Source organism: Ooceraea biroi, chromosome 4 (genome assembly GCF_003672135.1).
Source record: "Ooceraea biroi isolate clonal line C1 chromosome 4, Obir_v5.4, whole genome shotgun sequence".
In the NCBI taxonomy this organism is placed as follows: domain Eukaryota; kingdom Metazoa; phylum Arthropoda; class Insecta; order Hymenoptera; family Formicidae; genus Ooceraea; species Ooceraea biroi.
In genome coordinates this window covers 8,757,907-8,829,995 of record NC_039509.1, presented here as the reverse complement: position 1 = coordinate 8,829,995, position 72,089 = coordinate 8,757,907, and the positions used below count along the sequence as shown (strand labels likewise).

The 72,089-nt window shown below is 43.3% G+C and overlaps 3 protein-coding genes and 1 pseudogene across 3 annotated transcripts; 1 reads left to right on the top strand and 3 right to left on the bottom strand.

Moving 5' to 3' along the window:
* Nucleotides 1-5,030: 5,030 nt before the first annotated feature.
* LOC113561844 lies at nt 5,031-5,609 on the bottom strand. The gene has a single exon (XM_026969253.1). It carries the CDS (start codon nt 5,607-5,609, stop codon nt 5,031-5,033), a length of 579 nt encoding a protein of 192 aa, XP_026825054.1.
* A 1,616-nt stretch (nt 5,610-7,225) lies between these two features.
* On the bottom strand, nt 7,226-7,795 carry LOC113561843. The gene has a single exon (XM_026969252.1). The coding sequence runs from the start codon at nt 7,793-7,795 to the stop codon at nt 7,226-7,228; it is 570 nt and encodes a 189-aa protein (XP_026825053.1).
* A 32,064-nt stretch (nt 7,796-39,859) lies between these two features.
* On the bottom strand, nt 39,860-59,216 carry LOC105280009. Its single transcript, XM_026969251.1, is given in 4 exon segments — nt 39,860-41,007; nt 41,130-41,851; nt 41,900-42,225; nt 59,184-59,216. Coding segments are annotated over 4 exon segments (2,229 nt in total).
* A 3,090-nt stretch (nt 59,217-62,306) lies between these two features.
* LOC113561815 lies at nt 62,307-64,719 on the top strand (annotated as a pseudogene).
* The last annotated feature ends 7,370 nt before the right edge of the window (nt 64,720-72,089 follow it).

Genomic DNA, 72,089 nt, shown 5'->3' with positions numbered 1-72,089 from the left:
CTATTCGTTAAACAACTATACATTATGTTTTAATACGTTTGGTGTAGAAGATTTTAATAAATTATCAGTAGTTTAGAAGTTATATGGATTTAAACAAATTAAGTTAAAATCAATTAATTAATTAATAATTAACTATGAATAACGAAAAACCAATTGCGAAAAACATATAGATCTTTTAATATAAGCATTTGATTATTACATTATTAGTTATTAGCTCGCTGTGGCATTATGGTTCATTATTCATTTAATAAGAGTAATTATTTAAATATACTATCATTAATATACATATAATATTTAGTTAATCAGTTAAAATATATGAATGATTATTAATCGTAGAATAAAGAACATTATAATGATGCGTTAAATTGTAAACTTAAGCATTTAGTTATTTTGTATGGACCACATAGCGTTTACAACATTTCGTACGCTTTGTAACATTAAGTTGCTAATTTGTGAATTAAGAAACAATTATAATGCATTAAATTGCAATGCTATTAATTATTTTAATATTACTTGTATTGAATTACTAATTCATTATTTTATTTAATGGAAGATATTATAATGACTAGCATTAATATAACAACTAATCAATAGGTTAAGGTATATGAATAATTATTATTAATAAGAAACGTTACAATAGTGCGTTAAAGTATAATACACAAGGTTACTCTAATAGTAATTAACTGAATGCATTAAATTATTATCCAGAGGTACATGGGACCTTATAAATAATTAATGCATAAGGTTATGGAAATGTAGGTCATACTAGTAATTTTAATATTTCATTTGTTAGGATTGAATAATATAGTGGACAAGATGTTAATTGAAGATTATTTCATTAACAGAAAATATCACTTATAATTTAGCATCATTATTGGTTGATTCGTACTACTACCATGTAAGGTTACCTTTATAGCTTTTCATATTTTAATAATAATCATGCAATATTCGCATTTTAAATTAGATATATTATCTTTATAGGTTTATTAAAGATTTTTAATATTAAAATAAAAGAAAAAAAAATTTAATTAACGGGGCGCGAACCAGGATATATTAAACTCGAGGCTTTACTTCCTTACTTGCTATGTGCTCCTGTTACTAATACTTTATATTTCTTCATATTTTTAATAGTAATCATGCAATATTCATGTTTTAAACTAGATATATTTTTTTTATTGGTTTATTAAAGACTTTTAATATTAAAATAAAATTTAAAAAAAATAAAAAAAAATTAACGGGACGCGAACCATGAAATATTAATTCTTAAGGCGGCGATTTACTGACGCCAGATTAAAGTAATAATCGGTGTCCACTGTCTTAATCAAAAGACATAACAGTCTCTTCGGTAAATTTAATCGTTAAATTTTAGTTGACTGAAAGTCATACCGGATGTTCCGATTATTTAGTACGGAGAAATTTCTGTTGACCATAAGTCCCAACAGCTCATGCGATAAATTCGTACTGAGAATTTTATGTTGAACATTGGGAGAAAAATAATTTTATCTAACCAAAGCATTGAGCTCATCGTCCCCACCAGACTTTTCAAAGTCTCGATCCCACCATTAATAATTTTAAGAGCGGGGAACCAATCAGCGATCAAGGCGTAGCCTCCCTACTATTGTAACTTTGCATTTAATTATAAGGTCCCCACTTTTTGTAACCCCTTCTCGAGCGACAGGGACTCAGCCCTAAAATTTTAGTATAAGACTTGGTGCAGCAGCAAGGGAGCGTCACTACTACTACTACTTTTTGGAAGACTCTTGACTTATTATTTGATCATTACTTTCGTCACTTCGCTTTATAGCAATACGTCGCTAATAAAGCGCCTACCTAACTCAGTACTTGTCAGTCATTTATAATTTGCTTCTCGATATTCCTTTATAGCGTTACGTCGCATATAAAGCGTCTACCTAACTCAGTACTTGTCAGTCATTTATAATTTGCTATTACTTGATTTGCATTACAGCGTTGAGTCGCTACTAAGGCATCAACCTAAGTTAGAATCAGTGGAGTTTGTTTAACAATTATTTCTCGCTGCTGCTTGTTAAATGCTTCCTGGCCTGAGGGTCCAGATTCCTGCGAACACTTGTGAGTAGATTTGTACCAAGTTTGAATTCTTATTGTATACCCACTATTCTTAATTGTTGTTTGCCAACTCATACGACTTTATTTTATATTCATACGACATTTGTATTCAATCTCTCTGTAACACAATTATATTATATCTACATTCAGTGACAGTTTACTTATTAATTCATCATTCATTTTGTAACTTTTGTACCCTCTTTACCTTAATTAATTATTCATTTATATGATCCTTAAAATATTCTTTAAAAGAGTTATACTACCTTTCCTTATTTTACTTGGCATTTATCCGCTGATAGTCCGACTTCTTTTAGTTTCATTTTATTTATACTATTTCCAGCTATATTACCACTTGGCGATACCATTTATGACTATACTACTAGCATCAATTTGCTCGTATTATCAGCATAATTCCTTATTATTTCACTCCTTATTATTTTATTTGTTGATCCATTACTACTTATAGTTATATTATTAAGCGTCCATTTCGCTTATGATACATTTTTTAATTATCCTTAGAATATTAGTATTACCTATAATTACACTACTAAGCGTTTACCTCGTTTATGATATAAATCTTTCATTGAGTTGTACTACTTATTCATTTTTTTTCCTACCTATACCAATCGGCGTTTATCCGCCTGCGATATACCTTTGTCATTGATTCATATCACTATTATTTTACTTATAAGTTATTATATCAAGCGTTTAATTCGCTTGTAGCATGACTTTAATTTAATTCATACTACTTATTTACTTGTACTACTTACCCTTATAGTGGTGGGCTTTTAATCCGCTTGCATTACAACTTTTTATTAACTTACTTATACTACTTGAAGTTGTCCGTCTACGATACGATTTTATTAGTTTATACCACTTATTTTACCGTTAATTCAACAATGAAGAATATAAGGTTCCAAATTTGGAACTTTGAAGTGTGAAATAAATATTTTAGTACGCCTATATACTTATACTACCTATATTTTGTTTTCACCAAGCAATCACAGCAATATTCGCTGTAATTCATTTCATTAATCCATTTCCGAGCTACAGATGGTTCCAGGATTATTTTTTTATATTACGACTCTTGATTAATAACCTTAGATTATCATTATTATTAATATTCATGGAACATATTAAAATATACAACTTCTGAACCAGTTATTGACAGTTTTATTTGTAATCCTTTTACTATTATATTTAGAATCAAAGAGGGAAAATATCTAGAAAACTTATCGTGGTTATGGAAAACAATTTTGGAATAAGGGTAGGTACTTAAGCGTTTACTCGCTTTAAGGAGCAAAAAGTGCTCTAAGTACATTAGAAATTTTGTTTTTATGTAGATGGTAAAGAAAAGGCGCCATAGGGCTGGACGCCGAAAAAGGGAAAGAATTGAATACCTCCAAAGATTACGCCGAGAACAATTTGCAAGGTTTTTGGAAAATCTTAATAAAACTGAACAACATTCGGAGCGAAACATTAATCAGGTCCCTTCGACCTCAACTGAGGGCAAAGAGGTGCCCTTAATTTCGTCACTTACCAACAGTAACTTTCCTCAACATACTCCTTCGGGAAGCGACGATACATCCGCTGAATCTGAGGATCCAGGAACAGGATCTTTACCTCAACCTATTACTGAGGAATCTGAAATTATCAATTTAACTTGCGATGAATCTGACATAGAATTTATTGAGGAAATAGAGTTGATTCAGAATCTCCGACCTGATCCAATAATAAACTCATACTTCATGCAATTAGAGAGATTTGTTCGGGTAACCTTAATCGACAATGCCAATAATACCACTGTAACACACGAAATTCCAGAAGAATTGGAACCATCTACTGAAGAATAAAGTTATAATCATTTAATAGTTAATATTTCATGTACACCTCCCTAATTTTGGTTAAACTTACGAACTGACTCAAGCAATCAAAAGCGTTCACCCGCTTTAAGCGTGGACTAGAAGAGCGAACGTAAGGTTAGTTACTACTTGAGTTATACTATTTAATTATTTGATTAGTATCAGTTATGTTTATTATTTTCCTTCGTCGTTATTACCTAGATTTAATATATAGTAATAAATAATTCTAGCATCATAGAGTCATAGACTATATCTTATTAATCAACAATTATACAGTCATAGTTCGATTCTGAAAGATAACCTCGTCATCATTGTAAGTTGATCCAAACTCTCTCCATTCCCGGGTAAAGTCGGTGTATGCAGATTGATCCTAAATCAAAAGAGAGTATCTGATGTTAATTACCGAGGGCTAGGTAAGCACAGAAACCAGGTTAGCAACGTTCTCACCTCCCAGGACGTGACACCACCCGAGTGCCCGGGCAAATACCCCGCCGGCACTCTGCCTCCGCCCATGACCCGCTGTACGCGAATGCATCCGAACGCGCCGACCTGGTTGAGCGACCCCTCGCGTCCAGGCAAATGCCCCGTCTCCACGAGGGAGGGGTTCGACTGCGGTCCCCACAGTCTCATCCCCTAGGGTGCTTGGATAAAGGCACCCTGTCGCCCAACCAGGTCCCCTCCCCGGGGGGGCCGTTGAAGACGGTCACCCCCTTCCCCCGCGACGCCGCAATCCTCCGGGACGCTCGGGTTCCCGGAGGCGTTCGGCCGCCTCCTTCTGCAAGAGCACGCTTTCGCAGTAGGAGGCGAACTCCCTCCATGACCTCTCGCTCTCGGCGATCGAACTCATGACCGCCGGCACCGAGAGGTCCCGTCCAATATGATGGACCAGGACACGGCGCTCGTCCGCCCACGCTGGAACATTGTCCAGCGTGGGCGGACGAGCGCCGTGTCCTGGTCTGCGCCACAGTGGTGGCAGCATGGCCCAAGCTCGCGCAATATCCTGCACAGGTACTCACCGAAACAACCATGTCCGGTGAGTACCTGACCCATCCGGAACGTGACTCCGCCCCATCCCCTGTCCAGCTACTTCGTCAGACATGGGTGGATGGCCTCGGCTACATTCCCACCCGATGTGTCATTCGGATCGGAGAGTTGGCGCTGCCATGCTTGCAGCGCCATTTGCCGAGCCTGTCGCCCGAGGACCTCCTTGACTCTCGCGGTCAGGCGAACCCCCTGATCCTTTGCCCTCCGCGCCCGCTCGTACGCATCTGCGTACGCGGGCGCCAGGAGGGCAATGGGGGCCAGCCCCGCGAGAGCCGTCGCCGCCCTATAGGAGACGGTCCGGTAAAGGCGAGCGACTCTGGTTGCCACCCTCCGCTCAAAGCGGCACACCACTAACTTGGCGTGACGGCTGGCCTCCAGGTCGCTCGCCCACACCGGTGCCCCGTAAAGGGCCACCGATCGGACCGCCCCCGCATAGAGGCGACGAGCCATCACTTGTGGGCTCCCGAGATTGGACATGAGGCGGCTTATAGCTGCCGCCCTACGCTCCAATCTGGGGGCCAACTCCACAAAGTGGTCCTCGAACGACCATTGGCCATCCAGTGTGAGGCCCAGATATTTTATTTTGGGCCCCACTGAGACGGGCACGTTTCCCACCATCACTTGTGCTGGAGGTGGGGCCCCACGGAGGCCGTCATGAAAAAAGACGGCCTCGGACTTGTGGGGGGCCACCTCCAGCCCTAAGGCACGCACAACTCGGGCCACGCAGGCCACTCCATCCTCCGCGGTTCTCACCGCATCCCCTCATTCTGGCCCCCACGCCACCAATAGCACATCATCGGCGTACGCGAAGCATTGGCAGCGTGGAGGCAGGGGAGCCCACAGGATCTTGTCGAATGCAATGTCCCACACGGTTGGCCCAACTACCGACCCCTGTGAGACACCGCGCGACTGAGATCTAATGATCTCTTCGCCATTCCGACCAGTGTACACCAACCAACGGTCCCGGAAGTAGTCCAGGACCGTCGCCTCGAGATAAGCAGGGAGGCGCTGATACTCCAGCGCCTCCACCACGGCCGGCCAACTGAGGGAGTTAAAGGCGTTGGCGATGTCTAAAGATACCGCCACCGCCACTCCCTCCCCAGCTGCGGTAACGGCCTCCGTGAGGGCCCGAACGTCCTTGATGGCGTCCACCGTTGAACGGCCCTCACGGAACCCGTACTGCCCCTCGCATAGTTCCGGACACTTCCGGGACATGTGCTGGACGAGGCGGGAAGCCACCACACTCTCGCACATTTTCCCCACCTCGTCCAGCAAGCACACCGGTCGGAACGCCGAAGGCGATCCTGCGGGCTTCTCCGTTTTAGGAAGAAGGACCAACTTGGCCTTCTTCCAGGATGGGGGAACTTACCCTGCCTGAGGCAGCTCGTGAAGAGCTGCCTCAGGTACGGGGACAGGACCTCCAGGGCCTGGGCCCACGCATTGCCCGGAATCCCGTCAGGGCCGGGGGCCTTATTGCCCCCTAGGCGCTTCCGGGCCCGGGCAATCTCCTCCAGGGAGACTTCGGGCACCTCGGCATCAACAAACTGCCGAGGTGCCCGAGGGTTGATGCTCTCTCCTGGCGGAAAGAGGGCATCTATGACCCTCTCCCGCTCTTGGGGAGACAGGGATTCCGTAATGGGGGACGCCCACGGGCGAAATTTGCCCGTGACCATCTTGTATGGGCGCCCCCAGGGGTCCCCGTCTACTCCCCGGAGGAGTTCCTCCCAGGCCTTCTCCTTGGAGGTGGCGATCGCCCGTCTCATGGAGTCCCGCTTTTGGCGGTAGACTCCATAGGCGTCGTCTATCCTCGCGGCATTCCCTGACCGGCGGGCGCGCAGGAAGCGCCTTCTGGCGTGGACAGAGGCTCGCCGTAATTCGGCGATCTCCTCCGTCCATCAGTACGCTGCCCGCCGGTTAGGAGGCCCTCCGGCTCGGGGCATGGACACGTCACACGCGTTCGTCATTATGCCCCGCAGCCAGACGGCCTCCTCCTCCACATTATCTGTGGGCCCATGTTCGGCCCACGTTGCTGCGAGGAGACTGGTGATCAGCCTGTCCCCGTCCAACTTCCTTCGTTGTCATCGCCGCGGTCGGCTGCCTGGGTAGCCCTTGGTGGATGCCGTCCCTTGGGGCGGAGACAGGGTCATGGAGACGTACGCATGGTCGGACGTCTCCGACCCTGTCTCCACTCTCCACCCCGATACCATGCGCGCGGCTGGGGGGGGAAGCGAGAGTCAAATCCACAATTGACTCCCCCCTCGCCGCACGCAGGTACCCTCCGAGCCTGTGTTCAGTATACACAGGCCCAGAGAGGCTGCCCACTCTACTAGGGTTTCGCCCCTGGCGTCTAATCGCGGGGAACCCCAAACGCGTGACTTTGCGTTGAAGTCCCCCGCGACCAGGACGGGGTGGGGGGCGCAGCGTCCAACGCAGCCCCCCACCTCCTCCAGGAATCCGCCAAAGTGTGCGAGATCCCAGTTAGGCGATACATAACAGCCAACCACGGCGATGTCAGCAAATTCGACAGCCACATATCCCCTCCCAGACTCTAGCGGGGTCATGGGAGGGGACCTGCCGCTGGGAGACCTGTGGATCGCGACGGAGCCCCCTCTATCGTTTGCCCAGTTGGGACTTTCCCTGGGCACTCGATAGGGCTCCGCCGCGATCCCCAACCCAGAACCACGCTCCGACAGGCTGTGGACAAATAAATCTTGTGCTTGTCGGACGTGGTTCAGGTTGGCCTGGAGGAGGTTCTGGGCCGTTGTGTTATTCGGCCATCTCGACCTCCTCCAGGGTCTCCACATCCTTCGGTGGGGGCGGGTTTACTCCCGCCCCTTCTCCATCTCCATCGGTGGGGGCGGAGCGGGGCGCTCGTCCCCGGTACTCCCCCCACGACCACTGTCCCCGTTGATGGGGGCTGATTGCCCCCTGCCTCCTCCGGGACCGCCTCTCCTGCTCCGGCAGAGGGGGTTGTCGTGTGGGGGGCGGCGCTTTGTCAGGCGCCGCCTTCTCCCCCGTCGCCGCCCGTCCGCCCCTCTTGGCCCGCTTTTTGCTGCGGGCACAAGAGAGGCCTCCTAGGCGGTGTCCCGCCGGCCGCCCCAGGTCCGCGCAGAGCGGACACTTGGGGGCCTTGGCGTGGCAATCACGAGCGCGGTGACCGGGCTCACCACACCTATAGCACCGGTTACCGCGGTCTGCCTCGTTGGGGCAGCGCTGCCGGACATGGCCAACTTCCAGGCATTTGTAGCACTGGAGGGGGCGTGGCTATAGCAGCGCCACCCCCACGCGCGTCCAGCCGATCTGCACCCGACCCTGTGCCGCTGCTTTATTGGCAGTGGTCGCAGGGCAACGGACCCAGGCCACCCCCATGCCGTCTGGGCCCTTTTTTATGGTGCCCAGCTCTACGGCGTCTAGGGGGCAGCCTCCGACGCGCGCTAAGGACTCCCTTACCTTTACGGAGGTAAGGGAGTCCTCCAGGCCCTTCACCCGTAACTCCGCCTTCTTTGAAGGGCGGGCTACTGTGACCTCCATGCTCTGTAGGGCCGTTTTGATACGACCCGACAGGACATCCGCCTTCTCTTGGGCTTCGGGGCCGGGGACCTCGATGAGGGTGGCCCCCGTGACGGCCCTTTTTATGCGGACGCTCTCGATCCCGAAGTCCGCCAATTTGATTGCGGACTTAATCGTCGAGAGCGCCACCGCCATGACCTCCTTGGGGCCGTTCAGCACGATTGCTGCCAACCCCGGAGGCTTCCGCGCCTTCGCGGGCGCCTTAGTGGGCAACTTTGCAGGAGCCTTCGCGGGGGGCTTAGGGGGAGGAGCTCCCCCCTTTTTGCCTCCTTTCCCCTGCGGCTGGGTCCCCATGCTCTTTGAGCGTACCTGGGACCCTCCGCCTGTAGGGGCCGGTTGGGGCGCCGCGCGTGCCTTTTCCCGCGCCTTCTGTGCCGCCTTGCGGCCGACGACCTGCGACCACGTCTCCTCACTCCTTAAGGGAGGAGGAGCCTCTACCGGCATCGCCGCTTTCGCGGGTCGTCGGGGGAGGGGGAAGGGGTACGGTGCAGGGGGATGGTCGTCCCTGCCCGCTTGCCCTTCGCCGCCTTCCCTTTCCCCTGTTTGGGGGGATTTGCTCCCGCCCCGCTGCCGCTTGCCACCGTGGTGGACCTTAGCGGTGGGGGGCGGGAGGGCACCGCCGCCTTGGCAGGGCTGGGTGTCCCACCCCCTCGTGGGGCGGGGCCCAGTCGCGTCTCCAGGAGGGCCGCGAGGCGCACAAAGAGGCGCTCCTCGAGGCCCGACTGTGCCTCCACTTTTCGGGGCGCGGGCGGGGGGGACCGAGTCCCCTCTGCCTGTCCCTGCAATGGGGGAGAGGGGAGGCGAACCCTCGCCCTCTCCAGCCTCGTTTCCGACCACCTTGGCGGTTGGGGCGGGGGGCGGGGCTCCGTCCCGTCCGCTGCCTCCCTTACCCTTGGGGGTCGGTATTGGGCCCCCCCTCCTGGGTCTCGAAGGAGACCCCGCAACTCCTCCACCTGCGCCCTCAGGGAGTCAATTTTCCGGCGGAGGATTCTGTTCTCCTCGGATCCCTCGTCGGCCTCCCTTGTCCGCAGGACCGAGAGGGCCGCCCGCATCTCAATGGAGGCCTCTCGGAGGGCTTTAGCGTAGCCCCCCTTGAGGTTTCCGGAGGTGTCGGCGACCCTCTCCACCACAGCCATCCGTTCGAGGAAGGTCGCGGCAATGTCGGTGGAGGGTTGGAGGGTTAACTCCGCCAACCGCTCCTTCTCCACCCGCGACCTATCCGGATGCGCTCCGCGCTTTAGAGCGTCGGAGGGGAGGGAAGCACGGAACGCCTTTTCCTGGCTCCATTCCTCCTCCTTCTTTTCGGCGCTGATGAGGCGCCGTTTCGCCTCCGCCCAGCGGACATAGTCCCCTACCGTCGAGGGGTGACCCCTCTTCCTCTTGCCGCTTGTGTCGGAGACCTAAGAGTCGGTGTCACTCACCAACTCCAAGTTCTCCGACGCGGCAAGAGAGCTGAGGGAAGGGGCTGGCGAGGCCGCCCTGCTTCCCCCATGCAATGACGCGGAGGAGGTCCTCCACCCCCTTTCGCTCCTCCCGGGCGTGAAGGGAACGGCGAACCGTTCCACCCTCACAGAGGGACTGATGTTCACCCCCTTACTTCGGGAACCTTTGCGCCGGAGCGACAGGCTGGGAGTGACGGGAGCGGAGGATGACTCCCCCGTCCGACACTCCCTCCCCGCCGTGTCCGCCACCTCCTCCTTCCCCACAAAAGAAACTTTGTCTGTCATATTTGGTTTATCCCACCACCTGCAACGGCTCCGCCGACCGGGTGTACCCTCATCAGTCCCAGAAGATTCCGAGACTGGGCTCCGGGTTCCCCCGGGGGGTCGGCATATGCTACTGGCCGGGGAATGGAACATCCCGGCATAGAGCTCCAGCCCCTTACTCACCCCAGGCCAGGAGAAATTCCCAACCCAGGGCTTTCGGGGGTCCCGGGCCTCCGACAACCCGGGCACCGCTGCAGGCGCCGCCACGCGGGAGGCCCCACGAACGGACAAGGGTAAGCGTCGCCGTAAGTCGGCGCGCCCCTGCCCGCCGTGAGCGCCAGCATACCGTGTTACTCCGGGTCGGGGGCGCAGCCTTCCTCACAAGGAGGGAGGTTACGGCGCCGCCCCTCGACCCCACTGCCCCTCGGGCCCCGCCACGGAAAGATCCCGGGCGGTCCCGAACCTCCAACTCCCCCCCACTCAGTCGCCTCGCGGACCACGTTCGAGGGTGCAGCAACTGAGTGAGGGGCGTCCACTCGGCCCCGTCTCCGTACCACGTACGGTCGTAGACCAAGTGGACCACCCCGCGCCCACCGTGCCGGAGCACCGGCGTGCAATCGGTGTGCGTGGGAAATCTCCTCTCCCGGCCGAGACGGCATCCCTGCCCGCCCGGGGTGAGGAGATATCCCCCAATCCCCAAGGTACACGGAGGGAGGATAGAAATCCTTCCCTAGCGATGTCGTGCCACCGGGCGTTTGAAGTCAGGGTCGCCGCATCCCCTACCGACGAAGGGGACGGAAAAAGGTCCCTTTCGGAGTCGCCGGGCTCCGTGGGTTTCTTTTATAGAGGTTCCCAATCCTCGCGGTCTCAGCCGAAGCCAAGACCCCCGGTTCCTCTGAAGAGGATTTCCGGTGTGGGACTCGGGCACCTCGGGAACGTCAATTCCCGTACCTGCTACACCGTAGCAGGTCCCTGAGGGGGCTTTAACCTAACCTAAACTACCCTAACCTAACCTGGTTAGGTTATATTTTCCGAAACTGGAGCCTCGGACAGCTCGTTTTCAGCCTGCTTTGCGGGAGGGCGGGGGGCAGGGGGTTCGCCCCCCCGCCGGAATCAGTGCCGTGTACCAGGTGATAAAAATCTGTTACACTGGTTCTGGCGGGGGGCGGGGGGCGAAGGCCCAGCCCCCCGCCTTCCCGCGAAGCGGGCTGAAACCGAGCGTATGTGTCCGGGGCTCCAGTTTCGGAAAATATAACCTTTTGCTTATTATGGACGACTGAAAATTCGTGTAAAATCATTAAACTTCTTTTGTTAATAACTTTTTAGTAAACAACGAGCGACGGCTAAAACCTTTTGAAGGTCACTCAGGAGGGTGACCTCTATAATATATGTCAAGGACAAGGTGATAGGAGGTGGGTTCGGTAATCAGTAGATTTACCATAGTTTCGGTGAAGCTTTAAATTGGCGAGAAATAGAGGAGAAAAAAGTGTTCATACTTCCATGTAATACGCCAAGAAATACGTAATGAGAGAGCAGGTTTTACAAGTAATTTCAAAAATGAAACACGTTTTTTACTTAATTTTTCCGTAGAATAAGATTTTGACATAAAAGTTTAAAAAAATACAATTTTGAAGTAAATTGTTTAAACAATTTTGTTTAAACAAACTGATTTTGCAAATCTAACTTGATATTCGTAATCAGCAATGTCAAAAACACAAAATAGTATGAATTCTACCGGATTGAAGTTCCAGAAGCGAGTAATAACAGAAAAACTGATTATTTTTGAAAGTTTTGGCGGTTATCTTGGATCTGCCATGTTTGAAGTTACAAATTACGTTGAAACATGATCTACGGTAATGAGCTCGACAATTAACGTAACGTTTCAAGTGTTAGAAACCTCGATATTTCGAACTTTATTAGATTATTTACAATAAATCGGTATTTTTCGAAAATTTCCTCATATAAACGTCATTTTAGGACAATCACGCAAGTTTTCGAAAAACAAAAAAATTCGTCGTTAAAGTTCAACTATTTTATGCACCGATAGTTGAATTTAGAAGTGGATTCCAACCCTTTTTCTGTACAAGAAAAAACATTTAGAAAAAAAGTTGTAACGTGCTCCGAGTGAACGGACAGCTCGCGAGTTACCGAGAGTCGGTGAAACCGTGGCGACAGGGAAGGCAGTGAATCGATAGACCTTTTAGGGAAAAGAAAGCAATATATTCCGTAGCTGATAAATTATACAGTTACATGGAGGCTTATCACTAGGCGGTGGAGTCGCGGTGACTCGGAATACGCGGCGGAACCTTACGGCTAAGCGGTGGAGTCGCGGTGACTCGGTATACGCGGTTGAGTCGCGGTGACTTCGGAATACGCGGTGGAGTCGCGGTGACTTCGGAACACGTGGTGGAGTCGCGGTGACTTCGGAATACTCGGTGGAGTCGCGATGACTCGGAATACGCGGCGGATTTCTTACGCCTAAGCGATGGAGTCGCGGAGACTCGGAGTACGCGGCAGAGCGTTGGCGGTGGGTTCGCGGTAACGCGGAAGGCGCGAAGGTTTGGCGGGGACTCGGGTCGGTGCTGCTCAGAACGCAGGCTTAGGCGGAGTGCGGCTCAGTACGCCGGCTTAAGCGGGGTGCGGCTCAGTACGCCGGCTTAGGTGGAGTGCGGCTCAGTACGCCGGCTTAGGTGGAGTGCGGCTCAATACGCCGGATTAGGCGGAGTGCTGCTCATTACGCAGAATTAGCGGTGGAGGTGCTGCTCAACTTGCAGGCTTCGGCGGAGATGCTGCTCAAGACTCAGGCTTAGGAACTGTTGCTCGTCTCGCAGGCTTAGGACAGCTAGAGCGGGAGAGCTCTAGCCCGAGAATGGTACCGGTGGTCTCGCGGCTCGCGCTTATATACCCCCGGACCCGTGGTCCGGGGGTCGCGGTGCTTGGCGGGGCCGCGGCGCTTGGTGGAGCCTGGCGTATGGCAGTCCGCGGAGCCGCAGGCGCTGCGCTGCTAGCTGTCGCTTAAGACAACTGTGACGTAGCAATAGCTGCGTCACAAAGTCTTCAATTTTTTGATGTTTTTTTATATTTAATATGCTATATTTTTGTTCTGAGGCACGGAGGCTCAATTTTGACCTCGGAATTCGGAAGAGCACACTCAAAAATAGTAAGAATCATTGTTTTGGTAAAAATATACTTCGTGATTCTTTCCGAGAATGAGGCTGGAAAATGAGCAAAGACTTCGAGCTTGTTAGGCGTTAATGGGTTAAAAGAAACTATTCTATATATTAACAATTCACTGCTTTAAATGACTTTCCTTTCTTCGTTTATATACAAATTCGTCGTTTATATCTTTCAATATTCAAAATAACTACTATACTTTCGAAATTTCTTTTGTTAATAACTTTTTCATAAACAACGATCGACAACTAAAACCTAGTGCGGGTTATTCGGGAAGGTGACCTTTGTAATATATGTCATTATCATGTTCTTGCTTCACGTGGACAGCTAAAAAAAAGTTATTAACAAAAGAAATTTTGCAAATATAGTAGTTATCTATATCTATACTAATATATAAAGAGGTAAAGTTTGTTCCATTGTTCGAGGTAATCTCAGAAACTACTAAACCGATTTGAAAAAATCTTTCACTGGTGGATAGCTTAGATCGTCCTGAGTAACATAGGCTATGTGCAATCGTCTTGCAGCTTCTAAAAATACCGAGCGCGCGAAGCGCGCGAGGAACAAACGCCATCTAGTTTTGAATATTGAAAGATATTAACGACGAATATGTATATGAACGAAGGAAGGAAAGTCATTTAAAGTGAATCGTTAATATATAGAATAGTTTCTTTTAATATAAGTACAAAGTATTCTTCACTCTAACCAAAAGCATAAACAGTTAAATACAAAGTATTCTCTGCTTTAACCTAACCTTTTTTTTAATCCCACCATCCAAACCTCTCACAGGGAGCCGCGGAACTAAAATGCGCAATACATCAGGGCCCCCCACCGGTTCCACGCTCCCGGCTAAAATGGGTGATATTATGCGACCTACGTCCCCCTGTGAGCCCCCTGGCCCCCAGGAGGTTCGGCCATCACCCCCCCCCCCACCCAACCGGACTGCGCACGTCCATAAAAAAAAATCGGAACAACCCTGCCACAACTGGGCAGAATGCCCCACCCTAACCAAAACCGTACAAACACCGCGGATGGGTCACGCTGCCGGGTTAGTTATCTAAACTACGCCCCTGTCGACTGCGGCCTGTGCAGCCAACAACAGCCGCTCCTCTTCGCGGCCGTCTTCTTCGCGGAGCATGAAGATGGTGGAGATGACCTCCGCCACCCTGCTCCACTACTCCTTGCTGGTCAGCATGCGGCTGACCAGTCGCCACTAAGCCGTCGGGAGGCTGCCTCCGGGTGGGTCGATGGAAGCCCTGTAATCACACCAAACTGGGCATGAGTACAATACGTGGGTGGCGTTCTCGAGGGACGCCAAACAATATGGACACTCATCCGACTCCCTTCTGCCGATACGGACAAGGAAGGAGTTATACGCTCCGTGACCGCTGAACCACTGGGTGACGTGGTAATTAAGCCTGCCGTGGGTGCGATCCATCCATTGGTCGAAGACCGGAAGGAGAAGGCGCCGACATCGGAACCCCCAGGTCTGCGGGGATCATCGCAGCGATGGCAGTCTTCCAACGCTCGCGGATCCTGTCGTGCACCTGCTTACGCAAACGCGCACGGAGTCGGTGATCCACGGGAGTCACTGTGTAGCGTGTCCCTCGGATAGTTAAAAAGTGGTCAAAGCCCCACGAACGTCCCTCGGCCAGACACTCCACCGGTGGAACGCGAGCCAGCATATCGACCGCCGTATCCGAGACGGTACGGTACGCCGACACGATGCGAGCGCACAAACGCTGATGAACCCGGTTCATCAGCATTTTGACGCGACGAGGCATATCCCGCTGCGCCCACACGGGGGCCGCGTACAGCAGGATAACCAACACAGTATACACGTATAAACGACGTTTGTCTTCGCTGGGCCCGCGGAGGTTGGGCATCAGCCGTGACAGCGCGTTCGCGACCCGGGTAGCCTTTTCCACGACGTATTCGGCGTGCGGGATAAATAAAAACTTACGATCTAGTTGAACGCCAAGACTCTTGATGACGGGGGTGAAGCACCACCACGTCATCCACGGGGAGCCCGCGCTTCGCAAAAAACAGGGCAGGGCGTCCGAAGACCACGGCGGTTGTCTTCGAAGGCGCGACCTGCAAACCAAGACGCTTACTGGCGTTCAACACAAGCGAGACTGCTAGAGTCGCACGCGCGCGTATCTCGCGTTCATCGCGACCCCCCACGAGGAGGGTAGTATCATCAGCGAATCCGGACAAAAAACAATCCGGCGGCAGTGCTGTGCGCAACACCTGGTCGTACGTGACGATTCAGAGAAGCGCGGCCAGCACCGCACCCTGCGGGACACCGCACTCGACTTGGTGTCGAATGACAGAGCCATCACCTAACACCGCGTAGACCCACCGGTCGGACAGGTAAGAACGCAAAATGTCAATGGTAGGCAGGAACGTGCCAGTCCTCAAGTGCGGCTAAGATCACGGGCCACGGAAGAGTATTAAAGGTGTTCTTAATGTCTAAAGAAACGGCGACACAAAAACCACCCGCTGTGGTATACGCGCGAACCGTCCTAACCATAAAACGCAAAGCGTCACACGTCGACCGATTGACGCAAAAACCGTATTGGTATTGACTAATACCACCGCAACGCGCGACATGCTCCGTAAGGTGCAGAGCGATAGTGCGCTCGAAGACCTTGCCAGCCTCATCCAAGAGACAGATGGGACGGTACCCACCTGGATCACCGTCCGGGAGGCCGCTCTTTTTCAGCAGGACCAACTTGGCCTGCTTCCATCGAGCGGGGAACACACCCGAGGCGATACACTGGTTAAGGACAGAAATCGTCTCGTCAGGGGCAGAGCGAAGCAGGTGTCGCCAAATAAGACCCGGTATTCCGGCCGGACCAGGGACAGTATTGCGCCGACCAACCCTGGTAATACACCGCGCGATCTCCGCCGCGGTTATCGCGTACGGCGCGTCCCAGTCCTCGGAAGGAGGCTGGGACAACGGAATAGTGGCGACAGCGCGTGAAGCTACGATATCCGGTGCGAGGGGAAACAACCCCGAAATAATACGATGCGCATCCGGTGACATCATAAGCGCAAGGGGTGCAGGTCCGCCCGAACTACGGAGTTTCTTCAAAACTATGCGATAGGGCCGGCCCCACGGATCCGCATTCACTTCCCCAAGCAGCTCAGCCCACGCGCGTTCCTGGGCACGAACAATGAGCTGGCGATAAGATTTATGCGCGGCGACATAAGTCTGCCGCGCCAATAACATCCGAGCGGCATTCCGGCCGCGACGCGCACGCGTATACTTACGGCGTGCGGCGTTAACCGTCGAACGAGCCTGAGAGAGCTCCCCACCCTACTAATAGACGCCGCGACGGTCCACGGGACGGCGGACCCGCGGCATGATCACGTCACACAGATCCGCGACCCTGGTCACAAGATCAGCAGCCCGATCATCGACAGGCACGCCGGCATCCACCGCGCCCGAGAACCATGTCGCAAACGCCAGTATGGTGTCGAGCTTCTCCTTATCAAGCTTTTTAAGGGACCAACGAATGTCCCTTACCACAATATCGCGTTCGCGTCGAGCGGTAAGTTTGTCGACCCGCAAAAGGATCATCCGATGATCGGACAGCGACTCATTCTCCAGGACCTGCCATGCGGACAGGAACGGAAGAAGGGCGGAAGAGCCTCACGCAAGGTCGACGATCGAACGACCCTGGTACCGATCTACGGTGGGGATAATACCCCGGTTAAGGAGGTGGAGCGACAAAGATGCCGCCCACTCACCCAAACACTCACCGCGAGTTGAAGTCCGCGTATCCCCCCATTCAACCGAACGAGCGTTAAAATCGCCGGCCACGAGTAACTTACGGTGCGAGAACACGCGCACGACGTTCTCAAGGTGCGACAAAAACCGCTCGAAATCCCGCTGCGGCTTGGGCGAGAAATAACACGCCACAAGCAGCAAGTCGTTAACCTCGACCGAAACAAACCCGTTGCCCCGATGGCGCGGCGTCCACAAACACGAAAACGACGACCTCGAACTCAAAAATATCGCGCACGTCCCGTCGAGGCTGGAGACCCACTTCCCAGCTCCAGCAGCTCGATATGGCTCCGCGAACAAAGCGATGGGAGCACCGCGCTCCGCCATCGTTTGAAAGGCCAGGTCTTGGGCAGCTTTCGAGTGATTGCAGTTAAACTGCAACAAATTCATTAACGAGCCGAACGGGAACCAGCAGGTGGGGCAGCCCCCCGTCCCGCCCTTCGCGCGTCAGCCACGGCCGGCTGACATTGCGCACTCCCCACGCGGTGCTCAGCAGGCAACCCGGTCTCCCGGCACAAAAGACGACTTGGACTCGGATCCGTACACGTCGAAGCTTTATGGCCCGGCGCATTACACCGGAAGCACACGTCTGTACGATCCGAACGTGTGCAGCCCTGCGCAACATGGCCGACCTCAAGACATCGGAAACAACATAAAGGCTTAGCCTTCATTAATTCCGCGCGCACCAGCATCCATCCAAGGCGCACCTTGCCCTGGTTGGAAACTTTGATCGCCGCCGCGAGCGGGCATTGCGCTCACACAATCCCCAGGCCGTTGCGCAGCGGCCGAATACTGCCGACGCGAACGTCATGTGGCGAGCACTCGCCGATCTGCGCAACCACCTGCGCAACCTCCCCGGACGTGACCGATTCGTCCAACCCCACGAACTGGAGCTCGGCCATCTTTACAGGGCGACCTACCTTTGCACCATCTTGAAGCATCTCCCGGAGATGCCCCGCGAGCGCATCCGCCTTGGTCCTGTTATCAGGACCACCTACCTCGATAAGAAGGGCGCCAGTATTCGTATACCGGACGCGAGTCTTCTCCAACCCGATATCAGGCAACTTCGATTTGCCTGCGTAAGCGTGGCCGCATACGAAGGCCCGTTTTCCGCGCGCGTAACCGTTACAACGGACGTACGAGGGGGACGACGACGATCACGCGATGGGCGCTGAGGATCCGCTGATCCTCGTGTAGCCGCAGGAAGACAGGGCTGACTAGCCGGACGGCGAGCAGCCCCCGCGTACGAAGACAGGGGACCGTAACGCGAATCATACACGTCGGAAAGAGGAGCCCCGGCATACGCAGCCGGAGGACCTTGACAACCCATCGACGGGTAATCGCGATCATAATCGCGATCAAAAGACGTATCATACCACGGCACCGGGCCAGGCGGCGAATAATACAAATCAGCCACATACGCGACAGGCTGAGTTAAACTACGGGTATCGCGGCGTTGACTGCGCGACGCACTTCGAAAGGGCTGACAACACCCTCGACTAGTACTACGAGACGCGCTTCGCGTACGCGGACCAAGCACACCCCGCTGGCGTAACGCAGCCATAACCGTCTGGACAACCGTGTCCGTAATAGTCTGTACATCGGGCGAAGGAGGGAGCGGCGGGCTCCTTAACGCCCACGGGAGGGGGAACAACAGTCGCGCGGGCCGGTGGGTCCATTCGCACAAGTTTAACCGTCGGACACAAATCATTCGCGACGATAGTCGGCTTTGACTTCACAGGAGGAGCCGGCGGAGGCGGCATAGACGCCTTCGCCATAGCCTCATCATACGCGCGTCGCAAATGCGTATTAGCATCACGAAGCGCAGTGACCTCACGCTGTAGGGAGGTCAAAGAGCGGCGCAAATGGTCAGCCTCATCAGGGCTGCCGCGGCCAGCCAAAATAAAAGTGGCATCCTTTATTTTGCGGAGGAGCTGTTTCATATCCCCGCTCAGCTTACCCTGCATTTTACCGCTCCGCTTGCGGATGTCGTCAACCTGATCGGCGTACGCAGCGATACGCGCACAAGTGTCATGCGAAGACGTAGCGTCATCGCAAGGACGGAAGGATACAGCCCCGTCCGAATCATCATCAGAAAGGCGGTTAAAAGCCTTACGCTTCTTGTGCTTATTAGCACGCAAAGCATGAGAAGCGCCAGACACTTGCGACATGTATGAACTAACAGACATATCGTCATCATCAGAGAACGCAACGACATCAGTACGGTCAATCGCATCAGCAACCCCTACGTCAGGGGGGGCCTCCTGAGAAGGAGACACAGCACAAGCACTAGAAGTGCTCGGTTCGTCCGGCATAGGCATGCCAGAGAAGGGGCTCTCCGGTGGAAGAGGCTCCTCCTGATCATACACGCTAGCCATTGCGGAAAGCACAAAAAAACACAACAAAGGCGAAAATCAGCCAAAAACAAAAAAATAACTAGACCTAGGGAAAATTCCCTAGGCCCGCGAAAATTAATCACGACCGAATACCGAACAATACTACTTAACGGATTAACAAACTACCCACCAAAACACATAAAAACCGTAAAAACGACAAAAACATTAACCTAGGGGAAAGCCCCTAGATAGGGAAAAATCCAAAAAACTTATTCAACTCACCGTTGGTGAAAACCGGCCTAAAAAAACGCGGGCTGGACACCAAAATGGCGGCTGCAACCCGCTTCGCGCCGAAAAACTGCCGCCAAAAAAGAACGAAGTCCCACACGCTTCGTACACGCAAAAACGCAAATGCACAGGCACCGGGCACGTTAACCGCACTCCCGAAAAACCGCACAACCACGAACAAACGCTATAAATATCAAAAACGACGTCCCGATGTGGCGAGTGACCGTTAACTGTCACGAGACAGCACGGCAAGCACGTCCACAGGAAAAATGGTTTCCTGGAATGTCTCTTGGGCACCGGAGTGTCCCAAAGCCGTCAGGAAAGCCGAAAAAGCACGTCGCGCACACGAAAAACACTCGCGATGTCCGAAAACGCGAAATATCCGACTGCGATGTCGAACGAGCTAACCTAAAGATGGCCGCCTCAGCACCTCGACAGAAAATCTCGGAAATCCGTCGAAATTTCGGCAAAACTCCACGAGATTCGTGAAAAGCACGTGCGAAACTACTAAAAACACACAATATTAAAACCGCAAGTGGTAAAAGAACGCCCGAATAAGCCTGAAGGCACGGAGCGGTACGAAAGCACGTCCGTACACCTCAAGATACTCGACCAGACTCAACCTAACCTAACCTAACTTGTTAGGTTGTTTATTAAAAGCTATTAACAAAAGAATTTCGAAAGTATCGCTTGTTCGTTGAAATGTTATTGGTAGCTTATAGATTTTATTGACACCGTATATAGAACTGTAGTATGTAAACACAGCGGCAATGTTTCCACACAAAGAGAGCATTTCAACGAACAAGAGATACTTTCGAAATTCTTTTGTTAATAACTTTGGTAAATATGCCAATTAGGGGAGCCAGCCCCAATGACCTTGACCTTGACCTTGACATACAGGGTATCCGAAATAAAGTGACTCAGATGGAAAGTACAGGTAGATAGAAGTAAACCGAGAAGAAAAGTCACATACTATTTTTCGAAATTCGCAATAGTTATTAAGTTATTAACATATACGTCTGAGCCAATAAACGCGCTGAAAGCGTTAGGCCAGACTCGGGAGATATAGAAGGCGTATCTGTTTACTATTTTCGGTATAGCTGAGAGCGAGAGACGGAGTCAAGAAGAGAGGGGCGAGGGGGGAACCGCGAGCGACTCGCGAAGCGCGGCGCGTGACATATGATACCGCGCCGAGAATCTATTATGTATTTGTGCTTTCCGTACATTGCCGACGAGGAAACAATAATTTTCCAGCGCGGTATTTTTAATAACAAGGAAATGATACGCTATCATTTCCACACCACCTAGCGGTAGATAGCTCGGTGCGGTTTTTTATAGTGGTTTCCCCGGTAGGCCTAATCCACTCTCATTATTTAATTCGATTAATTTAATTGAATTGTTCGAAATGTCGTCCCCTTTCTCGTACGCAGAGGTCGGCTCTTCGTACAATATCGCGTGTGGCACGGTGCGCCATGTCCGGCGTAATAGTATTGAAGGCCGCAACAATAGCTTCACGTACCTCGTTTTCTGTACCATTACGCTGGTGCTCGATTACATTTTTTATATGTCCCCATACAAAAAATCTAACACGTTCAAGTCTGGCGACCGTGCCGGCCAGATAATAGGGCCACCACGACCTATCCACCTATCGGGAAAATGCACGTCTAACACCTCGCGTACTTGACGACTAAAATGAGCCGGAGCCCCGTCGTGCTGAAATATTAATTGTCTTCGTATGTGAAGAGGCACATCCGCGAGAAGTATCGGCAATTCGTTCACTATAAAATTTCTATAAATATCGCCGGTTAAACGCGGTGGCAGAAAGTATGGACCAATCTGAAAATAATAAGTATAAACGAACATATTTTACTTAAACAGCAGGAGAAATTGCTTTCTTTCAACTTAAACTTACGACTTGATTGCCGATTATTCCCGCCCAAACGTTAATGGACCAACGATATTGAAATGCGCCTTGACGGACGACATAAGGATTTTCATCTGCCCAATACAAAAAATTGCGGCAATTGAACACGCCGTTTGGTGTGAACGTTGATTCGTCCGTCCATAAAATAATGTCGGGAAGAGACATTCCGTCGACATTGTGCGAGAAATCCTGCGTATGGTTTTTCGACGGTTAGTACATTTTCAAATTATCGTGAATATAAAAAGTTGATAATGACAAACCTTCGCAAAAGTATATTCGTTGTTCTACATCCCTCGGTAAAATATGTTGCACTCGTTGGTAATGGTACGGGTGCAACTCATTTTGCCGTAAGATGGAATGCACCTCGTACCGCGAAAGATCAAATTCGAGTGCCGTACGATGTACGCTGATTCCAGGGTTTTCATGAAACGCGTCGAGCACTCTTTCTTCGTCTCGAATTTTTCAATATTCGAGCAACACGATTGGTTATTCCCTGTTCCTCTTGCCTGTTGCCTACCATTGTGTCTCCGGCCTTATACTCAAATATCTACTATACACCTGAGCATACTGTTTTGTTTTGGTTTCTTCGACCGTGACCTCGTCACCGTGACCGTGATCACATAGGTAGTATGTCATACACTTCGGTACACTTTGAAACAGTTAAATACAAAGTATTCTCTGCTTTAATCTAACTTAACCTAACCTACCCTAACCAGGTTATTTAGCTGTTTTTCAACATGCGTTTGCACGAATTTCTCAACATGACACACAATTTTGAATCTCTGTGGAACTTTTTGTGTGACAAGAAAGTTATTCGTCGAGAAATAAAGTGTCCAAGATTTGAAAACGTGTTATTACTGTTAAACAGTTCAGAAAATCATATATTCCATTGCACAAAGAGCTATTATAAAATTATTCAAGGTCGAAAGCGACGAAAAGTAACTTGCAATTTTAAAATCAGTGCACTTCATGGAACATGGTTCTCACGAACGCACATAGATTTAGCGAAAATTTGTCGTTTTATTGGATATTTTTTAATGCTACAGCCACCACGATACAAATTTTTGAAAATTGAGTTGCAATTAAATGATAGCGCTGTAGTCGATTGGACAAATTTTTGTCGAGAGGTAAGTAAAACATTTTTACTTTATTACTTTATTCATAAGTACTATTGCGTGTTTATTTGCTAAATTATTTTTAGTTGCTTCAACAACGGCTTTTAACGAAAAAAAAACCAATTGGTGGAATAAATAAAATTGTTGAAATAGATGAGGCAAAAGTAGGAAAAAGGAAGTACAATGCCGGACGTATAATACGAGGACAATGGTTTTTTGGTGGAATTGAAAGGAATAGTACGAACATTTTCATTTTGCCTGTACCAAACCGAAGTACCGAAACATTATTGCCACTCATCCGGAAATATGTTGCTCCTGGTTCAATTATTTACACAGACAAATGGCGTGTATATGATTCTATAAATAATGAAAACAGTTATACACATCAAACAGTGAATCATATAACCAATTTTGTGGATCCAGAAACAGGTGTTCATACGCAGAACATAGGAAGATTGTAGAGGGACATGAGAGCAAATCTTCCGTGCTATGGCACACGGGATTACCACTTTACACATTATCTTGCTAAATTTTTCTTCAAGAAAATATATAATTTTCATGAACGCATTGATGCCTTTTTGAGATAATGAGTTCGCTGTATCCATTAGATAAAATAAATACGCTTTGAAATTTCAATGAATAAAGAGGATATTCCTTTATTTGAAAAACCTAACCTAACCTAATCTAACCTAACTATCCCGTTTGTTATTTTGCAAAGTACATGCGTGGATCAGTGCTTCGCCCTTCCCCCCCGTCCTCCCACGAAGCGGGCTGAAAACGAGCGTAGTACCGAAACGTATAATTCGTGTAAAATTATTAAACATTTTTTGTTTATAACTTTTTAATAAACAACGAGCGATGACTAAACCCTTCTGCAGATTACTCAGGAGGATGATCTTTGTAATATATATCTAAGTCACGTACTTGCTTCACGTGGACAACTGAAAATTCGTGCAAAATCATTAAACTTCTTTTGTTAATAACTTTTTAATAAACAACGAGCGACGGTTAAAATCTTTTTTACATTACTCAGGAGGGTAACCTTGACAACATATGTCAAGGTCAAAGTCATTGGAGCAGCCTCCCCTAAACAGGAGTTTTACCAAATTTATATACAGGGTTGTCCACTTAAATCGATCATCTTAGATATTTCACTTGTTTTTGATGATACGAAAAAATGTCTAAGGAAAAAGTTGCACCGTTCGAAGGGGCTATCATGATGACAGAACAAAAAGTTTTTCAAGACTATTTTTTTCGGAGATTCAAAGGTCAAGATAATTTTTTGAAATGGACCTACATATTTTTGTTTGCGCAATTTTATAGCCAACATCGAGAGGAGTTCAGCGACCTATGACAATATGACCTTTAAATGATCTTGAACGCGGGAAACAGAAAAATCAAACTTTATGCTCTTCAACACAAAAATTTATTTAAGGAGGTGTTCGAAATGATGACCTCCGACTTCAATACATTTTCTAATACAATGCACAAATGATACTCTTACCCTTTCTATCATTTCTGAATTAATACTAGCACATGCATTCAAAATGCGCTCTCTCATGTTCTCTTATGTAGTTGGTACATCATTGTAAACAGTGTTCTGTAACATTCCTCACAAAAAAGTCTAAAGGATTCAAATCAGGAGAACGTGCTGGCCAACTGATATGTCCTCAGAGGAGGACATATCAGATAGGAAGAGTCCTATCCAGCGTTCCGGAAACATTTCGTGTAAAACTGTACGTGCAACACGTGCGTTATGAGCCGGACAATCATCATGCTGATACCACATTTGTAAACGAGTTTCTAACGGCACCTCTTCCAATAAGTTTGGTAATTGTTGGGACAACAAATCAGCATATTTTTGACCATTTAATGTACCATCAATAAAGAAAGGGCCAAGATTCGATTGTGACGTTTGAACATCTCATCAGATTAGCAGAGAGACGACCTACAAAACTAATTTACGACTACCTTACTTGGCCTTAATTGACTACATAACGGCATGATCTTGCCTTAACTGGCTGGATCAGTGATCGATCTAGCCTTAACTGGCCGGATCTGTAATCGATCTTGCCTTAACTGGCCGGATCTGTGATCAATCTTGCTTTAACTGGCCGGATCTGTGATTGATCTTGCCTTAGTTGGCTGAATGTAGAATACACGCATACGCACGCACATGCTGATGGTAAACAGTAAAATACTAAAAAAAATTTTAGTATCTGTTATAAAGCGAGTATTATCATTGGTCCGCTAAATTTGAACCTGAGTTTTCGGGATAAGGAGGTCGTTTTTAAAAACAATGTTTCCGACAAAAGTTACTTACTTTTCGACGAAGAATCAGAATCTGCAATAAAAAGTATGGGGTTCCGTTTAAAAAAACAAAGTTGAACTCCATATGACCTTGACAACGCCACCCAAGGTCAAACCAATAGTATCGTCTTATGTCCCCCTCGAAGTCACAAAACTTTTTTTTGAAACATTTTCCGATTTAACGCACTGTTTCTGAAATATTTTAGGGGAAACTTTAAAATGGGACACCCTATATATGCATATATGTATACAGGGTGTCTCAGTGACTCCGTACAATCCGTTAATGGCATATAGCCCAGGTTGAACTGAACCAAAAAGTCCTGTACTATTTTGCGATTTTCGCAATATTAACAGAGATATTAATAATTAAAGTTACCGAATTAGAACGCGTCTCGAACGGCTGAGCTCCGAAAGCGTGCGGTGAAGGAGGAGCGTGCCATATGACGCGCAGCGCGGCGAGTATGGATGCGGGGTACGGCGCAATGAGGAGGAATGGAGCGCGCTGACAAACGAGCAGAAACGGCGCGTGACGCTAGGGCCCCGCGCTGATAATTGATTCGCATTCTTCTTTTCTCGAAAAATTGTTTGAGCTATCGTTTCCTCACCACCTTGCGGTAGATAGCACAGTGCGTTATTTTTAAAGTGGTTTCCCCAGTAGGCTTAGTCCACTTTCACTACTTAATGTAACAACTGTTCGAAGTGCCTTCCTTGTTGCTCTATGCAAAGTTCGGCTCTTCGAATAATGTTGCGCGTTGCACGATGCACCATTTCCGGCGTAATGGTATTGAAGGCCGCGATAATTGCTTCTCGTACTTCATTTTCTGTACCATCACGCCGGTGCTCTATTAAACTCTTAACGTAGCCCCAGAGAAAATAGTCTAAGACGTTAAGATCTGGCGATCGTGTCGGCCAAGCGATTGGGCCACCACGGCCCAGCCGCCTTCCCGGAAAACGCGCGTTTAAAATTTCACGTGCTTGTCGTGAAAAATGGGCAGCAGCCCCGTCTTGCTGGAAAATCATCTGCGTTCGTATGCCCAGAGGAATATCTTCCAGTAGCACTAGCAGCCGATTTTCCAGGAAATCGTGATAAATGTGTCCATCGAGTCGTGGCGGGAGAAAGAACGGACCAATCTGAAAATCAAAGACAAAAAATTTAGGGAAAGTTGCAACAGGAAATCTTCTTTAAGTAACTCATAAGCTTATTTACCACTTGATTTCCGATTATTCCTACTCATACGTTTATACTCCATTGATGTTGAAAACATCCAACGCGGATGGCATGCGGGTTTTCCCCTTGCCACATAACAAAATTGCGAGAGTTGAATATCCCGTTTGGTGTAAACGTAGCCTCGTCTGTCCACAAAATGCGGTCAGGGAAAGAAAAATCCACCTGACAGTTTGCAAGGAATTCTGCATGTTTCGCCAATGGTTAATAATACAAAAATCGCCAATAATTAATAATGTACGAAATCGCCGTTAATTACGAAGAATAAAAATATCTTCAGAGAAACGTATTCGTTGCTCATAATCTCCCGCACGAAGTTCCTGGACCCGTTGATAATGGTACGGATGTAATTCGTACCGTCTTAAGGTGCTAATACGACTGTGTGATTTGTTTCAAATATCTTATGATTGTACTTAAGATGGTCTTAAATCAGAATCAACAATGAATATCGGCCAAAGAGTAGAGGAGAATCCCCTATTATGAGATATGCTCCTAATATGAGATAATGGAGTTTCTGCTAAACTAGTGAGCACCATCTGTTAATTCCACCATGAACTTATTACTCTTGGTGTAAAATGTATTTAGTGAAAAATTCATTGTTCGTTATTGCGTTTAGCCTTTGCAAGAAAAGGTTTGTGGAATTGTGAACATGTCAAAGGAACTTAAGGTAAGTCTTTAAACCCTGTTTATTACATAATAGAGAAATGGTTGGCAATAAATTCAGTATGCAATAATAGAGTAGAATCGTAGTAACAGAAAATACGCGATTTGTTGAATTGCTTAATTATAGAGGTTAGATTTCATGATCGCAGAACCGCTAGGCGTGTGGCTCGTATAATGAGATATTCAGGGTACTCTTAATATGAGATAATTATTGCTCGAATATGAAGATTATGTAGTGTAATAAAAAGAAAGAAAATACTACGTTAAGGTTAAAGAAAAGTTAATACGAATTTATATTACGAAGTTTTGTGTATTTAATTTTTATAGAATCTGACTATGGAGGTTAGAGAAATGAGGAAGCGTCGACAGTGAAATCGTGAAGATTTGGCGAAGGCTGTGGCAGTAATTTTATAAAAATATCTAATAAAGTTTTTTACTTGCAATACTGATGTATTTTGCACTTTTAACACCGATTTCTCAAGGTATCTTATATTAGGAGCACACTTTCGCGATCTTGCGTAAAGCTCTTTTTTCAAATTTTTTTAATTTTCAGAAAAAGTAATATTTAAATTAGATTTTTCTTTTCACCAACCTAAAGCTTATTAAATTCTCTTCAAGATAACGTATTACATTTTTAAATTCTGCCTATAGATTTCCTTACATTCGGCAAAATTGATATGGTATCTCATAATCGGGGACTTTCCTCTAATAATAAAGTAATAGATTTTCTGGTTTGCCTAAATACCCATTGTAGTTGGCGCAATTTGTTCATATCATTAGTTTTGTAGAGTCCTTTTTTGAAAGAACTTCAGGCGCGTATACTTGGCGGTTTTTTGTACCTTTTTTTAAAAAGGTAATTTTGTTGTGATTTCACACATTTTGTAGTGTGAAGTATGTTATTCTTTTTTATTATAAGAAATAAATATAAATATACATTCTGTAAAAAAGTATCGCTTTGGTAATTGATCGGATCAATTTTTCTCTTACAATCATTAAGAATTTTGAGACGAAGAGTTTTAAACTAACAAATGACATTGTTAACGATACTAGGTGCTCCATTGCTAACTCTCTCCATACAATTTTAACCACCAAACGGCATGTTAAACACATCGATGAATACATATCTAATGCATTTCATATATGCAAGTCGTTTTTGAACAACAGCCATGACTTACTAGTAACCAAAGCGGATAAAGGACAGGTTACTGTCATCATGGATAGAGCTACTTACAGCAATCAAACATCTTGGACATCTTGAATGACACTTCCACATATAAGAAGATCGACAAAGATCCTACGCAACGTACCATTACGAAACTCAACGGGCTGACTAAGGCATGGCTTGATAACCAAATAATTGATGAACACACATATAAGAATCTTTATGTCACCTTTGGAAATTTACCTTGATGCTATGGACTTCCAAAGATCCATAAACCCGGGTACCCTCTTCGTGTTATTGTTTCGACTGTAGGTAGCCCTCTTTATTATTTGTCCCAATACTTTCACAACATTTTACATGACGCAATTCCTAAACCGAAATCTTACGTGAAGGATAGTTGGACCTTCGTTAAGATTATCCATAACACTCAAATAGATTCGACTGAGATTCTTTTGTCTCTTGATGTAGTAGCTTTATATAATAATGTTCCTACTGCTTTAGTTAAGGAGGAGATTCGAAAAAGATAGCATTATATTAAAGAAAAGACTAAACTAAATGTTGATCAATTTTTATATGCCTTGGACTTAATTATGAACTCGACCTTTTTTGTTTTTAATGGACAAAGTTATGACCAGGTCTTTGGCTGTCCAATGGGATCCCCCCTTTCTCCAATTCTTGCTGACATAGTTATGGAGGATCTGGAGACTCATTGTTTAGGTTTGCTAAACTTTGATGTAACAGTATATTATAGATATGTTGATGATGTCATTACCATTCTCCCTAGGGATAAGAGCGATGTTGTTCTTATGGCTTTCAACAGCTATCACCCTAGGCTTAAATTTACAGTCGAGCGTGAGATTGGTGGTTCGATTAACTTCCTTAACATGACGATCATTAGAGATAATAATAAATTAATTACTAACTGGTATAGAAAGCCGACTTCGTCAAATAGGTACATTAACTTTTTTTCTAACCATCCGTTACAACATAAAATTGGTGTTATATTTAATTTGGTTGACCGCGCTTTATTACTTTCTTATGACCGTTATCACTCTACGAACATTGACTTGATTAAAAATATTTTAATTAACAACTGCTACCCATTAGACTTCATTAATAGATACATCGATCGAAGAGTTAGGCACATTGTGCGTGGCGATGGCCGCAATATTTCAAATGAATTAAGGAATGATTGTGACAATTCAAAAAAACGATGTTTCATAACTATTCCTTATCATGAGTATAGTGTCAATATATGTCAAGTCTTGATAAAATGTGGCTTTGGCGTTGTGTACAGTGTGTTTAATGGATTGAAATGTTTGATTAAGAAAGGCAAGGACAAAATACATAATTTACAAAAAACAGGAGTTGTATATAAACTGGATTGTTCTAACTGTGACGCAATATATATAGGACAAACGAAAAGAAACTTAACCACACGTATAAAAGAACATAGATCTGATATTAGGAAACATTTCAGTAATCACTCTGTAATTAGTGCACACCGTTCTAATATAAACCATGATTTTAATTGGAATAATCCAATTATTTTGCATCAAGAGGAACACACTAAGAAGAGAGAGGTTGCTGAAATGTTTTTCATAAAACGACACACAAATACTATCAACCTGCAAAAGGACATGGAAGGTCTTCACGATATATATGATAACATCTTGACGGCGTTATAAGTTTTATATCCGCAGTTCGCTCTCTACCGCTGGACTGTCTGTCTCGCGTTTTTCAATGTTCTCGTGCGTTTTATTTTTTGGTTTTATACCTTGTTATTGCAACATACATTGTAATATACATGTAAGTGATTTTACATGACATTTAATTGCATTCGTTTACACTTATTGTATTTCAATCTTTGATATTTTGTCATTTTCAGTTTTGACAATCACAATTTTCTCCTTACATGTTCACTTGATAAGGGTCAGAAGTATGACCGAAACGTTGTAATTTAATAAATTCAATTAATTGCCAATTATTGGTCATTATTTATCTCTCGTTGTTTGTAAAACAATAACATTACCAACCGCACTTTCATGTCTTCCTTGGCAGCGTTTGGATTCCCCACCCGGGTCTTCCTTCATTCATACATACCTTTTCTCACTCAAACTTCTTGCACTACATCGCGTCGTACATGCTATCTCGCATCTCTGGTAGTCTGGTACTGAAGCCAGATCGCGGCCGCGGCTCACGTCTCACCGTAGTGGGGGGGGGGGGATGACACACAAGCGATAAACCAATCAGCGAAGTGCTGAGCGCACACGTACGCGGTTCTCGCTTGCGTATGTCTGGTGCGCGCGAGAAAACCAATATTAGTTGCTGCCATCTCGTTGAAAAGAACGAACTGCACAAACGACGATGATCAAGAGACACGGTAATGTCTCGCGCCAAGTATACGCGCAGCGAGACCGCACCGTGACACTATTACGCGAAGCGACGCTTTCGCAGACACTCAGATTATTAGATCTCAATAACCGCTGAACAGATCAAGTTCAGAGTAGGCTCAATGGATAGCTTGGGGTCGAATTATGTAATAAAAGTGTTTTCAATTTTCTTCTACGTGCCCTACGAGCGGAGATATGGCGATGCAAAGTCTGAAATTGGCAAATTTCATTTAAGAAACGTCGTCGTTATCATCATCATCGTCGTTTGTACAGTTCGTTCTTTTCAACGAGATGGTAGCAGCTAATATCGGTTTTCTCGCGTGCGCCAGATAGCATGTACATATACCGACCGACGAAAATGCTGTTGGTATATCCGTGTGACTCACACATAACGATCATATGTAGAGGTTCTACATTAGAAAACTCTAACTTATCGACCCGACCGTCATGTGTAAGTCACAAGGATATACGGACAGCATCTCCGCCGGTCGGTGTACGACAAGTGTACGACGCGATGTAGTGCAAGAAGTTGGAGTGAGAAAAGATATATTTGCGAGAGAACGAATGAGTGAGAGAGCGAGAGAGCGAGTGAATGAGAGAGCGAGAGGGCGAGTGAGTGAGAGGGAGGGAGGGAGAGAGAGAGAGAGAGAGAGAGTGAATGAGAGAGCGAGTGAGTGAGAGAGCGAAAGGGCGAGAGAGCGAGTGAATGAGAGAGCGAGAGGGCGTGAGTGAGAGGACACGTCGACGACGACGACGACGATGACGACAACGACGACGTTGATTAACTAATTCCAAATACTTTTTTTACAGAATGTATATTTATATTTATTTATTAAACGAAATAAAAAACGACGGGGGTAAACTCTTTTTTCTTGCATATATTAACTTCTGTGCATAAATATACTTAATATAATTTTATATTTTATAAACATGTAAGTTAATACTTTTAAAATCCTTAAGTGACAGGACTATGGCTTTCATCTCCTCATATATTATAAAAAAGAATAACATACTTCACACTACAAAATGTGTGAAATCACAACAAAATTACCTTTTTAAAAAAAAGTACAAAAAACCGCCAAGTATACGCGCCTGAAGTTCTTTCAAAAAAGGACTACAAAACTAATGATATGAACAAATTGCGCCAACTACAATGGGTATTTATGCAAACCAGAAAATGTATTACCTTATTATTACTCTTTGGCCGATATTCATTGTTGATTCTGATTTAAGACCATCTTAAATACAATCATAAGATATTTGAAACCAATCACGCAGTCATATTAGCATCTTAAGACATTACTTCAGATCGTCTGGAAATAAGAACGGACTATGAATATTAGCCTTTTGATATTAAAAAATAAAGGACATAATAATATTAAGCAGATATTTTTATACGAATAAATATTTTGGGTAATTATTTAGTTTAGGGTCATCACCTCCGATTTGGCTGAAACTCACCAATATTGTGTATTTTGACGCTTAGAAACCGAAAATGAAAGTTAAAATCGTTGCTCTGCCTTTCAAAGCGAGATATTAAACGTTAAAGTTAGTAACTGTTCAGGTTAGGAAATCTGTCATATCGACGGTCTACAGGCGTAGCGCACACAAACCGAGCATGCGCGGTGACGTAAAAGTGCGCGAAATTAGAAATGTCGCACACACTATCGAGGTCCACAGGGTTGGTTAGAGTTAGATTAAGTGTTAATTAATCTGTATGTACAGGGTGTCCCATGGGAAATTGCTGAAACTAATCAGCTGTCATTTTTAAACGTATGCAGTTATTGAAAAAACAAAAATTGCGTTGGAAAGAGGAAAGTCTGCAGTTTTTAATGGGTATAAATAAAATTTAGCAAAATGTTTGTTTATCAGTTTATTTTATTAATGAAAAATATGCTAATAATCAAGTAAGCTAATGATAAATATTTTCAAAGTGTGTACCATCTGAATTTGTACAAAAATTAATTCTTTTACGAAAACTTGTGAAAACTTTTTCTAACATGTCGTCTTTAATGTTGCTGACGACTTTTTTAATAGCTACTACTAAATGTGACACTGTTTCTGGATTTCCGGCATAACAATGGTCCTTAATGTATCCCCAAAGAAAGAAGTCACATGGATTTAAATCCGGCGAGTACGGTGGCCATTCTAGCCCCCCCTGGGCAAATTTGGGGTATCCCAGACCGATGACTCGATTGCCATAAACTTTATGGATTGTTTCGAAGACCTCCTGGGTTCGATGTAGTGTCGCTCCATCCTGCATGAAATGAAATCCTCTGACCAGGCCTCTTTTTTTTGCATGAGGGAAGAATTGTGTTTCGAGAAGCTGCTTGTAACTTTCACCAGTGACTGTTGATTCGAAGAATTGCAGATAAATTCCTTTTACCGAGATCGCAGCCCATGCTGTTATTTTTTGTGGATGTAAAGGTTTAGCCAGGGAAACGTTGGGATTTTCCGACCCCCAAAATCTATAATTTTGTTTATTAACATAACCATTTAGCCAGAAATGTGCTTCGTCCGTGTAAATTATCAATTTTGCATCAAGTTCTCCATCTTCAAACATTCCATTTATCGTCTTGCAGAATTCCACACGTTTCGTCATAGCGCGTTTGGTTAGCAATTGATGCGATGTTATTTTATAGGGATGCATTTTCAGGAAATGTTTTAAAATCCTGTGTAACGTTGTTTTGGATATTTCAAGAGCTTGGGCAGCTTTCCGAATGGAAGAATTTGGATTCTCTTCAAAATACTTCTTAATATCTTCAATGTTTTCTTCTGCAGCTACAGACACAGAAGGACCTGGTAGATCATGTCTATGGTCTTGGATAGTTCCATACTGCATAAAATTATCGATAATTCTGATAAAAATAACGCAAACCATTATTTTAATGCAGATTTATTGCCAAAAACTGGAGTGACGTAACGCATACGTTTAAAGAAATAATAAATTCTAACCTTCTCAGCGTGTTTTCGCTCTTAACTTTATGTGTTCCGTATTTAGTACGAAACCCCCTGTAAGCATTGCTATAAACTTTTCCTCTGGAAAAGAAGCACTCGACAAGATAAATCTTTTCTTCCGTCGTCAGATTACTCATTTTGACGCGCACAGACTTGCATCTACCACAACCAGAATAAAACTGCGGACACTCAGATGAACGACCGTTAACCGTAAGACCCTTTCTGAAGTCATGGAGGGGAGAACCAATCGTTTACTTTCAGCAACTTCCCATGGGACACCCTGTATTACAAAAAAAGTTAATTCCACTTAATCTAACTCTAACCAACCCTGTGGACCTCGATTCCATACTAATTTGAACGAAATCGGAGAGGAAGGAGCTCTTCATAATTACGATAAAATTTATTAAAATATATAAATAAATATATAAATATAACAATATATATGCATTGCACAGACTAGATGTTTAATCCAGTAAGATGTTTTGGCATCTATAATGAAGTGTAGTACATGTGGTAATGAGGTTGATATAAATAAACATTAATGTACCAATGTAGACGGTATTATGTAAAAAATGTACACAAGAAAGATGTATCTAAGCAGTGCTGGTACTTGGTTCATCGGATGTCCCTGGCTGGTCCTCAGAAGTGGATCCTGGAGGATATAATTCAGCGATGACCTCAAAGAAGATTTCTATGCGTTCCAAGCGGGTATAGGCGCATTTGAAGAGATACTCGCACAAATATCCAAGGACGTGATTATCTCTCGTTCCGTACCTTGGAATATTTCCGCGAACCTCTCTCCAAACGCGCTCTATATGTTGCGTATGCGTACTTGTGAATATAAAGATTTTATTAGAACTACTCACAAAGTAACAATGGTTTATTTTAGTATAGTAATAATTTTATACGTTTCTCACCACTGTCAGGATCGACGAAGTTGTAGGAGTGGTTAACTGTCAGATGTTGGAAGCCTTCATTGTTTAAACAATTATATATGACTTCCAACAATCTGACACGATGGTGGTTTCTGGCAATATCCACTCCTTAATACACGCCAGGAGTGTCTCTTCGGTTCGATCCTGTACTGGAACGATAAAAATCTTCTTTGTGTCTCGCTCATATCCTCCGAAAATCCATTAACCTTTGATAAGCCGACCACGATTGTATTTTCTTTTTCCAATTTTTGCCTCGTCGATTTCCACTATGCGTCCTGGGCCACCAAGTTTGTCAGAATTCTTCTCAGCCCAGAACACACAGACCTGTAAGAAGAAATAATATTACTATTTTTTCACATATTGTTTTGAAATATATAGTGTATAAATATAATTACCTCTCGGCAAAAATTGAACCAATCCACAATCGTGGCCGACGAAACGCCAGTTTCATCCTGCGTGTCATCTTGACGTGGATGTCTCAACATCAAAAAACATCCAACAATTTTGCATGTTGTAGCCACGTCAAGATGACTTTTGTCGAACCAAGTACCTTTTTTCGCACTTCTCTTGAAGTTACACTGTTTCGATACACGTTTCTTGTGTACATTTTTTACATAGTACCGTCTGTTACATTGGTACATTAATGTTTCTTTATTTATATCCACCTCATTACCACATGTACTACACTTCATTGTAGATGCCAAAACACCATGCTGGATTTAAAAATCCACTAATTTTGTATGGCAATACGTTAAATGGCCAAATTCGATCAGCCCGAACATTGTGTATCGTTTCGTGACTAACAATACTAACATTATTGCACTTCATTTGTTTCATATCGTTAAATTTAAATTTCGTGCACTCTACAGTACTTAAGACGCATGCGCATGTCGTCACAGAGCATGTGATGTCGCTACGTTGCCATGTCGGTTCGTCGCAGTGACAGATTTCATAACCTATTCGACTCGTCAACTTTAACGATAAATATCTCGCTTTGCAAGGCAGAGCGACGATTTTAACTTTCATTTTCGGTTTCTACGCGTCAAAATACACAATATTGGTGAGTTTCAGCCAAATCGGAGATGATGACCCTAAACTAAAATAATTACCCATTTTGTTTATTTACTATTACATACCTTGTTTGATCCGAACACTTGCACGTCTTTTGTTCGTATACTTTGCAGCATCACACCAGATTATGAATTGTACAGTTCTCCATCGCAAAATTTTGTCTGTTGAAGGGGATACCTATATAGTTCTTGTACTCATCGTAGTACTGCTCAAACGATATCCACTCCGCTAATCTCTTATGACTGCACACTCACAATACTGCATAGTTATATCATTGTGACTGGCTATCACTTCGATATGCTTCCCGAAACCCGCAGGAATCTCAACATGTTCAACATTGTCGCTACGCTTGATCTTTCAACAATTTCCATCGCGTAGTAACTAATAGCAGTTTCACCAGTGTTGCGTGGTACGAATTCTTTACTATCCTCTCTCCTTACACTCTTCAAGTAGTTGTTTGTATAATTTCTTTTTTCTATGATACGACCACTCATAGACAGGTTTCCACCGAAAAATGGCACTTTGTCTCATGTATCGTTCACCGGTTCCACGTATTCCGAGTTCTCGATCTCGTAGGAATTGTACCGGCGATACGTGTTGCAAACTCGCGAACTGGTTCCACCTTTCTCGCGACCCTTTGAGAACTTCGTTGATATCTTGTTCCATTTCTAGGTCTTCGTAAAACTGTTCCATACGATCTTCGAGCTCATTGTCGAATTGCATTTTGATTTTCACTCTCTAACACTTTTCAGAGAAGACTCGAGAACTTTACTTGACAACTTAGCACTCGAAATGCAACTCTTTTACATTAGGGGAATGTCATGGGAGGAGGAAGAGTTTACCGCAAATTTAGAAATTTATGGATGGTGGAGACATCGCGTAAAGCGATTGGGCAAAGGCGTGGGTGGGGGTGTGGCAAAAAGATTGGTTTCAAACTTTGCGAGAGATGGGACTTAGTGAGGTGAGGAGACATCACGCAAAGCGATTGGTTAGAGGCGCGGTGGGTGGAGATTATGTGAAAAATGAGAGAAAAGTTTTGAAATGAATTTAGAAAAAGTATAAAAAAAGATAAAAAGTAAAAAGAATAGTGTTTATAAAACTTTGTACATATGAAATCACGATCATGAGTACAGCACAGCGCAAGATTAAGTTCTTAATATCATGCAAAGGAATGGAAGAGGCGATGCGGAATAAAATTGTTATTTATATATATATATATGTTCTTTTATTTTTCTATCAAATTTGTATATATATATTTCGAATATATTTTTTTATTTTTTATAAATCATCATCTTCGGAGGAGGAGGAGACCTGCGGTTGTGAAGAAGGAGGTCTATGACGGTGGAGGTTGGTTGATGGTGACGATTCCTTCTGTAACATAAATATTATGATTATTACCATTATAATATTACAATAATTATACTTACATGATAGTACTGGGTAACGTACAATGTTTTACTACGTGCATATTGGACACATGTAGCGCGGGAAAATCATGTATAGTGTAGCTCTGCAAGATGTGCACCAGAGACCGCGTATTCCATCCCAGGTGTCTACTTCGTGCCTTCGCATAACATACACTGTAGATCCTAAGTTTACTTCTCTTGTATTGATCGTACATGACATGCATAAGTATGTAGACCTAGCCATATCGTTCGTTGTATAGTAACAATATGTTGAACATACGATGGTTCGTGGGGAAAGGACCACTCTTTGGTAATCCAGCACTGCTCTGTGGATGACTTCTACGTGACTGCCATCACTACTGTACCCACTCTCTTCTGCTGTCATGTTTTCCTCGTCGCTGTCCATTAAAAGGCAATCGCGGGCAGCCCGGTTCTCCATATCATCGATATCCATGTCATCGTCATCAGAATCAAAGTTGAAGTCATTCGAGCTCGTGCCATTTCTTCAAACATTTTCTCACTCAGCACTTTATACAGAACTTCTTTCTCAAGCTTAAAAATTCGGAATGCTCGTTTTAGAAATATCTTGGAAGAAGGAAGCTAATTTTAGGATGATGGGAGAACAAACAGGAGTAGGGTTAGCGATTTGCTCGAGGCGAGGGTGGAGACTTTGCATGAAAAGTGATTGGTTTCAAAATTTATGAGAGATGGGACTTGGTGAGGAGGGGATTTGTTGTTAATTTTTGGGAACATAAGTAATAATCAATCTTCGGACCCGTAGTTTATCCGCTGGAATGTTTTATATCTTAAAATATATCAAGCATTCCAGCAGCCGAGTGTCGGCGCTCAAATGGCGTCCAGACCGTGGTTGCGTAAACATATTTTTATAAATATTAATTCCTAGAATATAAATAGAAAAGTGCCGCAGGGTCCATAAACATAATCTTAAATAATAATCCCTAAAATAAAGACTGAAAAAGTGCCGTAGGGTCATAAATATACCCTTCGTGACGTCATACCCCCTCACCCCCGGGTTTGGACCGCCGCCGGCCCAGAACCGACCTGGGTTAGTACCGCGCATGAGTCAGAACTGACCTGGGTTAGAACCGGCCCTGGATTAGAATTGGCCTGGATTAGAATTGGCCTGGATTAGAACCGGCCTAGACACTCTACTTCCTATTCTTGCCGACATAGTCCTCGATGACTTAGAAACTTATTGTATGGATGCACTTGATTTTGAAATTTCCTTTTATCGTAGGTACGTTGATGACGTCATTACTATTATTCCTGAAGATGAGGTGTTGACACCCTTGACATTTTCAATAATTATCACCCGAGGTTGAATTTCACTTTTGAACTTGAGAATGACAAATCAATAAACTTCCTTGATTTAACCATTGTTAGGGATGGTGAACTTTTATTAACAAACTGGTTCCGAAAACCTACGTTCTCGGGACGCTATGTAAATTACTTTACCAGCCACCCATTTAAATACAAGATTAGTGTGATTAATAGTTTGGTAAATAGAGCGATTTTACTTTCTGATTGTTCAGAATTGCCCGCAAAGAGCGCTGGCCATAAAGGGCGCGCTTATAATTGCCGCGCGGCATGACGTTAGGCCGTGCGGGTCTCGCGCTAGCGAATCTTGATCATTAGGCTCATAGCCTAATGAGCCTATCGCAGCGCGAGAAACACAGGTAATACCCAATGGACCGATGACGCTTGGAGAGCGGCACCGTTTTGTCACGCTTACTTGCGCCGCGAGACCGGAAATCAGCTCTGTTCGAGAGACTTCGACAGCCTTTTGGAAGGGCTGGCTCATATAAGGACCGTCGCGGTCCGTTCTATCGCTATCGCGATCAGATCGTGCGCGCAAGTGCTTATATCCGTCAAGTTATCGTTGCTCTTGGTTTACGAAGGACGGAAGTCTCGTCGCTCGCGAAGTCGGTTCACGTGAAGAACCGGGAAATCGTCCTGACCCGGGCTGGTCTTGCTACCGTCGTACTTTGTGTATATTGTGTAAAGAATTATTAAACGTATTTGGGGCCGTCAACCGAAGCTCTTATTTCGTAAGTGTCGATCTTTCGCCCGCCCTTGTGTTTTAGCTTTTCCTCGCTGCGCTCCTCACTCGTCCGAAAAGAAAATTCGCGAACATTTGCGAACAGAGCTGATTTCCGGTTTCGCGGCGCAAGTAAGCGTTGCAAAACGGTGCCGCTCTCCAAGCGTCATCGGCCCATTGGGTATTACCTGTGTTTCTCGCGCTGCGATAGGCTCATTAGGCTATGAGCCTAATGATCAAGATTCGCTAGCGCGAGACCAAACGGCCTAACGTCATGCCGCGCGGCAATTATAAGCGCGCCCTTTATGGCCAGCGCTCTTTGCGGGCAATTCTAAACATCCCGTCCACCTTCGCCACCCAGTGGCGAATTGCGTTCCGCGAGCCGCGGATGCACTCTTCACTCAGTGTTGTCGCACTCGGTCGCTGACTGGGGAGTCGTAGCGTAGAGCGAGGCGGTCTCTGTTTGTAGTGACGGCCCCGCGCCTGACGGTCACTCGTCGCCGTCTAGCTAGAGTCGCCTGCTTGTCAATTCCCCGAATCCGCCTCAATCCTTCGATCCCGTCGCTCGCGAAACCAACCACTCAGATTGCACAAAAAGAGGACAATCAGCTGAACGCTTCACACAGGTAAGTACCGGGTGAGATTGTAATTCTAATAACTCCGCCGATTAAACGAGCATCGAGCGATACACGCTCCGACAAAGCCGAAATTAAATGAACATTGTTGCTTGAACGCTTTACACTAAAAGGAAACAGGTTAATATTAGGCGCGACCCAACCCCCCTTAATTCTCGGTGTCGCTTAGTGGCAGGAGAACGAGCTTCACGATCGGTCGTTTAAGCGTCGCCGTGGGAGTCCGCACGGTGACGACGCGAACGTTCCCGTCATCTCCAGGATCAACCTCGACGATACGCGCTAGCGGCCAGCGAGTTGGCGGGGAGTTTTCGATCCAGAGTAAGCAGAGCCGGCCAACCTCCACCTGGGCATTGAGGGCTGTCCATTTTAGCCTCGGCATGAGAGAATTTACGTATTCCTGCGACCATCTCTCCCAGAAGTGGTCGCGCATCTTTTGGATCATCTGCCATCGGTTCAAGCGATTCATTGGCACCTCGCGCAGGCTCGGCTCAGGAACAGCGTTGATGGCCGATCCGATCAAAAAGTGACCCGGTGTCAGCGCCTCCAGGTCTCCAGGGTCATCGGACAGGGCCTACAACGGCCTCGAATTCAAGCAGGCCTCCACCTGAGCGAGGAGAGTGCTCATCTCCTCGTAAGTCAAGGTGGCCTCTCCTACGACCCGTCGGAGATGGTGCTTCACTGATTTAACCGCCGCCTCCCAGAGCCCGCCGAAATGAGGCGCCGCCGGTGGATGGAACTGCCATCGAATGCGCTCGCCGGCCAGCCCCTCGACGGTGCGGCGTTGTTCCGGGTGACTGGCCGAAAATAACGCCCTCAGTTGCCTGTCCGCCCCCACGAAGTTGGTGCCGCAATCGCTGGTTATGCTGCAACAGAGACCTTGGCGCGACGTGAAGCGTCGCAAGGCCGCCAGAAAGGCGTCGGCCGTGTAGCCGGACACCACCTCTAAATGCACAGCCCTCGTGCAGAAGCAGACGAAAACTGCGATAAAGACCTTGTAAGCTCGGTGGCCTCGGCCCTTCGCAGTCCGCAGGAGGACGGGCCCGGCGTAGTCGACCCCCGAGTTGAGGAAGGGCCGCGTTGGCGTGAGTCGCTTCGACGGCAAGTTTCCCATGAGCTGCTGAGGGTCGCCGCCCGCCATCGCACACAGGGTATGCAGCGTCGGATCGTCGCCTTGACCAGTGAGCGGCCTCGAGGAATCCAGAATTGCTGCTGAATCGAGCCCAGCGTCAGCTGTACACCGCCATGGAGCGTCCTCCGATGGTTCGTGTCGACGACCAGCCTGCTGAGGTGCGACCCCTCAGGCAGGATAATTGGATGCTTCTCATCCTCGGCTAACAGGACGTACTTCAGACGTCCGCCAACCCTTAGAGTGCCCTGGGAATCAACGAAAGGCATCAGTTTGGCAAGTGTGCTCTTACCTGGTAACGCCCTCCTCTTGATGAGCGTATCGAGTTCGTTGTGGTAGTGCAACGCCTGGACTCTCTGTATCGACATCAGCATCGCTTCGTCGTATTCAGCGGCGGTGATCGTGAGTGGATGCTGCGGATGTCTCTGAGTTCCAGAGGTTCGTTGAAAGTGTCGAAGCCACCGTCGGCTCCAAGCGGTAACTCTGATCAGACGATGTAGCGAGGAAAAGCGGCAGAGTTCAATAGGTTCCTCCACTTTAGGCTGCTGTAGGAGGGCATAGACTCTCATTCGCGCCTCGGGAAGCTCCTGGAGCAAAGGAGAGCCGCTGGTGGACGGCCAGTTCTCAGGGCCAGATCGCAGCCAGGCGGGGCCCTTCCACCACAGCGAGTGAGTCGCCAGCTGGCCCGCCGAGATTCCGCGCGACGCACAGTCGGCAGGGTTATCTTCGCCCGGGACGTAATGCCACTGAGCGGTGGGAAGCGTCGTTTGGATGGCCGACACTCTATTGGCTACATACGTTTGCCATCTTGACGGATGACCGCGGATCCAACCAAGGACGACCGTGGAGTCCGACCAGAGGTGCACGGGAGCCTGTCGTGCCTCGACAGTGTCGCGGAGGTGAGCGGTGAGCCGGACGAGCAGTTCGGCCGCGCAAAGCTCCAGCTTTGGTAACGTGACTTGTTTTAAGGGGGCCACTTTCGTTTTTGCTGAGATTAACGTCACCTCTGTGTTTCTGTTGCCGGTAGCAGTTCGGAGATAAATGACCGCCGCGTAGGCTCACTCTGAGGCGCTGGCGAAGCCATGCAGCTCTATAGAGCTTCCTGGCTGTCTCAGCGGCAGGTATCGGGGGATCTGTATTTCTTCCAACCTCGGCAAGTCCTCCTGGAAGTCAATCCAGAGCTTCGCATCCGGATCTTTCAGCGGAGTGTCCCAGTCGAGTCCATGCAGCCAGGTTGATTGGAAAAGGATCTTAGCGCGCACGATTATTGGTGCTAGCCACCCCAGCGGGTCGAACAATCTCGCGGTCAGCGACAGCACTGATCGCTTCGTGATGGCAGAGATGGAGATGTCTCGGGTGGCAAACGAGAAATGATCGGTACTCGGGTGCTATTGGAGACCGAGCGTCGAGTGGCTCGTCAAGTCGTTCCACGAGCGAGAGTCGCGCTGCAAGCGATGTTCCGGCGGAACGACTTGACGAGAGGTAAAGACTAGTACTATACAATGCCATTGGCAGAAATGTTTCAAAAAATTTGGTTCTCTCATAATAAATTCATGAAATTGGCCGAAATAGCCATTTTTGGATAATTTAACCACAAATTACTCAAAAACCTGACGTGCTGGAGAAATTCTGCGGCCAGATTCGTTTTCAGCGTCACAAAATCTATCAGATTCTCCTACTCTGCTTTTTCTAACTGACCCTCGCAGGCCTGTGTTATATAATGAGGACCAGACTCATGTAGTTTATAAATTGAATTGCTTGGATTGCGATGCGAATTACATTGGCCAGACTAAGCGCCACTTAAAGACCCGGGTAAAGGAACACATGTTAAATATTAGGAAGAGTGATTTTGAACATTCGGTGGTGAGCAAGCATCGTGTCATTAATAATCACAATTTTGATTGGTTTAATCCCGTAATATTGCATAAAGAAAGACACATTAAGAAGAGGGAGGGAGGTTACGGAGATGGTGTTTATAAAGAAACACACTACCTCTATCAATTTATAAAAGGACACCGAAACTCTTCTCGATGTTTACCATAAGATCATACAAAACATGTATGAGGTTCTATTTGCCCGTCGTCAGTCTCTGTTTGATATTGGAGCATAGCGGTTGTCTGTGTTTTGCCAACCACTTGACGATTGCTTTGTTCTGTTCTTAATCTTCTACATCATTGACTCATGTAAGTGGTTGTGGTTTGATAAAATGTTTGCGCTATTTTCTTTTCTTTTTTGCTTCCTTTTTGCGTTTTTTGGTGTTAACTTTTTGTTATTTTGTTTATGTAATCATTTTAGATTATTGTACTTGAAAAGGACCAAAAACTTGGTTGAAACGTCGTATAGTTCTACAATAAAACTATTGCCAATATATGGTCAAAAATATAAGACTTTTGGTTTTATTACTGTTTGTAATTAAATTACCTTTCTTTTATTTTCTTTTCTTTCTTTTTAGTTTTGCTCACATGAGAGAAAATAAAACAATTTTAAAAATGTAAATTAATTCATTACATCAGAGAAGATGAAAAAAATAAAAATATTACTTTTTAAAAATCCTTCTATTACTGAAAAACGGACTTTTCTGTAAATAATTTCAATATCATTTAATAATTTTGCATGATGTAAATATTTCTCGCGAACACACGGAGAACACAATGAGAACACGATTCCTTTAACTATAATGTATATAGCTATCACAATCACTAAAAAAACTCGAACGCAAATGTTACGTCTAGACTCCACGATCCCTTGCTTTCGTAAGAAATAGATAATAGAGTTACATTTGTTTAGTAATTACCGCGTGCTACGTATTACTCACGCATTATTGAGCCAAGACACTCACGGTTGTTGCACAATTTCAATTGAATTTTTTTTTCCCACACACATATCAAGCGGGAACCTTACGGGAACCGTAAGGCACGCAGTACATGTGCTCGTCGCGTGATCATTAAATAAACATTTCTTGCAACAACCCTGAACGTTAGCGCATCATCTACCTTATCACTACGACTGTTGGGTTACCTTCGTCGTGAACACGTGCATTTCGTCACCATGACCATGATCACGCTCTCGGCCACTTATCAAGGTCCAAAGGTGGCCCTTCGATTTTAGCTATACGTGTCCTCCCGTTACCTAACTTCGGGCGTTTTCCTTCATCGAATGTTCTAGAAGAATCCCCTCCTACACGATTTATCCTATCTTATAAAAAGGACAGAGAAACCGCCCTGAGGCATTCTATAGTTTTCGTTTAAATCGAACAGACGTATTAGTCGCAGTTTTTAATTTCGAGCATCTTACAAAGTAACAGTCGGGAATCTAAAGTCAGTGCAATCCAGAACAAACCTACTCTCGTTCCACCTTGAATTGGAGGAGCTTTGGCACACTGCACTCTTTTTCTCGCTGCAATTTTTTACCGAATCACTCAGCAGTAAGTTTTTATTAATTATATTGTTAGTTTGTTTTTTTTGCGATTGGTTGTCATTGTTTTTTCTTCATTCGCCTTTTCCTCTATTTTTCCTTTTTTTATTGCACACGTTCACCTTTTGCCTCATATAGTGGCGCCGTGCGAATTCAACGTCCCGCCTCATCGCCTTGAATTCTCGCAACTCAAACCAGAGCCTACCCTTGATGAGGAAGTCGAAGACTTTTTACAAGAAATAGAGGCATTCTTGACAGACACAGACATTTTCCCTCCGCTCTCATCTCCATCATATTCGCCTATCCCATTAGATCAATTAGCTCAAGATTCCCCCGTGCGCAACAATTCACGGTCTCCTTCTCCAATTCCGCTGGAGGACATTGAAACTTTCGCTGATCATCCCAGTCACAATTTATCCCCTGCCCATTTCCCACTTTTCCCACATCTTCCACCCTTCCTTTCTGATCCACCTCCTACCAGTTCACCACCATTAACGTACACTGCGGACCCCGAAGAGTCCCAGCCGACTGATTGTTAATTTAAGTGTCAATTTTTATAGTTAAATTTGTATTACAATTAGTTACAATTATGTATAAATTCCGAGAGTTTAGAGTTTAATTTTCATTTATCAAATCATCATTCGACTGTTTGAATGAATAAAGTCATTTTTAATTTTTCATGTTAATTCAAGCCTAATTTATTTACTCTTTTCCTCCCTCAATTTATCGCACGAGGCCCTATCCCATGTAATAGGGATTCGATTCCCTTACATAAAAAGGGCCAACGAGCAGATTTTATTGGAACAAGTGTAAGAGTGGCTTCGGCCGTTGACCTTGTTCTAGTTAACTCTGTCGACTTGACTTGCGTTCATGCGTGAGAGATACGTGGTTTGGATGTAACACAAAACTGAACTGGATTTTCGAATCGTATTCGGCGGATTGCGGAATGCAAGCGAAATGCGGAAGCGGGCGAGCACACGGATACACGCGACACAAGACACGCGAAAAGGAATAGAGATTTACAAAAAACAGACACACGCGAAAAGGAATGCGATTTACAAAAAAACATTTCCCATGCTATAGAATTCGAGATATATAAAGATATAATCTTAAGTTACCTTATCTTTCCTTTCCTTTTCTTTCAATATGTTTTCTTCAGGACCAACAAATGTTATAAGAAGTCTTGTGACTTTCTCGCGAACACACGGAGAACATAATGAGAACACAATTCCTTTAACTATAATGTATATAGTTATCACAATCACTAAAAGAACTCGAACGCAAATCTGAACTGGATTTTCGAATCGTATTCGGCAGATTGCAGAATGCAAGCAAAGTGCGTAAGCGGGCGAACGCACGGACACACGCGAACACAAGACACACGCGAAAAGGACGGGAACCGAATACCAAAAGGACCTCGATCCTGTGTGGTCCTTTTATATTCGCGTGTCATCAAGAAATTTGTCACTTGACGACGCTGCTCGAATGCCTGTTCGTCAAACATTTAGCGCGCGGCAACGAAGAAACGTTAATATAACCAAACGTTTCTTGGTGACAGCTCCACTTCACTATAGACGATAGTTCACGGCGCGTCAATTCACAACGAGGCTAATTTCACAACGCGCGAGCCACGCGCGCAACTTCAGACATTTTTTGGCATTCTAACACATTCGTAACACGAGGTTCGAGCCAAGCGAGAGTACCAATCAGCATCGCGGAAAGGAGGCCTCAACTCTTCGATAAAAAAGAACTTCACGATGTTAACACGCCTTTTTTAGAATAGGACTAGCAACACAGGCGCGCGCTATTTTAGTTTTCAATATTAATAATGTTTTCGAATAATAAAAACGTTATTTATTATATGCACAATTATCACACTCTACCAAATTGTTAACCTCCACGCGAAGACAGCCGCACGATGGTAATCTAAACTGAACATAACGCACAACGCGAATCGAGATAACCAATCAGCGTCGCGGAAAAGAGGCCTCAACTATTCGATAAAAAAGAACTTCACGAAGTTAACACGCCTCTTTTAGAATAGGATACGTTTAATAGGATCTTTGTTCAATTTTTTATAAGTTGATCATCTAATAATTTAACCATCTGATTTTTATATGCATTTTTGTCCATAATTACAGTAACCTGCCCTTTGTCCGCTCTAGTAACCATCAAATCATTTTCTCTTAAAAATTTTTTGCAGGAGTTGAAAGCGTCATAAATGTATCTGTCTAATTAACTTATATGACGTCTGTTAGTTAAAAACTTTTGTCATAAATTAGAAATAGGACAACGAGTTTCATTAGTGACTTCGTCAGACACCTGTGATTGCAAAGTTCAAAATTCTTAACAACGTCTAAAATCAAATTAACACGGTCAATTTTATTATTAGTATTAGTAGGCAAGCCACATTTGTCACCCAAACTTAAAATATTTAAAACGTCGTCGTTGACGTGGTGCAACGTCATCGTCATCGTCGTCGTTGACGTGGTGCAACGTCATCGTCGTCGTCGACGTGGTGCACCTTCGTCGTCGTCGTTGTCGTCGTCGTCGTCATCGTCGACGTGGTGCAACGTCATTGCATAAACGTCGGGCGCTACCAAGTAGCTTATCTCGAATTCATGCCATTTGACAGGTCATATCAATTTGTGATCAAGCGACGCGGTAGCGTCGAGACGCCAAGCACATATAAAGAACAAGGTTCCGAGCAACATAGACGTCGCGCGCTACCAAGTAGCTTATCCGGAATTTCACGTCAAATTCATGTCAAACAAACTTTTGATTACAATATCTCAGGAACTAAAGACGTAATGAAAAATCTAACGATACTTTTATAACATAATGTAGATGCAAGCTTTCGATTGCGACCACTTCGAAAAACATTGGTGCACTCCATCATCAGATATCGTAATCGTATGCAACACTTGTGACGTTTCATTTTTCTCCAGATTCAGGTTCAGACTCACGTATGTACACTCGCACGCACACAAGCAAAGCGAGTTTGTCCCAAAAGGCGCGTTCACATACGTACGATAGGTTCACGTCGCCGGAAGGTGACGGGGACGACGTTGCACCACATCGCAGAACGGCGACGGCGAAGACGTCGCACCACGTCGCAGGACGGCGACGGGGACGATGTTGCACCACGTCACCGGACAGCGAAGACGTTGCACCACGTCGCCGGACGGCGACGGGGACGACGTTGCACCACGTCGCCGGACGGCGACGGCGAAGACGTTGCACGACAATATCCAATCCAATAAGTTCATTCAAGCGACGCGGTAGCGAACAAAACAAAATTATCGTTATACAACACTTGTATCCGCAATATCCATAGAAAATAAAAAACTCTTTCAGAGATAACTAACAGACTGATATCTCTCTTCCTTTCTCATTCTCCACTTCTGCCCGGTTTCTTCATACCTCTGTTACGTCCCGGCCCGTCTCGTTTTTCTTTTGAGGAAATAACGGATATGGCAGGGGCTGGCCGTTATTATCGGATTTTTACGCCCGATGGATACCCCACGACCTAGGATTGTCTTTCTGGTTGGTCACGCGAAATCGGGAATTCGGTGTGGCGGTGCAGTGAAATTGCGATTATGGTGTAATTACGACTAGTTATTATATTACGAAGCTCGTTAGTAGTGCGCCCGAGCAAGAAATGTGTTAATGTATCTGAACATATGTCACACGATCCTTCGCAAATTTTCTTATAAAAACCCAACAATTTGGAACACCCGGCGCATTCAAGGTATGGAGGGGCGCAATTTGGGTTTAACAATATACAATGTCGGCTAACAAAATTAAAATCTGTGAAGTTTAATACGGTATCCGATGCAATACAATCGCTGCAAGAAATAGTTCTATTTTCTTTCAATTCAAAATAATATTCCTGCAAACACCAAGACTCGTAACGGAGGGTATTTACAATCGAACTTCGTTCGAATGGATTCATTGGGGAATTATTACCGATGTGCCCACCGTACGATCCGGCTGCACGGTTTGACCTAACTGGGATTCGTTAGCAGATGGCGGTAAAGGAGTCCTGCTACACTCGTAACATTCGTGAGCTGATCGAGTGACGCTAAGTGCACAATTGCAATTTTCACAGATAATATTGCAAGGAAAGGTGCAAATGCTCAATAAATGATTATAAATGAAATAATAAATCTCGTGTTCTCCACTATTAACTATGCAAAGAGCACACAAATAATTGCGATTCAAAATATCGCGGTAAGCGTAAACTTCCCGGCAATAAATACCGCTCAATAGTTGGGTTAAAGGTCGTATTCTAATATAATCCATAACTTATCATCATCATTCTAATTTGTAAATGTCAATACAATGTAGTAAGCAACAATCTTTTAAAATCGTCTTTATTCTATTCGATCCACAAAATATATGTTTGAATATTTTCGCTTGTCGACTTCTCAATCTTGTTACTTTTAAACTGTAAAAGTGAGAAAAAAGGAAACTCAGGGTGAAATTGACCCTTTTGATACCCGAGACTTTTCAGACCCACCGGAGGTCATAAACTTTCCAACTCGTAAACCTCCACGACCCTTGAAGAAAAAGGGTCGAACCCTTTACGCAGGTACCAATTTTCTGTTAGCTTTCCAACGTTGAAGCAAAATAGTCACTACGAAATATTCGTGTCGAATAAAACTATTTTATAATTTTACCAAATTGAACTAACTATTACTCTTTATTTTAAATATTTAACTTTCTTAACATAATTTAAATCAAAATGATTTATCAACTTAACTTTAAATCTGTAATCAATGCTATCAAAATAATTTACCTTCATAAAATAATTTTATTAACATTAAAATTCTTTACTTGACTTTCATAACTAAATATAATCAATAATAATATTGTTCGTTAATGGATGTTATTAAGTTTATTCGTTCACTTTCGTAAATACTGGTAATGAAATTGTTAATTAATTTTCAATAATAATTATTGTTAATAATAAAATCATTCACCTACCTTTCTCAGTCACTGGTTGTCCGGTTAGACCCCAGGATTCTCCGGTTGTCAGCAAACAGCTTGTTCGCCTGATGCAATCTTCGGGTGGCTCGTTCCGATACTCACTCGAATAGTTATATTTATATCGCGCACTACTGACTTGTGTAATAATAAATCGAGGGGTTCTAGGTTCTCGTAAATAATCACAAAATTATAATTAAAAATAAGTATAATTGGTAATTCAAACAGTTATGATGAATACAAAAATTATAAACGCTATTGTTACAATGGTTATAATTGTGGTCTGCTAAAGATACGTGTAAACTAAACTAAATCTTAACTAGAAATTGAAATTCAACTTAATAAGACCCTGGAGGGATGGAGAAAGTTAGGAATAGAAGTTGACGGTACCGCGTCCCGAACACAAGTGTCTGAATCGGCGGAGCATTGCTCCTGCATGGCCTGAATGTGGAGGGGGGCTGACGTCACAGTCGGTGCCCCTTCCACTCTGATTCTTATTCCTTCTCTCTTCGCTATTACGCTATTACGCAACATATGCTTAACGTTATTTATTGTAAAGTGTATTGATAATATTACGATGCATATCTTACCATTTATGTGTATTACCTGTGACAATATAGTAATTAAAGGTGACCGAATTGGTGGATGATTTATTTATACTATAAAGTTCGAAAATTTGACGGGGACGTCACACCTCTCAATAGCTATCTTCCAGATAACTAAAAATTTATTTCCTTATTGAAACCTCTGATTACGTATTTAACGGATAGCTATTCTTCATACTACACACTTTTGACACAAAGTGTCTAAAATGTTATTATAAATTGCCATATTCTGTCAGGTTACAAAGGTGAAGAAAACTGATTCCACGAGATATCTTTTGTATAAAGTTATCGAGAGGTGAAGAAATTGGGCCTTAGTACATTATGTATCGGATACAGTATTGCAGCATTAATGCAAACCGGTAAGATAGTATAAGATAAAAATACATCAATAATACGGGAGCGCCTCAGTTGGACACAATTTATTTGGACACGTTGCAAGTGGACACCGTTCATTTGGACACCGTTCACTTGGACACCGTTAATGTGCACATGTATCATTTGGACACAGAACAATGCACACTGTGCAGTTGGACACCGTTTACTTGGACACCGTTCAGTTGCGCACCGTTCAGTTGGACACCGTTTATTTCGACACGGAAAGACCTGAAAAAAAGCGTTTTCCACCCACACACCCTGCGAGGGGGGGGGGGGGTGCCATTACTTTTTTCACCTTTATAAGGTTTTTTTAATGTAGTAGTTATTTTGAATATTGAAAGACATAAACGACGAATATGAACGAAGGAAGGAAAGTGATTTAACCTAACCAACATATGTCAAGGTCAAGGTCATTCGAGGTTGTTTCGTTAATCTAAATAATTACCTCACATTTTATTATACAAGTGCCGTTAGATTTTTGATTACGGCTTTAATTCCTGAGATATTTTAATCATTGAAAAAACCTTATAAAGGTGAAAAAAGTACGCCAAGTACATAAAAAATCTCACCTTGTACGCAACAAAAAGTTTAAACTGCTTTTTATAAAAATCAAAAGTAAATATGAAATCAATAGTTAACTAGCCAAGTATCTCGAAGCAATTCAGTTTGAGTATTTTATCCAAATGTTTTCCATGCATACTCTCTTATCACATGACGACATTGATGTACTTGGTGTGCCCGTGTCGCAGTGGTCATGTCTTCTTCTAAATATCTTCTAAAAGTCTTATATAAATTTGTACAGCATCTTGATTTTTACTGTATTTTGTATCTTGATTTTCAATAATGACTCACAAATCTTGTTAGAAATAAAATGAACACATTTACAGTTTTGCAGATTAAGAAAGTCATAAATATCTCTTTTCATTACTTAGTCGATACACATAATTTATACGTACAGTACAGATTATAGGTAGGACAACATGTTTTAATGCGACCCGGGCAGACCAAGTACTCCACTGTCGTCATGTGATAAGAGAGTATGCATGGAAAACATTTCGATAAAATACTCAAACTGAATTGCTTCGAGGTACTTGGCTAGTTAACTAGTGATTTCATATTTAGTTTTGATTTTTATAAAAAGCATTTTTAACTTTTTGTTGCATACAAGGTGAGATTTTGTATGTACTTGGCGTACTTTTTTCACCTTTATAAGATTTTTTTAATGATCTCATTGCTTTTTGTAATTATCTTTTAACAAAACTGTAGTAGTATTATTGATGTATTTTTATCTTATACTATCTTACTGGTTTGCATTAATGCTGCAATACTGTATCCGATACATAATGTACTAAGGCCCAATTTTTTCACCCCTCGATAACTTTATTCAAAAGATATCTCGTAGAATCAGTTTTCTTCACCTTTGCAACCTGACAGAATATGGCAATTTATAATAACATTTTAGACACTTTGTGTCAAAAATGAGTAGTATGAAGAATAGCTCTCCGTTAAATACGTAATCAGAGGTTTCAATAAAGAAATAAATTTTAAGTTATCTGGAAGATAGCTATTGAGAGGTATGAAGAAACCGGGCAGAAGTGGAGAATGAGAAAGGAAGAGAGATATCAGTCTGTTAGTTATCTCTGAAAGAGTTTTTTATTTTCTATGGATATTGCGGATACAAGTGTTGTATAACGATAATTTTGTTTTGTTCGCTACCGCGTCGCTTGAATGAACTTATTGGATTGGATATTGTCGTGCAACGTCTTCGCCGTCGCCGTCCGGCGACGTGGTGCAACGTCGTCCCCGTCGCCGTCCGGCGACGTGGTGCAACGTCTTCGCTGTCCGGTGACGTGGTGCAACATCGTCCCCGTCGCCGTCCTGCGACGTGGTGCGACGTCTTCGCCGTCGCCGTTCTGCGATGTGGTGCAACGTCGTCCCCGTCACCTTCCGGCGACGTGAACCTATCGTACGTATGTGAACGCGCCTTTTGGGACAAACTCGCTTTGCTTGTGTGCGTGCGAGTGTACATACGTGAGTCTGAACCTGAATCTGGAGAAAAATGAAACGTCACAAGTGTTGCATACGATTACGATATCTGATGATGGAGTGCACCAATGTTTTTCGAAGTGGTCGCAATCGAAAGCTTGCATCTACATTATGTTATAAAAGTATCGTTAGATTTTTCATTACGTCTTTAGTTCCTGAGATATTGTAATCAAAAGTTTGTTTGACATGAATTTGACGTGAAATTCCGGATAAGCTACTTGGTAGCGCGCGATGTCTATGCATTGGCTCTCATTGCTCGGAACCTTGTTCTATATGTACTTGGCGTCGCGACGCTACAGCGTCGCTTGATATTTTCGAAACTTCTTTTGTTAATACCTTTGTAATAAACAATGAGCAACGGCTAAAATCTTTTGAAGGTCACTCAGGAGGGTGACCTCTATAATATATGTCAAGGTCAAGGTCATCCGAGGTTGCTCCGTTAAACTAAATAATTACCAAATGTGAATGCGAGCTTTCGATCGCGACCAATGCGAATAAAATTGGTGCAGTCAATCCTGAGATATTATAATCGTACGTTAGAATCGTACGTTCCGTTTTCCGTTTCCATATTCTGGTTCAGACTCACGTACGTATGTTCGCATATACTCATGCAAAGCGATTTTATCCATCAAGCTGCTGTTCACACATGCATGATTTAATTTATTATTAAGTAAAACTGATTTAAAAATTAATATGTATAATAATGAATTAAAAATTATTATGAATTAAAATTGATTTTAATACATAATACATGGGAAATGTTTTATTTTACGATAAAGATAAATCGCAAAAACTATAAAAAATGTGATACATAGGACATATTTTATTTCACAATAAAGACATAAAAAATTGCAAGCAACATCATCGTCGTCATCGACGTGGTGCAACGTCATCCTCGTCGTCGTCGTCGACGTGGTGCACCTTCGTCGTCGTCGTTGTCGTCGTCGTCGTCGTTGTTGACGTGGTGCAACGTCGTCGTTGTTGTCGACGTAGGGCAACGTCGTCAACATCGACGTGGTGCGATGCCAGTGGTGCAACGTCATCGTGGTCGTCGTGGATATAAAAAAGCATCGTTGCGTAGTAATTGAGTGTAACTATTGATAAAGTGACGCGATTACAATACTATCGATTAAAATCGATATTTTGATGTTGATAATTTGTGCAAACGAAAGCGAACGTATTTCACGTAGACTAGTGGATAATTTTGAACAAAGGTAAAAAAAGCATTTATTAAACGCTCGGCAACAAAGATTTTATTCTTTTATATATCCATTCGCTCTCTCGATCTGTCACTCTTTCGTTCTGTCGCTTTCTTAAATAAAATCTCTTAAATCACTCTTTCACTCTCTCGCTCTCTCATTTTCTGGCTCTATTGCTCTCTCGCTCTCTCTCACCCTCTCGCTCTTTCGTTTTCTCACTCTCTCGTAATATCTCGTAATGATTTCTTGTATGATTATTTATGAAAACAATTATTCTCTTATTAATAATGACTTGTAGAGTGATACTGCGTTTGCAAAGAAGGAAAGACCCTGTTGAGATATCTGCCGACAAGATATTAGAAAATCATTTAATACATCTGGAAGATATCTGCAATAGAGTTTACTCTATTACTTGCCTTTTAAGGCAAGAAAATACTTTTCTAGTGCGTCAATACCACTTGTTATCACGGTATCTTTTTCTTTCGTTTCCCGTTCATTTCATTCCCATTTCATCATTCATTTTCCTCATATGCTTCCCATACGCTTCTGTGTTATACGTTATACTATGTTATAACATCGATCATCTCAAAGAGCTTTACAAAACATTTTTTGTATATCTGTTATATTTTTGTATCTCTGTATAAAAATGTCTGCTTTCAATGATTAGATTCGAAGACCAACCCAATCAGAAGACAGCTCTGCTGATTGATTAAAGAATCACGATCTTTTGTTAAATAAAAAGAGTCAAGCTGTATAGATTATCGAGACTTTCAAGCATTCTACAAAATCTACAGAACAGTAAGCGATTATTGCAAAATATAACATACTACATCTCTTTACTTATATTTTATTTGAATAAATAATTAATAATTTTGTTTGATTAACTCACTTATTGGCAGGAGCGACAGAACGAGAGAGCGAGAGCGAGAGAAAGAGAGAGAGAGAGAGAACGAATGCATATGTTAAAGATTAAATTCTCCTGCTTTTTGGTTGTTGATTATGTGTTAATAATGTCTTTTTCTGAATAGAAGTAGGAAAATTATTTGGGCAATTCTTTTTACTATCTTGTGTTTTGCCTATAGAAGTATGCAATGATGAAAAGGAATTCTTGAAAGTGCCATGAATAGACTACTCAACATTATTACATTTATTTACAGTATTATTATTTGGCTAGACTTCCGTATGCGACCCACCTCCGATTTTGACGAATTTTTACAGACATGTAGTATATACTATATGAAGTCTATGACACAAGTGCGAATGTGCGGAAACGTGTAGTTTCTGAGGTATTCAAATTTTTATTATTGTCTTAAATGTAGGATTGGTAAATCTACCTATTAGCGTACCCACCTCCTATCACCTTGTCCTTGACATATTATAGAGGTCACCCTCCTGAGTGACCTTCAAAAGGTTTTAGCAGTCGGTCGTTGTTTACTAAAAAGTTATTAACAAAAGAAGTTTAATGATTTTGCACGAATTTTCAGCCGTTCACGACAAGTAAAAGGTTATATTTTCCGAAACTGAAGCCCCGGACACATACGCTCGGTTTCAGCCCGCTTCGCGGGAGGGCGGGGGGCAGGGGCTTCGCCCCCCCCCCCCGCCAGAACCAGTGTAACAAATTTCACACAGATTTTGATCACTTGGTATACGGCATGGATGCCGGCGAGGGGAGGGACAAAGCCCCTCCCTCCCCGCCCTCCCGCGAAGCGGACTGAAAACCGAGCGTATATGTCCGGGGCTCCAATTTCAGAAAATATAACCGGTAATTATACACATAAGGAGACATAAGTTTCGAAAATATAGTAGTTATTTTGAATATGAATGAACAAAATTTATTTAAAGCAGTGAATCATTAATATATAGAATAGTTTGTTTATAAATACAAAGTATTCTTTATTTTAACCAAAAGCACAAAACAGGTAAATACAAATTATTTTCTGCTTTAATCGAAATTAAAGACTTTTTCGAAACTACTTTAATCAAAAGTGAACAAACAATGACCGACAGGAAAGGTCAATGACCTTGTTAGGGGTCAAGATCAATGTCAAGGTCATTTGGTGCGAGCTGTGTAAAGGTAAATATTTACTAATTATTTTTCTTTTTATACATCTAAAAAGTGCATCTGAAACTTTATTTAGCTCGAATATGCATTTAGCTTAAAATGTGAATATTTCAAAAAGTAGAAGTTTCCGCACATTCACACTTTTGTCATTCGTCTTCATTTAGTATGTACTAGATGTCTGTAAAATTTCATCAAAATCGGAGGTGGGTCGTATACGGAAGTCTTACCCAAGATACAATACAAATCAAGATATTGTACAAATTTACAAGAATACATGACCACTGCGATCCGGGCACGCCAAGTACTTCAATGTCGTCATGCGATAAGAGAGTATGCATGGAAAACGTTTGGGTAAAATACTCAAACTGCTTCTAGATACTTGGCTAGTTAATTATTGATTTCATATTTAGTTTTGAGTTTTGACAAGTTGGGAGTTTTTATGTACTTGGCGTATATATTTTTTCTTTTTTTAAAAAGTAATACTAATACGAAAATGTAATGAGAACTCCTCCTAGACCATAGGTCATAGATCAAAGCGGAAAACGGGGATCGATCAGGCATGGTCCCAAAAGTGCTCAGAAGGTTGTTATTTTTCTGAACTTGACCCCTAAGTCACGTGACCAAAGCTAACTTTTTAACGGTTGAGATAATGCGCCTGTTTAAATAAAAGCAAATTATGGGAAACTAACTCCTCGCCTCTATCTACGGATAAAAAAAGAGGGCATCCGCAGGGCCAGCTGGGCAAATTCCGGAGGCGCTCAAGGATGGCGTAAAATTTAGCTAGAGATCTATCTTTTTACTCGCGCGTTGAGCGCGACGGGTTTGCTAGTATGAAATGAAATGAAATGAAAATTGTATTATCATCAAGGATTCCTTTATGGCCCAGGAATAGCTGACTAAAGGTAAATAAAAAAAAATTAGTTTTATTTATCCATAACTTCATTTGAAACTTTAAACACGTTTTTCTCAAAATCATATTTTTTGACCTTGCCACCAGCAGAACTTTGGCGCTGTTCATTCGATTGACTTGAACTGTTGAGGAATCATAGACAACAATATTCTCTTTCGCGTATCGTACCCGATTTTTTATATGACCCCCTTAACATTATTACTGCGAAATACCAAGTTGAGTCTTTGATGATAGATGTGAGGTGGAAACTTCATGTTTTCTTTGTGGTCTCTTCTTTTTAATTTGTAATTTGTGTTTATCATTTTTAGTCCATAGAACACGACACTTTGCTGCCACTTATGTTATGATCTTTGAGTGTTTGTAAGAATATTGTTCACTTGAAAAGGACCAGAAACTCGCTGGTCAAAACGTTGTGCTAATAACTCATCATCATATTGTCAGGCTGGTCAATCAAATAGAAGTCAATTTAAGGGGGCATATACACCTAGGAGGCCGAAAATATGGTAATTTTCTGGAATTTTTTTCTGGAAAACTGTTGGAGTTATCGAATTGTGGTTTTTTTAGTTAAAAATATACACTTTGAAGAAGCTTCATGATTTTTTTATTAGAAAATATTGCAAAATGTCGGAGATATGGCGTGGTGAAGAGGCAGTCCGGAAAAAATCATCCAAAACGGTACCAGATGTACCTTCGTCAAAAATCAACCGAAACAAAAAATGACAGAATATTAAAATATATAACAATAGTTTTGGCGTATCGTAGCCGATTTCAAAAATATCGATTTTTGACAAAATGACGGGTGTTTAAATTTAACATAGCGATTCTTAAAACAAAATCCGTTCGTTTTCTCACTCTCCCAAAAAAACTATGAGTCCTAAAAAAATCCCCTACGATACGCGATAGATAATTATGTGTAGAATAACCCCTATAAATTTCAAACAAATCGGTTCAGTGGTTTTCGAGATATTTCTGGTACTAGTTTGAAAAATGTCATTTCGAGAAAACCGCGTTTGAATATTCAACATATGTTTTTGTTAATAAAACATGAAATTTTGTTAACTTGTACAGAGTCGTCAATTCCAGGCTCATAATATAAGTCCTCTGCAGTAGATGCGATGCCAATATCGTCTAAATTTTGTTGTCGGCGACGTATTCGCGTTTCTTTCGTCTGTTCCTGCGCGCGTGCCTCGGCTTGTGCTATGCGGCGATCATCTTCGCGCGCAGCGTATTGGTGTGCGTTCGGTCCGAGAGAAATGCCCATAATGTTCATTATTTGTAATATTGTATTGAAGTCATACCATTGTTGAATATGCAAGCAGCTATGTATGCAACAATTTCTACTATAATAGCACCGCTGTGCATTGTTTTTGAGACTATTTTCCAAATTATATTACTAAAAATTTCATTACTGTTGCCTAAACAGGCTACAGCGGGACAATACAATACCGTTATACTGAAGAACACAAAAAACCTAGACACGAAACCGAAGGAACGGGCCGTGGTCCAATCACATCTTAGCGGCGCGCCAACAATGTACTATCAAGGCAATAACTTCGTCATTTTTTGGAATTTTGACCTGAAATTTGCACAAGACATTCTCGAAATATTAAACATTATGAAGATGTAAAAATCCAAAAATCGATTTTTTTGACCCTCCTAGGTGTATATGCCCCCTTAAAATAATGTATTGTACTTTATTTATCCCCTCGGGGTTTAAAGGCGCTTTTCTAGGGAGCGTTTCCCAACCCTGTACATTTCTTTCCTAATAACTAACCGTTCTCTTATCGAGGACGTGTGTCTTGCGACACTCGCCCTCCCTTTATCCACACACACACATCGCTCGCTTGGACTTCCGTTTCCTTGGCTTGTTTCTTCATTCATTTCATTTCTCCCCTATTACTTTTCCCTGCAGAATCTTACCCTCTCTCTCTCCCCTCTCTCTCTTCCTCTCCCCCTCCATTCCTATATTTCCTTCATTTCCCACTCCTCGCTCCCTTTCTATCTCTCTCATCCATTCCTCCCCTTCCCCCTCCTCTCCTAATATTCTCTTTACTTCCTCCTGCCAACTCTTCTCACTACCCTTCTCCCATCTCCTGCATAAAATAATAATGTTTTTATACTTCTTAATTTGATCCTTGGAATCTCGATAAATTTATGGACATTTCCTAAAAGAAATTAGAATACACATAATTACATTTCTTAATATATACCTACGTGTATATTCGTTATTTTTTTTGGATTAGTTCCGGGTGAAACAAAAAGCGCCTTTTCCTCATCTTAGAGGAATGAACGCAATATGAAATAAACCGTTGATATGCTAAATAATCCGCTTGAGTTTAGTAATAAAATTATAAATTATTCTCAACTTAAACCAATCTTTGCGATGAATAAGCGATCCTATATCCTTCGCACCATACACCTTAACCTTCCACAATTCCTCATATAATCGTTCCATCTCTGAATCGTATCGCCTACACCTCCAAACCACGTGATTAAAATCCTCTACCTCGTGTGTAGTTCGGGGTCCATATTTAACTATTTTGCTGCAATAGTTCTTTGCGAGCATAATTGCTCTATCTCTCGAGAAAGGTACTTTTGCTTCCGCCAACAACACATTCGTAGGGGTAGATTGTCGATACCCCAAAGCTGTGAGAAGCCCCTGAAACTGTCCTCTCTCCAATTTCAATTGAGACTACTGACCTCTCGGAAAGTTAATAAAAATGCTGTAGTCCGCCACGGAACGTACCAAACTCTTGTATAACATCAGGGCGGTGTTCATTTCTGCTCTTCTTGTAACACTATTAACATTTAACCTGTAAACGTTTTTACGGCACCTGTAAACCGGGGGTCATTTACGTCTACCTCATTTAAAAATAGGTTAAACTGTTTTAAAAAATCTGAAAAAATTCGTATAGTTATATTGACTCTTTTATTTTGTAAATCAATCGGAAAACGAAGTAAAAAATAGTTTGTTTAAACAATTTGTTTATGCAAACAAAGTAAAACACGGAATACGTCCTATTTTGTTTAAAAACTTATAACTTGGGGACAAATTATCGAAATAAAAAAAATAAAACGGGCAATTAAATCGAAAGGATAATACTTTCAACAAAAAAATATTGCAATATGGCACAATAAAAAAAAGCTTAAGTTTTGAGCATGAAAAAAGCATAAGATTTTTTAAGCATGCAAATAAAAGTATTTTACAAGAAAATTAATACTTTTTTTATTTTAATATCATGTTATTCACAAAAATAGTTTGAGTAAAGAATATTTACGTATAAAAATTGTTGATATGAGAAAACATAATTAGGGGAGAATGGGACCAAGTTGGGCACAGAGTGACATTACTATGATGAAATGTTCAATAATGATATGTAAAAGTAATAAAAATTTTATAGTTACATGAAAATAAAATTGTAAATGTACACTACTCACAAAAATTAGAGGAACACCAAACTTTTCTTAAAAAATAGGCAAACTTCAAGCAGCTGTAACTTTGTTAAAAATGAACGAAATTTAAATTTAAAAAAAGGATTTTAAAGCTTGAAACTTCTACTTTCGAACGATTGACATGAGTTTAAATTTCTGTGACGTTTGGCAATTTTTGCATAGAAAAAACTGCGAACTGGACAAAATAAGAAATTTTCTTTTCACTTTGAAGATCTGTCATGTATAAAAAAAATCTGCGAAAATTCTCGACTTTTTATTGTAAAAGATTGAAGTTTTCCCTACAAAACGCTTTTTTAAAATTTTTCTACCAGTTTTTGTTACTGAGTTATCGCCGATTAAATAACAATTGGCATTGTTTACTTTGATTGCTCATAACTCCGGTAAAAATCATTGCACAACAATTTAAAAAACGGATTCTTAAAGCTGAGACTTTGCTCTATTGAACGGTATACTTGCCTACATTTCTTCGAAAACATGTAACCATGCTGAAAATGGATGAATATAACGTAAAAATGAATGATTTTTCACTTTATCATTTGACTTTAAAAACAATTGTACAGAATGACAAAAAAATTTGTTCTTCACATTTTTTTTATACTTTTCAATACCATGAATTTGACAAAAATTTGCCGAATAGCTATAAGATTTTTTTCATGGTGGCCACTGTGGTTTATTGGGCAAAACTAAGAAATTGCTAAATTTCAGTAAGATAAAATGGAAAATAATGTTAATTAATGTTAAAAAATTGATTTCTAGCGCACTATATTAATCTTTATTAAGTCAGCAATAACAAAGTACACACTTTTCTACCAAAAGTTGAAAAAATTTGTGAACCGCCGGCGTTAGTTTTATCCAAAGCGTACCACGCGGAGGTCGCACGGTCGGATTTACGCTTCGTTTTGTGTGGGTGTGTGTGTGCATGCGTGTGTGTGCGTGTATGTGAGCGCTCACGGATTGCACGCAACTAGTGGAACGTCTTGCCGCTAGGCGGCGACAAGACGTAAGACGTTTCTCGTAAGTGAAAGAGTTCAGCTACATTACTTAAGATCGCACATTCGTACTCACATGTGCTTATGCTTACATACGCATACGTATACTGAGCTGTTCGGAGTTACTCTATTGGCGATTTTTGCTACTGTCTGATATATAACTAGTTAAGGTTTTTACTTATTCCTTTACTTATTTTTACATTTCTTCTTCTCTTTTATTTATTCTGTTTTCTCCTACTTCCGGTTTCTGCTCGTTGTTCTTTACGATGCCTATGCGTCATTTATCTGAGACAGATTGTGCTCGTATTGTGACTCTCTTACAGGAGAATCACAGTCAACGGTACGTTGCCAACCAGTTTGGAGTAAGTCCGTCCGTCATTAATCGGATTTATTTCCGGTTTCGAGAGACTGGCTCATACCACAGACGGCCGGGTCAGGGCCGTTCTCGTGAAACAAGCGCTCGGGAAGATCGAATGATCGTCCGGCAAGTTACACAGAATCGCTTTGTTTGCGCACGTAGAATTGCCGGCGATATTAATTATGGTCGACAGCATCCGATCTCGGCTTCAACGATAAGAAATCGTTTGAGAGAAGAGGGATTGCATGCTCGTCGACCAGTGCAAGTTCCATATCTTACCCATCGTCATCGTCGCCTACGATTACATTATGCTCATTCTTTAGTCAGTAGGCGACCTAGGCAATGGAATTCTGTACTGTTTAAGGATGAGTCTAGATTTTGCCTTTTTGGCAATGACAGACGAGCCCGAGTTTGGCGACGTCAAGGAGAACGCTATTCTGAAAACTGCAACAGACCGGTTCGAGCTTTTCATGGTGGTTCTGTAATGGTATGGGCAGGAATATCTCGATTTTCACGAACACCTCTTGTAATTATCCCTCCACCAGGATTAACTTCTAGACGATATGTTCATGAAATACTAGAGCCATATGTTCTACCAATTAGAAATCGAATTGGTCAACGGTTTCGCCTAGTGCATGACAACGCACGACCGCACACTGCTCGTTACACCCAACAGTTTCTGAGAAACCATCAAATTGATACATTATTGCATCCGCCAATGAGTCCAGATTTTAATCCAATCGAGTATGTTTGGGATATGTTAGAGCGCCAAGTACGCAAAAACTATCCCAACATCGTCGGTTTGGCTTCGCTTGTCACAGTTCTTTGCCGAACCTGGCAGCGAATCCCTTGTTACGTCCAGGAAACTCCACGGTTCCTCGCTTCCATAGGGAAAACATAAAATAAAGGGAAGAAACAAATAAGAATCCCTACTAGCGGGAAAACGACCGGACTAGCTAAGGGGGAGGGGAACAGGTGGACTTATTGTAATAGATATCATGAAACGATACGTAAACCATAAGGCTCACAAAATTATTTCACACCCCCCCCCCCACCTGCGCTCGGTTGAAACGTTCGATAAGAGAAAAAGAGGGAAAAGAACCACCCGGAATCAATAGTTAATCACTAAACAAAGACTGCTTCTGATTCGGAAAGGCGGAGCGGGACTTGGGAATTGTCACTCGCTGACGGCAATAAAAGTAATCCACCGATAAGGAACCCTGCCATACAGGGGCAGCTGTGAAATAGATTAAGGAGGGAATCTGGTTTACCGGGTCCAAAAAATCAATTTTTCAAAAATGATCTTAATTAACAGTATTACATTCAGAGAATATCGTGTTAAAATTTTAGAGCGAAATTCAAAGTACTTATCGAGTTACAGCCTGTTTACGTTACAAATTTACGCGTCGAGCAGATAGTCGTGCATGCAACTGGAGCGCTCGGCGCGCTCAGCTTTCTTATCTTTTAAACAAATGAAATTTCGGAGAAACGCTTTGTGTTGTTGTAGAAGGCCAGTCGCTCTCTCGTTTTCGATGATTAAAGACGTTTATAAACTGTAACATGGCTAGCTATCCGAAATCAAAACACGGTGAAAGCGCGCGTGTATCACGGCCGCAAAAAAGACTTTCATGGAAATCAATTTTAGGAAGAAAGTGAATATCCACAGTCGAGCACTTCAGCAAGAAAAGTAAGCACCGCGATTCAAGATGATATAGTATACAACCCACAGCATTTTTATAAAATTGTGGAGTTTTTTACTGTTTTGGGGCTCTTACCGACCTTCTTATTTGTAAAACGTGTAAGAAAGATATACGATTTCAAGAATCGGGAAACAGAGGTTTCGGTTTCAAACTGCTTCTTTTGTGTTCTTGTGGTCACAGAGAAATAAATTCTGGGCCGTTCATTAATACAGGGTTTGAAATCAATAGAAGGATGGCTTTTGTAATGAGACTGCTGGGTCTTGGCCGAAAAGGCATAAATATTTTTGCTGGTTTAATGGACATAGGTCAAGGCATAAGCATAAGTACATACGAATTTATCGTGCGACATATTCATACTGCCGCCAGTTCTGTTTTTGATAGCGTGTGTAAAAAAGCCGTAAAAGAAGAAAAAGAAAAAAATATTGAAAATGGAAGACCTGCAGAAGAGTTTAAAATATCTGGTGACGGATCTTGGAAAAAACGTGGGTTTACCTCATTATACGGTGTTACTACGCTCATCGGCTATTATACTGGTAAAATAATTGACCTCATCGTAAAAAGTGCATACTGTCATGCTTGTATTATTTGGAAAAAGAAAGAAGGCACCGACGAATACGCTGAGTGGTATGAACAGCATGAGGGTGAATGTTTCATGAATCATTCAGGCTCGGCCGGGAAGATGGAAGTAGACGCCATTAAAGAGATGATTTTACGGTCTGAAGAAAAATTTGGTGTGAAGTATGTAAATTATATCGGCGATGGCGATTCTAAAACTTACAAGGGTATTTTGGACGTTAATCCCTACGGTGATGATTATCCAGTAATAAAAAGCGAGTGTGTCGGGCATGTAGAGAAGCGGATGGGGACGCGACTGCGTAACATAAAAAAAGAAAAAAAGCTCGGCGGAAGAGGAAAATTAACTGATGCACGTATAACAAAATTAACTAAGTATTATGGATTAGCCATAAGGCGAAATGTGAATTCTGTACAAGATATGAAAAGAGCAATAAAAGCAACACTCGACCATTTAACTTCCACGGACAAGAATCCAAAGCATAAAAACTGCCCGCCCGGTAACGAAAGCTGGTGCAAGTGGCGCAAAGCTGAGGCGGCTGGTAAAACGCAAGAGTATGAGCATCCTCCTCCACTTAATCCGGAAATTGTAAAGCACATTCTTCCTATATATGAAGACTTATCAAAAGATGATCTTCTCACAAGATGTTTAGGCGGACACAATTAGAATTCCAATGAAAGTTTCAATTCTACGATCTGGCGCCTTGCCCCTAAACATCTTAACGCGGGCGTAAAAATTGTAGAAACTGCTTCATTTATCGTTACATCCGTTTTCAATGAAGGATGCAACAGCATCCTGAAGATAATGAACTTGTTGGAAATTCAGATCGGCCTACAAACACAAAATTTCAGTCAACGCTACGACGAGGAGCGGCTTGCGAGGCAGCGGCGCCGAAGCCTAAGTACCACAAAAAAGGCTCGAACAGCTCGTAAGGCCAGTCAAATGGTACAAAATGAATTTTATGAGGAAGTTGAAGGGCTCCTGTATGGAGCAGGAATTGCTGATTAACCCACGACTGCTGTAAGTTATCAAAAAATTATACTTTTCAGTTGCAAAACCTTTAAATGCTATTTTCTCAAAACCGTATTTTCCAAATTTGTGTACACAATAGAGAAAAATTTAATTAACCGATCGCGTTCTATCTCAGCTCATTTTGTTCGTTATTTGTTTCTTTATCAAGTGAACCCAAAACAGAGTAAAAACAAATTAAATTAAAGACTAGTTTTTTGCACTAAAAAACGAAATGTTTTCGTGAAAAATGAAAATTTTTTCCAGAATCGTGTCAATTTCTCAATTTTCGTTATTTTTTTCTCGGTTTTTTAGATTCACTTCGAAGGTAATTATGTAAAATTAATAAAAAACTTTGAATCGTTTGTTTCACACAAGATTTACGCTCTCCAGAATGTACACAATGAACCAACTGCAGCGGCGAGGCGTTACACGCATCTTCCTATTTCTTCGACTTAACGGCTATAGTTTTAATCCAAAAAATTAATTTTTGTAGTTTAAATATACAATAATATATTCTAAAAGTGTGGGAATAATTGCTTTTATTTTACCTAATTTAAAAAATTCCTAAAAATTATGCATTTTTCGGGCTCTAACCAGATTCCCCCCTTAAGAAAAACATAAACATGGATTGTAATATGCATGGTCAAGCGAAGGGTCTTCACAACTCAAGTGCCGGACTCTAATCCTTCGAAACGATAACGTAAATCCATCAGATATCATAGTAATACAGTAGCAATGGACGCTTCATTAGAAACCATTTTTATTACCTTTTTCCGTTGTTCTTCTTTTCTGGGAAAAGAGTGACCCCCACCTACACTCTTTAGCCCTATATAAAGGGAACAATTTGGCCAGAGAGTCCTCTTTTATCTTCGGACACTCTGCAGTTTGCATAACGTAACGTTCTGCTCCCGTGATCGGGACACCAAGTATTAAGATAGAGTCAGTGTCAGATTCCACCCGAAGACTCTCTGGTTCGACTGGCCCCTTTCATCCTACTGAAGAAACATTCCATTCGAAAGGTCGGAACGGAATAAAAGTAAGCCTTTTTTAATTATTTCATTTAATTACCCTCTAATCGTTTCGCAATTCCAGTCGAGCAATTGTCTATTCCGATTTATTTCCGTTTAAGTGGCCGATAATATTCGCGGACCAACTGATTCCTCGGCAGATTCGGGTTTTTCCTCATCGGCAGATTTGGTATCGTGCGACCAAGCTGCACCCCTCCCCGCGCCAGAAACAACCGAGCAACTTAGTACATTTAGCGATAGAACCGAGCGTTTATCACCACTTAGAATTATCATACCATCTCCTACCTCAACGACTGCTAATCCACCTTCCTCCCCTAGTGTTTCCCCTTTTTCCCTACCTGAGTTATCCCCGCGGTTGTACTCACCCATCCCTTCTGAACAGCTTGGACAATTCCTGAATTCGGTCCTCCCTACCCCCGCTCCTGAAATCAACCAAGGAACATTCCTTCACTTTCCATCCCCCGTTCATGAAAACCCTGAGTTTGGAGGGATGTCAATCCCCTCAATTTCAGCACTCAGAGAATTTTCCCAGAGAGCCTTCAACTTGCTTCTTGATTATTTCCTGGATCTTTTCCCCACTTTCACTCATCCCCTTCCTCCACACACCGTTATTTGCGGCCCTGGATTAACCAATATACCGGCTCTCAGGGAAGCGCTCAGTTACGCTGGCCCTGATACCTTTATCCCCTTTATCACACACAACCGCGTCCACCCTGTCCTGATCCCCGCGTCTTATATTCAAGAATTTTTATCAGAAGTTAATTGTGAAATGTACAGCATATAGTCAATAGTATTATTATTATTTACGTGCAAATATGCGTATAATTAGTTAAGTCGAAACTCACCGTTTCCTTTTTCACGTAATTATTATGTTATAATATAGAATTATTAAATTAATTACATTAATATCGAATTATGTTTAATTCTTAATAATATTCAAAATTATAATTAATTTAAAAATGATAACGATTGTTTGAGTATGTTTCTTTTCTATCATTTCATTTGTGATTTCATAAATTTTGTGAAATTGTAATTCTTTATTGGTAATCGTAAGAGTCGTAGGTATGTTCAAATCCGAAATTCATTTTTCAAAATTATAATTATGTTCAAACCCGCAACTCATTTGTTTTTAGATTATGATCATTTGTAATTGTAAAACATACAGGGTGTAACAAAATTCGACGGCCAACATTAAATGGGTAACAGGTGATGCAATTCTAAACACAAAATGTCTAGTGATTATGTGTCCGGAAATGCGTCGTTATGGAGATACAACGTCACAAAGTTTGCGTACAGTGGCGACCGCCGCGAAACCATCCCCACCGCTACTGCCGCGTGCTGCAAATGCACGCGATCTGGCATCACTGCTCTGCACACATCGCACAGTCCGGTTCTGACGTAATAATGGCGTACACCAACGCTGAGATGGCCGACATACATCTTGTGTTGGGAGAATGCAGGGGAAACGGTCGGGCCGCAGTGCGAAGATACTATGAAAAGTTTCCTAATCGTCGGCTGACCGATCGACGGACATTTCTAAACGCTGATCGGCATCTTCGGGAGAGCGGATGTTTTCGTCCATTGAGAAGTGATGCTGGTCGTCCGCGCACCACACGAACCGAGGAGATGGAGGAACGGGTGCTGGATTTAGTCGCTGCAGAGCCCAGTACGAGTACCAGGAGGGTCGGATTACAGGTGAGTGTTGTGTGCATAACAGGTCGTACAGTACAGTACAGTTGAGTTAGTACAGTTCATGCACTGTACTAAGTTCAGTGTACTGCAGTTCTTACTTCACCAATTACTGTACTGTAATTCATGTACTAATAGGTACAGGAAGATCACAAGGCTGTGTGGAGGGTTTGGCACGAACAGCAGCTGTACCTCTACCATCTGCAGAAGGTCCAAGGGCTCCAACCTGGAGATGCAGAACACAGACTAGTGTTTTGCAGATGGCTGTTGCGAAAATGCGCTATGGATTCAGCGTTCCTGGCAAGTATTCTGTGGACAGACGAAGCGTGTTTCACGCGAGATGGAATCGTCAATCTCCACAACCTCCACGAGTGGGCAGAAGAACAGCCGCATGCACTGCGAGAGGCACATAATCAACGGCAGTTCTCCATCAACGTCTGGGCTGAGATAATGGGGTACTTTCTTCTCGGGCCCTATGAGCTTCCTCCACGGCTGACAGGAGCAGGGTACCTGAACTTTCTGCAGAACCAGCTGGACCAGCTGTTGATGGATGCTCTCGATGATGTTCCCTTGGCAGTGCGTAGACGTACGTGGTTCATGCACGACGGTGCACCACCGCACTTCAGCGTCGACATACGCCAATGGCTTGATCGCCGATTTCCATATCATTGGGTTGGTAGAGGACCTGATACACCCATTCCGTAGCCTGCCCGTTCACCAGACCTGAATCCTGTAGACTTCTACCTCTGGGGTCACATGAAAGAACTTGTGTACGCAACATCGGTGGAAACTCGAAACGGTTTATGGCAGCGAGTGCAGGAAGCAGCAGATGCCGTCCGAAACGATCCGGGTGTCTTCGAGCGCGTTCGGGCATCGTCCCAACGCCAAGCCACTGCGTGTATTCGCTCCGGGGGAAAGCATTTTGAGCATTTATTGTAAATTGCTATAAGAAGTAATAAAAATCGCATACTCTGTACACAGCATTTCCTTAGCACATTACTAGACATGGTTAAATGGGTCAAACTTTGTGACGTTGTATCTCCATAACGACGCATTTTCGGACACATAATCACTAGACATTTTGTGCTTAGAATTGCATCACCTGTTACCCATTTAATGTTGGCCATCGAATTTTGTTACACCCTGTATGTACTTCTGATGCTATTTCGACAAAATATATTGTTTTTCTTTTAATTAGTAAAAGCTAACAAAAATTTCATTCAGTTAATTACCCTCGTTTCACCCTCGTCCTTGACAGATCGTACGGGTCCTATCCTTGTGTAATAGGGATTCATTTCCCTTACCAAAAAAGGACCATCGAGTTGACCGTTTCGAACTATTAGGGTAGATCGACTTAGGTCGTTGATCCAAAAATTCGAAGGGTATCGGTCGGCTCGAGACACGAGATACTGCGGCTGTGTGCCTACGTACCTCGAGAGGCGTCTGGTTGCGCCCTTCCTCGAGCTCACGGAGCTCTGGACGTAACACCCTCAAAGAGCAATACGTCGTTCCATCAATATGCGAAATCGATTGCGAGCAGTCATTTTGAATAGAGGCGGAAATACTCGTTATTAAATTCTTTTTAGCGTTAATCACTCCATCTTGCATTAATCACTGATACACTCCACATAATACATACGCACACACACGCACGCACACACACACCCACACAAAACGAAGCGTAAATCCGACCGTGCGACCTCCGCGTGGTACGCTTTGGATAAAACTAACGCCGGCGGTTCACAAATTTTTTCAACTTTTGGTAGAAAAGTGTGTACTTTGTTATTGCTGACTTAATAAAGATTAATATAGTGTGCTAGAAATCAATTTTTTAACATTAATTAACATTATTTTCCATTTTATCTTACTGAAATTAAGCAATTTCTTAGTTTTGCCCAATAAACCACAGTGGCCACCATGAAAAAAATCTTATAGCTATTCGGCAAATTTTTGTCAAATTCATGGTATTGAAAAGTATAAAAAAAATGTGAAGAACAAATTTTTTTGTCATTCTGTACAATTGTTTTTAAAGTCAAATGATAAAGTGAAAAATCATTCATTTTTACGTTATATTCATCCATTTTCAGCATGGTTACATGTTTTCGAATAAATGTAGGCAAGTATACCGTTCAATAGAGCAAAGTCTCAGCTTTAAGAATCCGTTTTTTAAATTGTTGTGCAATGATTTTTACCGGAGTTATGAGCAATCAAAGTAAACAATGCCAATTGTTATTTAATCGGCGATAACTCAGTAACAAAAACTGGTAGAAAAATTTTAAAAAAGCGTTTTGTAGGGAAAACTTCAATCTTTTACAATAAAAAGTCGAGAATTTTCGCAGATTTTTTTTATACATGACAGATCTTCAAAGTGAAAAGAAAATTTCTTATTTTGTCCAGTTCGCAGTTTTTTCTATGCAAAAATTGCCAAACGTCACAGAAATTTAAACTCATGTCAATCGTTCGAAAGTAGAAGTTTCAAGCTTTAAAATCCTTTTTTTAAATTTAAATTTCGTTCATTTTTAACAAAGTTACAGCTGCTTGAAGTTTGCCTATTTTTTAAGAAAAGTTTGGTGTTCCTCTAATTTTTGTGAGTAGTGTATAATAAGAAATATTTAATTTCACTATGAGCATTAAAAAAATTATTTGAAAAGAAAATTATTCAACTTAGCTTCGCTCTCCCATGACTATTTTTTTACAAAATTACATGTAGCAGTTGCTGCAGCATATCAGTCGGTGATCTTCACATACAGGCTTATGACATTTTGCGCAACAATACTGATTTTTTTTATCTTAATTTTTAGAGCATAAAGCACAACGCTTTCTGGACATTCTCAATTGAGCGTTGCTCCATGTTTTACTGCTAAAAAAGTGTACTTACACTAAAAATTTTGTCTTGAAACTTATTTTCTAATAATATATATATTCAAAATCTTTATAAAAAATGTAAAAAGAGTTGATGAAAAATTCACTCACCTACACACTTGGTATACATAAACTGTAAACGGGGGTCGTTTACGTCCAGACGCAATTTGAACTGCTTGCTGTACTGGCTGTATGTGGACTGAGCGTACTAAACTTGGGGAGTGTGTACATTGTTTGGATACAATTTTACACGACATAATCCAAGGCGGCTCCCTTCCCCCGCTTTTAAGGTACCGAAGATAGTCGATTTCGGCCGGACACAAACGACCCCCGTTTACAGGTTAAGGGTTATGATAACGTAAAATGGAGTTGGCTCTGTCCATTTTTCCTCTTACTAACTGAGTTTGTGTTGTGAATTTTAACTGATTATCCAACCATATACCTAGAAACTTAGCTCCATTAAAATTCTCCACTCTGTGTCCGTTGATCCAAATGAACATATCGCGATCAATATAGCCCGCTTTATTAAATCCAACCAGTGGAGTTTTGCGAGGTTCCAATAGCCGCCAACTGAGCAGCCAGAAGGGTGACAGCCGCTTCTAATCTTCCTCTGTTTATCTCTCGATGAAGTCTCCGGAGATATACCACGATATCGTCCGCAAATTTTCGAATAATAACTGCAGGATCCAAATCGTTTGCTAACGCACACGTATAGATGGCATACAGGAGCGGACTCAATATTGTCCCCTGTGGATGCCCGTGACGCACCACAAGTAGGACCTTATCTCTATTCTGTGTCAAAAATTCCGTCCACCATTCCTGGAGTCAGGCTCGTAGAAAGCGGAGAATGCCCGTGGGGCACCGTAATCTCTCCAATGTATCCAATAATATGGTAAGGTCCACACTGTCATATGCCGATGATATGTTCAGGAATGCCGCCAAGACATATTCTCCCTTTAAGAGGCTACCCTTAATGTCTGCCGTTAATCGAGTAAGGTTATCCAAGCAAGAACGTCCTCTGCGAAAGCCGCATTGCGAGTCATGGATGATTCCACAGTATTCAGCCCACCAAAGCAATCGTTCATTCACTAGTCGCTCCATTAACTTCCCAACGCATGACGATAGTGCAATAGGTCGAACTTTTTCCTTTCCCACTTTTTCAATAAAACACACCTGGTACCATTTCCAATTCGTCCAGAAGAGATCCACACTCCCAGATCCGGTTGAAAAAATCCAGTAAAGCACGGCGGCCAACATCACTGAGCTTTTTCAATATTCGGTAATCAATGCCGTCGAGGCCCGGGACCGATCGCTTAATTATATGCAATGCTCTGTCCAATTCTGCCATTTGAAACGGTTGGTTCAGCATAGGATACTCATCAGATCCAGTGAGCGGTCGACTCAGTAAAGAAACACTAGGAGGTGCCAACTTGTCTATTTCCTGGCGTATGACCTGCCAAGATTACGATTTCCGGGGCTCTTCAATTTGACGACGGTTTTTGATTATATTACTTTTACCGCTGAATAAAAAGTATATAGGTGTTATAGGGTTGTTTTCGTTTATGAGATATTCAGTGTTAAAGATGACTTATGAAGATTAGAAAATCTGCCATCGATGGATAAACTTATACCATTTCTTTCAATCTGACGATGGTTTCTAATAGTATATTTAACGCTGAATAAAAAATTGTATAACTATGAAGGGGCTAACTGCTCTGGTTTTCAAGATATGAAATTATGCAAAATGTTTACTTTGACCCCGTCCTCTTAATTTAACAGTTCACTCTAATAAGAGTCAAAATTAGATGTAGAGTAAACATTGCTTCTTCTCGCAAAGTACATGCGTGGATGCAGTGTGTTCCGCTCCCCCTGCGGGGGGGCTCCACTTCCGAAAAATCTAACCTACCCCAACCCAACCCTGTTTTTTATTTAAAATCTAGATTAGACTTCCGAATAGCCCCCCCTCCGATTGTCATGAAATTTTTAGG

Bases quoted from the DNA above. Each gene is read 5' to 3' on its own strand.
- LOC113561844 (XM_026969253.1), bottom strand. From the start codon at position 5,609: ATGGTGGGAAACGTGCCCGTCTCAGTGGGGCCCAAAATAAAATATCTG.
- LOC113561843 (XM_026969252.1), bottom strand. From the start codon at position 7,795: ATGTGGAGACCCTGGAGGAGGTCGAGATGGCCGAATAACACAACGGCC.